Here is a 51,227-nt window from a genome sequence, read left to right as displayed (position 1 = left end):
TTAATCTTTAATTGACCAGTAAATCATTTATTGATATTAGTTAAATAGTTAATTTCGGTTAATCAGTGAATAACCACTAAATTAATCAGTCAATTGACCCTTTTATAAAAAATGATCATTTGCTAATTTAACAAAACTCATGACATTTAATAAAACACTACTTTTAAAGACCATTTTCTCACATATCCTTATTTATATTTCTAGGATTTCTAGTCTTTAATTTTTATATCTTATAGATCGACATCTGCATAATTTTTCCCTCTAAAATTGAAAAAGAAAAGAGATGGTTCTTATTTTATTATCTCAAATATATTTACTATGTTGTTTTAAAAATATATAATAGCTATTCAAAATACTTAAGTAAAATTTGATAGTGTATTATTAAAGAATTGTTAGTTGTAGTTCGTAGTCTATAAGCATATATTTAGCATTGATTAGCAATATATATATATATATATATATATATATATTTAGCATAGTCATCTTCTTTTATTATTATTGTTAGGACTTTTGTCAGTTGGTAATTTTTGGCAAAAGGTTGTAACAGCTATGGATATTTTATCTTTGTATTTTTACACCATATTTGGAATGTTTGACATCTCTTGGGTTGATTCTTTCTATAGAAGAAGGCAAGCTTTTTGAGAATGTAATTTTAGAAGGTTAACTTTGGTTATTTGATTGGCTATGTCTATGAAAAGTATTTTTGGGAAGGTAATTGGTTGTTAAGGCTGTTCTTTTGGAAGAAAAAAATGGGGCAAGTATGGATTGATTGATTTTTTTATTATTCGGGGAGTGTAGGTTGCTGGAGAAGAGGTGATGGTCGTGTGTGGTTGAGGGAGAATATAATCTACAGGAAAAAACATGTGCTTCTTAAAGATTCTTAATTTGTAATTGAAGAATTTGGCTTTCGGGAGAAAGTTTTTCAAAGTCGAGTGGCACTCGTTGGACAAGGTCACTAAGAGGATTCTATACAGTGGCGACGACATCAATGAGAGAGTCTTTGTGTGTGTAAGACCGATTGGTGATTGTAATTCTTTAAACTTAGTGGATTGTTCACTGTCTGGGTGTGGCCCCGCAGATATAGGTGTGCGCACCGAACTGTGATATCATTTTTTGGTGTTCTTTAGTTTTCCCCTGCATTACGTTTTGTTTCTGCACGTTTTCAATTCACTGTTCATTGATCATCTTAGAACTTAATAGTTAAATGCAGGTATTGCTAAAAGTGTTGTAACACTCTTTATAACACTTGCACGAAAATCAGACCTAACAATTGGTATCAGAGCAGTTCACTAACCGTTTGTTTGGTGAGGTTTTGGGATTTGGTCTGTAGTGTCAGGGATGGACTTTTTGAAAGAAGGTGGCTCAGTTTCGCGTCCTCTTCTCCTCCATGGTTCCAATTATGCCTATTGGAAAGCACATATGAAGGCTTTTATCAAAGCTATTGATGAAAAGGCGTGGCGTGTCGTTCTAACTGTTTGGACACACTTTATCACCAAAGATGATGCTGGAAAAGAACCCAAATAAAAGTGGTCTACTGAAGAAGATCGGTTGGCTAATAACAACTCAAGAGCATTAAATGCCATTTTCAATGGAGTTGATGCCAATCAATTCAAACTTATTTCTACATGCGAATCAGCCAAGGATGCTTGGAAGATATTGCAGACAGCTCATGAGGGTACAACAACAGTTAGACTATCAAAGTTGTAAATCCTCACTACAAGGTTTGAGAATCTTCGTATGCTAAAGAATGAAACAGTTTCAGATTTCAATTCCAAATTGTGTTACATTGCTACTGAATCATTTGCTCTTGGTGAGAAAATTCATTAGGAAAAACTGGTGAGGAAGGTACTGAGATCACTCCCTCGAAGGTTTGCTTACAAAGTGACAGCTATTGAAGAGGCAAAAGACGTGCAGTCAATAAAGCTTGATGAATTAATGGGCTCTTTACGTACTTTCAAGATGAACCTGAATGAAAACAAGAAGGAGAAGGAGAAAAATATTACTTTTCAAGCAGAAGTTGAAGAAGTTGAGTCCGATGATGAAAAATACTTAACTGAGTCCATAGCAAGATTATCAAAGAATTTTAACAAGGTGATGCAGAAGTTTAATAAGAAGAACATAAATACAAGCTATGGCAACTTCATCAATTTTCAAAAGAATAAAGTTGCAACAAGTGGTACTGATTTCAAGACAAAGAATAGAGGTATTCAATGTCGGGAGTGTGATGGATACAGGCACATTCAATCTGAGTGCGCCAACACTCTAAAGAAGAAGAAGTCTCTGAATGCAACGCGGAATAATGAAGACTCTGAAGGCAGTCAGGAGGATGAAGACTGTGCGAGTAACTACATTATTTTTAATGTTTATACTGATCATGATGATGTTTTTGCCAGCAGTGTTGCAACACTGCCTGTATCAGAGTCCGTGAACAACGAAAATGAATGAGATTTTTCAGATTCTGAAAGTAATAGTGATAGTGAGGAGTTGATTGTTGATCCCATACAAGAATCCTATAAGATCATGTTCAGCAAATGGGTTAAAGTGTGTGAAATAAAAAAGTCTCTACGGGAGCGGGTCGATGAGCTTGTCAAAGAGAATGATGTGTTGAAGAGAGCTACTGATAATTATGAATTCCTTGCCACAGAGAGAGAAAAGAAGCTGAAGGAAACAAAGGTTGAATTGGAGAGCATTCAGAAAATTTTGAAAATGATGAATTCTTGTACAAATAAACTGGAACATATTCTTTCATTGGGAAAATCAAGTGGTGATCGTCATGGCCTTGGATATACTGGTGAAAGCTCAACATCCAAAATATTGTTTGTGAAGGAGACGCTTGTCCCTAAGCGTCCGACTATCCCCAATAAAAAGGTTATCATCTCACCCTTTCGACGTAAAAGATTTGTTCCCATATGCTATTACTGTGGTGTACCTAGCCACATAAGACCAATATGCTACAAGTATTTAAATGCTTTAAAAAGAGGTATGATCATTAATCCACTAAATTTAACATTCTCAAGAAAGACACCTAAAGCTAAGATTGATGTGCAAAATAAATTTCCTAGACATGTGTGGGTAAAAAAATTTGATTTAAGGTGTCATGGGGCTTATAACTCTTTTAAAGCATGTACTACTAACTATGGGTATTATGGTAATGGTCACTCCAAGCTTTTGATAGGTGATAAAAACAATATGCATGGGAGAATATTATACTCAGGGGGAGTAAGACTCGTAGTGTTCCATCAGGTGTTGTAACACTTTATGCGACAACAGCTTCTAGAAGGTTTTTCTATTAGTATTATTTTTGCTTTGGTTATTTCTTGTCAAAAAGGGGGAGATCTTGTGACATATGTAATCAGTCAAAGAATAGTTTTTTTCTTCTTTTTTTTTTGAATTTCTTGTCATGTGTTCTTATGTTAGTTTTGCCAAAAATACCAAAGGGGGAGATTGCTATGACTTTTGTTAGTTGGCAATTTTTGGCAAAAGGTTGTAACAGCTATAGAGATTCTATCTCTGTATTTTTGCACCATATTTGGAATGTTTGACATCTCTTAGGTTGATTTTTTCTATAGAAGAAGGCAAGCTCTTTGGAAATGTAATTTCAAAAGGTTGACTTTGGTTATTTGATTGGCTCTGTCTATGGAAAGTATTTTTGGGAAGGTAATTGGTTGTTAAGACTGTTCTTTTAGAAGAACAAAATGGGGCAAGTATGGATTGATTGATTTTTTTTATCATTCGGGGAGTGTGGGTTGCTGGAGAGGAGGTGATGGTCGTGTGTGGTTGAGAGAGAATATAATCCGCAAGAAAAACATGTGCTTCTTAAAGATTCTTAATTTGTAATTGAAGAATTTGGCTTTCGGGAGAAAGTTTTTTGAAGTCGAGTGGCGCTCGCTGGACAAGGTCACTAAGAGAATTCTACACAGCGACAACGATATTAAGGAATGAAGTCGAGTGGCGCTCGCTGGACAAGGTCACTAAGAGAATTCTACACAACGACAATGATATTAAGGAGGGAGTCTTTGTGTGTGTAAGACTGATTGGTGATTGTAATTATTTGAACTTAGTGGTGTATATTCGTGAAAAAGCTTGGTGTATATTCGTTTATGAAAAGTGAAAAAGCTTACTCAGGACGCAATGACAAGCCAGAAATTGACACCACAGCCGTGACAAGGCAAGACATTACTGCAAAGCAAAGTCTTTCATTGATTGGTTAGAGGCATTTGACAAAACTGCACGTCATGTGGGCAAAGGCGGACCCCGCACTACTAAAAATAGCGTTAAATTGAAAACGTGACTGAATTACCGATCACCGGAAAACCTTTTCTCAAATCATATTTCTTGTAATTAGAGAATTAACAAAAAAAAAAAAGATTTTTAAAATCACAGCCATTTAATTTTTTTTTTCTAAACACGACAGCCACTTGTTTTTGGTAGTCAGCTGAATGATGTCGTTATCTGCGCACGTGAATGTTGTGTTATGGTGGCAATGTTGTTGCATCATCCTTTCAATTTCATGTCTGCCCACCGTCATAGTGGCATGACACGCACTCTTATTTTAGCTATCCTAATCCACACATTTTTTTTTTGACCCTTTTCTAAGAAATATTGTTCCATATCCATTGTTGTAAATTTCACTCGAAATTTTGATTTTTTGAATGTCCTGAAATTTTTTCCGCCACAAAATTAGTTTCGGCAAAATATTCAAAGATAATATCGGAAATATAAGTAAATATTGATCATGATAACGATATCAATACGCATATAGTACTATAATTTGGGTAAATTTTGGAGAAAATTTTGAAAAGTTTTAAAAATAAAAATATCAGTCGTTTAAAGTTTTTTTTTGTTTGTTTGTAAATTTCTTATTCGTGGCATGTTCATAATTATTTTCATTACTATTCAAATAGTATATCATGGCATTAATATTGTTTAAATTAAAATGAAATTACAAACTATGTTTGAGCCTCATAAAACTTCTTTTTAGTATTAAAAAATCTAATATATATATATATTATCTTTTTTTATGCAAAATTTATTTATTTATGAATCTTTTTAATAGTTATTCTACTATAAAATATTAGGAATATTATGTTCTCATGTAAATTTTTATGATTTTTCTCTGATATTTCCACTAATATTAATTTTTTTTTTTAAATTTCTGTAAAACTAGAGTACTAATGTTTTTATCGATACTGATATTTTTATCCTTATGTATATCTAAGAGAGCAGAAGCTATTATTCCTTGCAAATTATAACATTAATGGAATTTTTATCGTAGAGCACCTAAAAGAAGTAAAAGATCAGTAACCATGACCATCATGTGAGGTTGAATACTATGAGAGAATTTCTTTGAACAATAATGTTACACCAGCTTCATGACCATCGATCAATTTAAATCGTACATTTATAGTTGATAATATTATTGCACCCACTGTATAATTCTTTTAGGATATCTATTTTTTCTATTTTTTTCCTGCCAGAAAAACGAGCTATTCGTGAGCGTATAAGATAGTTTCACTTATATATATTTTTTATTTTTTTATTTTTTGTAAAAAGATCCTATCCTCTAAGTAAGGATGACAATTTGTGTCACGTGTCGTGTTTTGATTGTTTCTTTTTAAATTTACAGTCAACCCAAACACAACCCATGACACAAAATTTTTTAAAAACCGCAACACGAACACGACACGATCACTTTACGGGTTGACACGACACGACACGAAAATAACACGTAACATGAAATTGACCCGTAAACCCGAATTTGACACGAAAATTGTATACTTTTATTTAGTCTTTTACATATTAGAAATAACTTAAAATTCATAACATACTAAAATACAATAATATCCATTAAAATTAAGCAAATAATAATATAAGATTTTAAGTATAACTATTATGCTATCACAAGTTCATAATAAAATCAAAAATATGTAATGAAAAATATATGTATTTTTTAATTTTTTTACGAGTTTCGTGTCGTATTCGGGTTAGGCGGGTCCAACCTGAAATTGAAATGTGTTTTTCGTGTTAATTTCAAGTCGACCCAATTATGATCTGAATTCCTTTTTTTTCAACCCTAACCCGCGAAATTTGTATCGTTTTCGAATCATATTATCGTGTCGTGACCCATATTACCGGTCCTACCCTTAGGAGTCTCTATTTTTTTCCCCTTCACTATTGCCCGTATCAAAGCAAATATGTCATCTTTCAAGGATGAAATATTCTTTTTATAAAAAAAGAAATGCCGTATCTAATCTAGAGCAGGAAAGGAGAATTCTTGTAGTATTCCCAGTGGGCATCGTAACTAGTTTTTAATTATCATATACTCTTATGCTATAGCTTTACGTGAAAATTTTTACTAGTAGAGGAATTAGTTGTGAAAACAACAAATAAAAATAGAAATGTTCAAGATTTTATTTATCAATATAGACAATTAAAATATAAAAGTGGTCTGATATGACAGGCTAATAATTAATAGTAATGGGACTATCATAATAAAATTGCTTTTACAGAAAAGCATGTGCATGTAAAGAAATGGATCTCACTATGTACACTGCAATTTGGCAAATTGCCATGCAAATTGTGATGTCCTTAATAAAGAATTAAAAAAATTAATTGGATTATACTTCTTTTTAAAAAAAAAAAAAAAAAAAAAAAAAGAGAGACAGAGAGATTATATTACAAGATACCCTTTTATTTTTTTTAAAAAAAAGTTAGCATAGGGCAGTAAATGCAGGTAATGATGTAAGAAGGCATTGGTTCCTATCTCAATCATGGCTTTAATAAATTTATTTCCATCAAGTGGACAACTTTGTCGATACAAAATGGTCCACACAATTATTGGATAACCTAAAGAACGTGATACCTCTTTGAGTATTAGACGCACACATAAAACAACATTGGTCAGTTCTATTTTTATAACTAATTCTTTATAATTAAGCTTATAATAAAGCTTATTAATTTTCACAAAATATAAAAATAAAAAACTATATATAGGGTATAAATTTAACAATAAATATTGCGTAAATTTAAGGTTCATAATATACAAGTAGTAGAGGGGGTTTTTTTTTTTTTTTTTTTCTAAATTCGTATATTAGATTATCTTAATTTGGTTGTCCTCTTCAACTGAAGACAAGCTTGTTTGCCAATAATATAGAAAACAGAAGAAAATTCAATTCACACGTTTAGTTTCGTAAGTGATGTGCAAAACCAAGTACTTAAAAAAGATAATTATTATCGACTGAAATCAAATGGAATTTCGGGTAACAGTCCAGACAGGCTAGTAACTAGTTGGCTAACCCATTAAGGAAAAAAAAAAAGTTGGCTAACCAACTGTGTAAATTGATCTATTTATGAGGGTGAAATTCTAATAAACAGAGCTGCTACAAGCTTTTGTGGTCCAAACAAAGTCACTACAACAACTTAAAAAAAATAATAATAATGATAATAAAAATCCCAGCTATTAGCTAATATCGTTGTTTTAACACTTGAAATCGAATATTTTCATCATCAAGTGGCAGAGACCTAAATTGTAATTTTTGTTTTTTGTTTTACGACGTGGGATATTTCCAATAAACATATATAGTATTAGAGACCAATATGTTAGAAAAGGGAGAGTTCTTCTGTAGAAGGGTCAAAATGTCAAATCTTGATTTGATGTTGTTAATTTCCTAGCAAACTTTTGTTAAATTTGGTTAATTCCTTGCAAACTTTTGTTTGTTAAATTTGGTTAATTTTGCTTGAAAGATTTGCATCCTGTACACCGGATCTATGTAAGTTCTGTCAGTTTTTTATACTTTTTCATTTTTGATATAATATCAATTAACATTCAAAAACACAGCTGAAGAAGAAAGGAAGATTAATTACTGAATTTAAATTTTAAATTTTACTATAATAAAAGGCTTTTAAAAATAATCACATTTTATTACAGTAAAAATTTTCACATAAAATCACATCTTAATTTAAATTAAAAATTTAAATCAATGAACTAAACGAGTTCTAAATTCACCACGCAAAAGCTTTTCAGACCAGATAGCTGAGGAAGAAAATACCAGTGGGGGACATCTAAATATAATAACTTAAAGTTGGTATTTATTTCCACAATACAAAAAAGAAATTATATTTAGTTACACAAAATGGTGCCCAATGTTCTACAGCCGGGAGGCAAAAATCCTGACTAAAATTTCCAAAATTAAAAATAGTGTTGGAAAGACTCCAACCCCATCATCTACATATTATAATGACTGTCAAGACTTAAAAATCTAAAAACAGTCGAACGATAAAAACAGTTCACTTTTGAAGAATAGTAACAAGAACCATTTGTTACATATTTCACTTGCTACATAAAATTTTGCAATAATCGTTTTCCAATAATTTGAATCACAGATCTCAGCTACTTTCCTTGCTAACGAAAAGAGTCTGCAGCCGGACTTGCAGCGAAATTTGCACCATTGGATTCAGCGGCGGTGCATTCCGAAGAGCTGTTGCAGAGGTTGTAAGGAGCTGCATTCATCATCCTGCAATGAAAAAGCACACAAGACCTCAAGTTAAAATTAACTTTCTCGGCTCGTTTGCATTAACATTTTAGCATAGGGACCGAGCAACTGTTCAAGAGAAGATCCTAAAACAAACGGTAAACGATATGCAGTCCGAATTTTGAAGAAAGAACATCAAAACAATCAATCTATAATTATGTGTAGTAGCTTAGAGAGCAAGATGAAACAATCTTTAGGTCGGAAGGGTCCTTCTCGGTATTTACCAATAAAAAATGGAGACCTAAACTGTTGCTAAGACTTTCAAAGACCAGTAGAAATAACGGTTATGAAGCATATATTAAGTAGAACCAGCAGAAAATATCTACATGACTACTGACCTTTCCTTGCGCTTCTCTAAAAACCGAGCCAAGGATGCTTTGCGAGCTTGTGGAACGGCTGCATGAAAAGAAGATATAAGCTCGTATTAGATGAAACAATCATGAATTGTTTTGCTGCAACTACTGATAAAGAATGGTAGAATACCTGAAGGCATCATAGCAGTTGCGGGAACAGATCCAACTGCATTCATTATCTTGGGAGGCTCCATTTTGCTAACAGTAGTAGGAATTCCTGTGGTTTTAGCTGCCATCAGCTCATCAGTGCAAGTGGATCCACTCCCTGACTGGGGACTGGTATGTGAAGACACGGACAAAGGGCTTGAAAGAGGAGAATTGGATGTATTCATTGGCTGATTCACGGGAACACCGTCGGCAGCTCCCAACTTTGAGCTTGGTGCCAGGACTTGAGCTTTCAGGTTTGCTGCATTAGAGGGCATGGATGACGCACTCCCAGCCAAGAACATAATAGCCTGTGCCTGTAAAAGACGACCCAGATAAGTTTTCCATCACATGACCCATTTGAGGTTTGATAACCAGAATGGCACAAGTGTGCATATGTGTGTGCGTGTGTGTGTGTGTGAGAGAGAGAGAGAGAACCTTCTCAGGGGAGATACAATCATAGACATTGACGGTGCCCGCATAAAAGATCGTTAACTGAGCAGGAGATCCAGATGCCTTGGAACTATTCCTGCAGAAATATTCCACATTAGAAGTGGTGCTCCTTCGTTTTAAAATTACATTTCCTAGAAAATTCTATATTTGTAGTAGAAGCCTAAAGCCAAAATTACCATGGTTCAGTGATACCAGCAATCGAACAAGCGCTTGGAAGAACCATGTGCGGGGATGTCACGGGAATTCCTCCGAGCAATTGTTGCTTCATGGTAGTGGCAGCAGCCAAATTCTGTCCAGCAGAGGGAAACTGATCCTTCAAGAAAGGGTTGCCCATAGAAACAGAAATTGCTTGATTGGGAACTGAAAACATCTTCACATCATGAGGACGGTGCACAGAATACATATCATGTTGCACAGGATAAGCTGTCAGGGAAAAATGAGGACCACCTTGCCTATCGTGATTGAAGGATTTCTAGACGGTAAAAGACCAAAAACCAATAAGAAAAAAGCAAAACAAGAGGATCCTTTGATACTAGCAGAAACCATTATCTTTCCCCAGTTACATTAAGAAGTTACTAAATGAACATAAACCAAACACGCCCAAAAGCAAGATCTGTGCAAAATTCAAACAAGAAAAAATTCCACAAAAATTTTCATCCTATTTATGCTACAAAAAATTAACTAGATCTAAATACGGCATATAGACAATTTGCTTTAACATCTAGTTTTATTTTAGGACCCAACTCCAAATTGCAAATGATGATACAGACCTGGAATTCAAACATAGCGCGTTTTTGGCTTTGGTCGAATGCATCTGCAGTCGAGACAGGCCCGAATCCGGAAGATATGTGTGTCTCTGAGGTAGTCTTCCTAATCTTATCTTCTTGACCAACCTTGAAAGACATGAAATGGGGTAAAGCCGAGACCTTGTTTGAGAAAGGCCATTGCACAACAGACCCCTTGGTATAACCTTCAAATCGTGAAAAAATGATGATAAACAAATGTTAGTTGGACACAATAAACAAATAATTTGTTAGCAAAACGCCATACTCTCATGAAAAAACATAAATCCTCTCTCCTTTATAGTCAAATATTGTTAAATAACTTAAAAAGTTCAAAACGGCCATAAGATGCTAAACCTTTGAATAAATCTTGATATTACTGTGGTTGCTTATTATTCTTTAGCTGATTGCTTGAAAACAGTTAAAACTTCTGCTAACACAGTTTTAGGCATAAACATGTCACTAGAAAATTAAATTAAACTGTTATGAGAATTTGGTAACATACAGGAATACCATATCTAATCCAATTGAATTAAGAAATTTCATAACAGATAACTGAAATTTCATTGGCAGTTATAAGTGGGTTTAAAAGAAAAAGGGCTTTAAATGAAATTAGAAAACCATTTTAGTTTCACCTTCCCCATATTCAATTCACAAATTCTTAATCCACCAGAGACCATGTAACAACAACAACAACAACAACTTAAAAATTCAGAGAAAACCCACAATTCAGAGCCCCAAAGAAGATTACAATTTCACCACACAACAACTAAAAATTTGAGTTCTAGTCCCAAATCTTGCAAAACAGCCAAAAGTGAACACAATATATATGTGTGTGTGTGTGTATGTTTATAATATATATACATATATATATATTCATATATGCATATTATATATATATATATATGTAAACACACCTGAGTCTTTGAAGCCATCATTATTAATTTCCTCCTTCACCACAGCCAAAGGCTCTTTTGAGCTCAACCCCATGAAATCTCTCTCCATCTCAACCCTCAAAGTCACTCACAAAACAAAACAAAAAAAGATGAGCAAAGTCCCACCCCAAAAACCCAACAAAAACAAGCGAAAATTCACACTTGTTCACTGCCCACCAAAACCCAATTCGCCTCTCAAACAAGTTTCTGATTAAAAAGAAAAGCTTTCAACTACAGCAAAAGGCAGACAACACAGATTTTTATTCACACGGAGTATTATATAAGATATTGACCGTTAATTCCTTTTCTTTTTTTTTTTCTCTCTCTCTCTCCTTGAATAAAAAATGTGCATGCGTTAGTTACCGATATATCCGGTGGAGATGACCGGCTGGTCCGGTAACTTAGCACGTGCTCTCGCGAATTAACTCACGCATTACCAGTTTTTGGTGCCCACCTGTCGGTGGAATAGTTTCTTTTTATCTCCTGAAAACCATACACGTGTATCACACACGTGAAGGAGATTGTCTCGTGAATCAATACGCACGACGATTTATGATTATGATTATTTTTATTTTTGTTTCTATACATTATTTTAAATTTTTGAACTTTTATTTTAATTTTTTGGGTATTTCAAAGAAATGCTCTTTTCTTTTCTTTTCTTTTTTTCCTTTAAGAAGATATCTATCCAATTCCGAACTCCGACAACTCCCAATGAGTTGTTGTGGAAAACGACTTTGTGCGAGAAGACATTTTTTCTACTAAAATTATTTTGGTGCACAATTTAGTTTAATTTATGGTAATCTTTAATTGAGAAGAGTGTATTATAATATGTACTTAGAAGTGTTATTTTGGAGGGTTTGAGCAAATGGTTAAACTTAGTTTTAGTGTGTATGAATTTAAATATTTATTTTTAATTCTTGATCAATATCTTTTTTATTAATATAGGTTTTGTTCATTTTACCGATTTGAGTTTTTAATTTTAAATTTTTACAGTTAAAACTTCTCAAAACATGTCGTATTTAACATTTTCTGCTATAGTTAAAAGCTCTTAAAAATGTCACATCTCAGCTCGAATTGAAAACTTGAATCTGTGAAACTAACAAGGCCATAGTTATTTGACTAAAAAAAATATTAAAAGTAAGAGATAAAAATCTAAATTCATACATTTTAAGAGATATTTATCTCCTTTTTCCTTTTGGATTACTGTAATTTTCTTAATACAATATTGGATAATTACTCTATAAGTGAGAAAATTGATAAGACACTCCGTACTCCTAATATCTCGTTGGAAAACTTCATGCAAAAGAGTAAGTTATTTACTTTCCCAATAGAAACAGTTGTTTTTAATTGTTGAATTAGTTTTTTAACAGTTAGATATGTGCATATCCATATTAAAAATTTACAATGCACCACATAAAACTGTTTCTACTGCAGTTTTGACCATTGAAAAATTATTAAAACGGTAAAAACACAATTCCCACCGGTGAAGCAAAATAGGTTACTCTACTGTAAAGACTCTTATTATAAGGGAATCTTTACAGTGAAGCATGCTATTTTACTCCACTTGTTAGAACAATTAAGATCCGCTTAGAAAGTAGACTCAAATTATAATTCTTAATTTTAATGTTTAAATTTTAAATTTTTTATAAACAAAAAATATTATAACAAAATCAAAAATTTAAATTTAAATATATGAAAAAAAAAGATACTTAATTTTAATGAATAATGAGGAATCTCTTAGGAGACGTTTGGTTCATGGATTAGAATCATGAGATTAGAATCATTTTCGATTTATGTGTATTTTTTATAAAAAAAATACTGTAGCGAACTATGAATCATGATTCGAATCAGGGTACGAATCTATTTACCAAATATCCCCTTACATTGGGTTTCTCGTCAAAACCAGCATAGTTCGAAAATGGAATTCAACCTCCGTAACAAATAAAAATGGGCCCTACCCAAGAGTTTTCAGGGTATATAGCCGGCCCTTAGTGCATGGCTTAGCTTTCTTGAACCATTAAAGAAAAGTATTTCGTGATTATAAAATTTAAGACCCGTTTAGTTTGTTAATTTAAGTTTTTAATTTAAATTGAGATGTGATTTTAAATGAGAGTTTTTTATTGTAATAAAAAAAATTAAATGTAATTATTTTTGAGAATTTTTATTTATAATAAAACTTAAATTTTAAATTCAAATCGGTGAAATGAACGAAACTTTAATAAATTAAATAATTTATTTCAAGGATATGTTTTTCTTTTTTTTTTTCAAGGTTATTGTCGGCTTTTGTATTTCTCTTTAGTCAGAAAATAATGTAGCTTATGCATAATTAATTTCTATAGCTTAAATACTATTACGAAAAGTATATTATAGTATTATATAATGGAGCACAAAATCCAATAACGTATAAAAAAAAAATTTTTGCTTTAATTTTGTACTAAAAGGATTAACATCGTTTTTTTTTTTTTTTTTTTAGAGAAGTTGATATTGTCTTTTGTATTGAAATGATATAGTACGGAACATATACGTAAGCGGTTGAAGGCTTTGGCTTAATAGTAAATCCACACTGACCTCTAATAATGAGTTTAGCATTCAAATACATAATACGTAATACCGCTTCCTGCTTTCAATTATTTAATTAAATATATATTTTTTGTTAGAGTGAAAATTTTTAAAAAAATATCATATCTCAATTTAAATTAAAAATTTAAATTTATAAAAGGAGCGAAAAGCTTCCTCCGTTTATCTTTGAATGAATAAGCAAGGAGACAAACCGCTACAAATAGTTTATTCCTAAAAAAACACTACCAGTAATTAATTTTCATTAAACAAATGCAATCAATACTAATGGATCACGTGCCATCTAACAAATAGTGTAACTGAACCTTTTCTTCGATGATCATTTGACAGTTTCCCTACTCCGTAGCAAGAAAAGATGTTAAAGTAGTGAAGTCTAAAGAAGAAGAAAAAAAAAACAATTATACCCTAATAATTTATTGTATTCAAGAATCGACGTTGATTTTTTAGTTGGAACTGTCTTTGATAGACCGTTTTATCAGTAAAATTATTTTGTTAATTTTTAGATCTTGTTAAAATTAAATGAGATTAAAATATATGTAGAATAGATAGTTTCTAATATAGATATAACAGTTGAAAAAATAAAACTACTAGTAGTTTCATTTTTTTGTCATCTAAAAGAAAATCCCTTTTTTATATATATTAAAATGGGCGCCAATTTTAGTTGAGAGGTTAGAAAAAAAATAGAGAGTTGTGAGGTGTGCGGTTTTTTCTTATAAACTTACTTTTTATCATAGAGAAAACTATAATGGTTGAAAAAAGACGTAATTTTATGTCAAGGTGAATCTTTATCTTTTTGCTTGATTTATTTTCTGCGCTTTTATTGAACTCAATAATATAAAACTATGGCATATAATTCTTAATAGCAGACAAAATTCTAGTAATCTATTACTGCATATATTTCAATACGTTTTTACTATAAAATTCATATTGGAGATTATGAAAGAAACTTATTAATTAAACAAAGCAGCAGTATTTTTTCTCTCTCTCTCTCTTTTCTTTTTCGTTTTTTTTTTTTTTTTTTTTGGGAATCAACCTCAAAGCAACAGAATTAACCCACATGATGGGAAAAGGCAAATGAATATATAGAGGCCTTATTATTTTTACAACTCAAATTGCAATTTAAATTTTTTTATTACAGTGTTTTATCTTATATAAATTTAATTTAATATTTTTTTATAGTATTTTTTCTCTGATAAAAAAATTTGAGTTTTTATTTGAATTGTAAAAAGAACACCCAGAGTTTGTTGAAACATCATGCATTAGGGCCTATAAGACTACTTTAGGGCCTTATAAGACTACTTTTTTTTAAATCAAATTTTAGTAACTAATTGATAAGGCAGTTAATTTGTTATTTTGATCAGAAAATATATTAAATCAAAACAACCTTTACTAAGTGCAATGCAATAAGCCCGTAGCAATTTGATAATTAATTTGTGTATATGCAAATGTTTGAAAAATGAACATTTTTCTTTTGTTGATCATGTTTGAAAAATGAACGTAAACGGGATACGCATTGATTGGTGAAACTTGCAATGCCACCAAACATAAAATGGAAAAAAAAAAAAAAAAAAAGGACAACGAAAAAAAGCACGTTGTGATAATACATCACAAGCTGTCTAAAATAAGGGGCTCCTCTAATAACTCTTAAAAAGATAAATTGTCGGTAATTTTTTTATTTTTAATTATTAAATTTAATAAAAATTACATTAAATTAAAAAAATATATAGAATTAATAATTTTTAAATATTTTTTTTATGGCGAGACCTCTTAAAGTGGAGCACTATTTTTTTACTATTAGATTTGTAAAACCCAAAATTTATTTGGGGTCAATTTGAAATTTTTAAATACTTAAGTGTGAAAATTTTAGAAATCTGGGTCAGAATTCGAATTTAAGAGAAATATAGGGGTCAAAAATAAAAATTTTGACAGTCAGCATGCCCAACCTGTCATTTAGTGCCACTTGGGCGTGTTCCTCATCCTCACAAATCAGAAAACTCTCACTTTCCCTCTCTCTCTTCATTCTCTCTCTCTCTCTCTCTCTCTCTCTTTCTCCACGTACGGCCGACCAACCTCCGGCGAGATTCTGGCGTTCGTTTTTGACACCTCCCGGCTCGTTGGAAAGATCTCGTCGAGCTGAGTCCGGATTGGTGTCTTCCAGCCGCCAACTCCGCCGGACGACGCCACACTCGCCGGCTAAAGTTTTGAAAAACACCAAAACTTCTGATCGTGATATCTTCGCCGTCCGGTGTCCGATTGAGGTGATTTCGGTCCCAATAGACTCAGAGCGAATAGACAAAAAAAACCGTACCAGCAGCACGGCTCGATTCTGACCGGAGCGCCGCCGCCCGTGGTGGTCGGATTTCTCGCCGCTGCGGCCCTCGTACCTCCCTCCTCCGGCTGCCGTGAACGACACCGCCCAGCTCATTAGCTTCAGAAGGAGCCGACGAGTCGTTCTGAGCCACCAGCCGTGGTCACCGCCATTGGCTTTCCGGAAAACGAACCGCCGCCGCCGTGAGAAAAATGGGAGGATGGTTCCGGTGATCTAGCCGTTGGATCATCGTGATCTTGGTGTCAAAATACTCAGAATCTCACGGGTAATGAAAGCCCTCAATCAATTTTGAAGATCCGTGGCTAAAAAACAAAGATTCAAGACTCAAAATTCAGCCAGAATTGAGGATCTTGATCCGAGTTGTTAGAGGCCGAATTTGGTAAAATTTACATCGCCATTGGATTCAGAACTATTGATTTAGGGGGGTAGGACCCAAGTCTGCCACGGGATTCTTCACCGGGAAGCTCCGCCGCCGTACCGCCACCGCCGGTGGCCAGATTTTGGCGAAGCTTCGTTTCTCAGCTTCTCGACTTCCGATTGACGATCCGTTTTGAGGTAGGGGTCCTATTACTTAACTTTTGTGGAATTTAATTTAATTTAATTTATTTTGTTAAATTTGAGAAGATTGAAATTGTATACCAAACTTATTTATTATTGTTATACGATATGACTTGAAACAGAACCATTAGGGGGCCCGTCCTGTAATGTACAGCGTGGCCAAGAGATTTTGACATAATTTTAGAATCTGACACAAAAGCATGGTTAGGAGAATGTAAACCGGACACGATAGTGAGATAGTGTGCTAACAGTAGGTGTGGCCGTTCACCATCCCTGGGTGTGAACCAAAAAAGGTAAAAGAGGGGAGAGGTGATGACGCTCTCCGGGGTTGAGAATCCCCAAGGTTACTGTACAGTGGTTGCGTCTTGGGGAGGGCTCGGAACGACAGTTCACCCTGACCCGTGGTTCGAGAACTGATCTGGTAGGGACGCCGAGATAGAGCTCCTTGCTATCAGTGCCTCTGAATCACCGCGCCCTTTGGGGGCTTTTTCGTCACGAGCGTACGGATTAGGTTATCTCACTGATACTGATCATCTGACTCATTATACATAAAACATAAAAACTACTAACCATGCAGGTTTAATTGAAAAACTAAATAAAACTAAAAGTGAGTAATAGTCCTCCTACTGAGCATTTCATGCTCACCCCTTTTCTCTTCCCATCCCCAGGTGGTGTGCAGTGTAATCTTTCAGACGAGGAGTTGACGTTTCACAGTGTGCACGTGTTGGAGACCTATCCCTTCTTTTGGTCTTCTTCTTTTATGTAAGATTCTGACTGGGTTATTTTCAACATGGATGTGACTGATGATGGTTGTATTATTTTAGTATTTTACTTGGTGCTACATTGTACTGTGGATTTCTGGTTTAATTTTCTTTGTCGAGTTGTGATTTTAATCATGAGTTTGTCGTTAAAAGTCTCATGGGCACTTATTGTTTATATTTCAGGAGTTATATTTTATTTTTATTTTCGTTTATCCCTCGTATTTTATTCTTATTGCGTAACCCCCACCTAGGGGTGTTACAAGATTATTTTTTTAACGGTCAACTCCGTAATAAGATGTTTTGTGCAATGCGTTATAAATTTTTAATACATATGTGTACAAAATTAATCTAACGATTAAAAATAGAGGTCTCACTGCCCTTTTTTTTTTTTTTTTTTTTGAGATCTCTAGATAAAAAATGCCTAATTTTCAATACGTGTTTAACACTTAAAAATAGAGAACTTATATTTTTTAAAAAATTATTAGAGAAACTCTCTCAAAACAAAGGCGCAAAAATGGGCAAAATTTCTCTCTCCCTCTAAAATATGTAAATGTAAATAGTCACGTGTTTGTCGTTTTGGCGCCTAGTGACGCGGCTTATCTGCTCTGCACATGCTCTCACGAGTTTCTTTCCCATCTGTCAACCAAACAGCAATTTTCTAATTACCAAAATACCCCAATCTATATCCATATATTCTTGCTACGCAACAAACACATATTTTTAACAAAAATGATTTTTTTTGGCTGGATAATAAAAAAACTAATACAGTAACAGGTTCTATAAAAAAAAAAAACACATTTATTGCCAAAGGAAAATCATGGATGGATAATGTGGATGGCTGTTTGACACGTGCCGGTCAGTAGTTTGGTAGTGGGGTTGTGTATGAGTGACCTTTGTATATACAAATATATATATATATATATATATAAATTAAGCTTAAAATCTTAGCTAGGTTCCAAGTGGCACGAGTATTTCATTGTTGATTTGTGGTCTAACTGTTTTGTCATGACTCATGAGTTCTGAACTTCTATAAGATTTATTAAACAATTTATGAAAAAAAAAGAAAATTTACTTATAAAAGTGTATAAGTATGGACATTTACCTATTATTTTTAATAAATATTATTTTGTTAGTATAATTATTTAACTAAAAAAGTTATGAATCAAAAATAAAAAATAAAAATTTTGATATATACACTTTTAAGAGGTATTTGTTAAGATTACCCTTTATTTACTCTTAATAAATACTATTTTATTAATGTAATTATTTGACTAAAAATATTATGAATCAAGAATAAAAGATAAAAATATTGACCAAATACTTTTAAAAAATACTTGTCAATATTATCCTTTATTTATACTGCTTAATTTGGGCCTTATGTATAACTATAAAAAAAAAATTTTGGGCCCTATGTATTTTTTTTTCTAATTTAAAAATAAAATAGAAAATTGTTGAACTTATTTTTAGAGTACATGGATCTGAATTTTACTCATAATTCTTAATTAATACCTTTTAAATAATATAGTTATTTGATTAAAAAGAATATTAATCTAAAGTAAGACCTAAAAATTTAGACTCATACACTTTAAGAGATATTTATCCTTCAATAAAATGATTAGGGAGCATTATTGATGGTGAAAAATTGCCAAACAAGATGAACTTGCACATAGTCTCATCCAAGTTGATCTCTTATGAAGGAACAATAAAAGTAAATTGTAAAAAGTAAGACCAAAATAAATTTATAGGTGTTTCACTCTGGATATAAGAGTTACGTTTATTGAGAGTTTCACAATACGGAGAAAATTATGCAATACGGGGCGTTTGATATACAGTAATATTAAGAATGAGAATGAGAATTTACAAGATTACCATATTTGGTACAAGAATTGTAATTTTTAGATTTTTAGGAAGGATTGACTTTCTCTCATTTTGAGTAATTTGAATACCACCAAGATGGTGTTATTCAAATTCCTAAGAATCTCAAAATCATTAGAATCTTACCCACACACCCATCACAACCTATCACCACTAAGCTTCTCCTCCCTCCTTATCGTAGCTGTCAAGCATCTCTATCTCAGTCACTGTTGCTCGCCATCGGAGCTCCTCGCCGGAGTTCCCTCATCGCCACCGGAGCTCATCGCTGAACTTCCAACATAGCCACTATTCAACCCCTATCAAACTCATCACTAGAGCTCGCCTATCCCTTCCATGGCTGCTGAACACCCTCTCCTCACCAATCAATCAATGGACATCCCCTCCTAACCTCACCGGAAGTCCGAGCAACACAGACCATCCCCACCCCTTGTAGCACCATCATTCTTCGCCTTTGAGGCCACTGCCTAGCCCATGAGCATTGTGCCATCTTCGTCCTGCGAATCTGGTTTGAGATGAAAGTTTGAAACGAGAAAGAGAGAGAATGTCCACATCTAGTTTGAGATTAAAGAGAGAGAAAGGAGGGAGAGGGAGAGGAAAGGATTAGGGCCTGAGCTTTTTAAAATTTTTTTTACTCTATCTGTTTTATTCTTATTTAAATTTTAGTTTTTTAAAAAAAATTTAGAAAAAGCTTTTTTTAGCAGCTTATAAATTTGTTTTTTAAATTAATAAGATTTTAGTATTAAGTTATTTTAAATTAGTTATTTTTTAAGAAAGAAATACATTACATTACTTTGTACCAATTAAATGCAATAAAATAATATTTCTAATAATATGAGAAAGATTCTTATGCGTAACTAAACATGTTAATCTATATTTCCTGAGAATCATATTACCTTCTATCCCTTTCTAAGTAATATGATTCTTACTCATTACTACATACCAAACCTCTCTTGAATGCCAAATTATGGACTTAGACTTTTACTTGTCGGAATAGCCTTCTATTTACAGCCCTCATTTAGATAAGTACAGATAACTAAGAGTCCGTTTGGTTCATGGATTAGAACCATGAGATTAGAATCATTTTCGATTTACGTGTGTTTTTTATGAGAAAAAATACTGTAGCGAACCATGAACCATGATTCGAATCAGAGAACAAATCCTCCAACCAAACGGGCTCTAAATGAATAATCTCTATGGAGTTCATCCTTGATTCAGCCAAACTCGAAGGTAATCTTTATCTTCAATTTAACTGTTGTTTAAGACATTGAAAAGACATGAATAGCACAGTAGAATGGATTCTTAAAATTTTTTCTAAAACTTTCAGAAATTGGCTCATAATGTTATATATAATAATCATTTAGGAGACGTTTTGTAACACCCTAAAGAATTAATTAAGATCAATTAAGGTAATTGAGATTATTAGTGTGCCTAATCTGGATTATTAATTGAGTATAAATTAATAAATGTTTCTGACACGTGTGAGTTTAAATAGTTCCAAGGTATTTAAATCATTCTCAGTAATTTATTTTAACCCAGAAGTGTGTATGGGCGCATTTCTGGACTGCTCTTTTAAAATATTGTACACATGTCATTTTCTTTTCTTTTTCCTTTTCTTTTCTTTTTCTATTCTTTTCTTTTCCTTTTCTTTTCCTTTTCTTTCCTTTTCCTTCCCGTGCATCTCTCTCTCTCACTCTCCCGTGCATCTCTCTCTTTCTCTCTCTCATTTTTGTCCCAAATCAAACGGATCTTGAACCAAGAAAAGATTTAAAGAAGTTTTCAACGTCAAGAGAAGGATTCGAGGTAAGATTACTGAAAGAACCTCTCTTGAATCTCAAGTTTTTGAATTTCAAAACTTATTTTTGGTTCAAACCAGATTTTGATGGTTTTTTAGTAAAACTAGAGTAAAAATTAGAGATCTTGGGTTCTTTGGACTTGTTTTAGGACCTAGAACTCAGATATAGTGGTTTCCCTTTGAAATATTTCGATTTGGGACAGGATTTGTAGGTTTTTAGACTGATTTCCGCGAGCTTCTCTCGCGCAGCTGATTCCACCGGTCGACCAGTGCGGTCGACCGGATCACATGGAAACCGGTCGACCTATGAGGTCGACCGGATTACAAGCTGACCGGTCGACCGGTGTGCACACTACCGGTCGACCGATAGTGTTGCACTACTCTGTCACCGGTCGATCGGTGCACACGGGTTTGACCCTATTTGGCCTGAGATTGTTGTTTTGACCCCTGTTTACGGGGAGAACCCAAATTAGTTTCATTTGGGGACTTGAGACAAAATGGATTAGCATCTTTAATCCTTATTTTAAGATTGAAAACCCTTGGAATGATAATTTGAAACATGAAAATGGATTAGGGCACACTAATAGGAAATCTTGGTTGGAAATTGAGATTTGGATTTCTTTAGGAATGAGAATTAATCCTAAAGTGTTGTCTTGCATCAGTGATCGTTGAGGATTCAGACTGAAGGGGCTTGAGGAAGCGGAAGCCGAAAAAAGGCAACGCTAGTCCCAGGTTTGATCGTGTGAGGTAGGATTTTTATCCCTTTCCCTTGTGAGCCTGTTTTCAAAAGGATTTTGGCCTTGAAAATGTTTTAAAGAAAGGGATTGGCTTGTGAAAGAAAAATGCTTTGAAAACCATGGCTTGTTTAGTCATGGAACCTCATGGCTTGCCCAGTCATGGGGCCTGCAGCCTAAGTAGTTCGTGGGGTCATAAAAACGATTTCAGAAAAGTTAATGAATGATTTCTTAAGCAAAGAGATCTTGTGAATTGGTAATAGAGTATATTGCTGTAAGCCTAGATAGGATGCGGAGAGTGCATCCTCGGGGGCAGAACCCGAAACTCGGTCCGGGTAGGCGAGGCACTTGGTTAGGTAAGTAATTTGTATTAATTACTTGCTGAAGCTTGTAATACGGTTATTTTCAGTTATATTTCCTTTGAGAAAAAGGATGTGAGGTTCCGGCTGTTCTATCAGGACTAAATGCCTTATTTTATTTACTTATTCCTTTATTTATTTCCTTGCTCACTTATTATTCATTTATTTTAAAGTAATTTCAAATTATATCCTACTGGGCCTTTCGCTCACGTTTTATATTTCAAATATATTAAACCCCTCCCAGGAGACTCTAGGAGCGGTGCACAGTAGTTGGATATTTGCTACGGAGCAGCTGAGTTGTGCTGCTGTTGGAATCAAGTGAGGATTGTGGTCATACTCTGGAATAAAATGTAAGGAATTGAGAAATTTTGTAAACTTATGTAATATTTATATTAACTAGACTGTGGTTGATGTCTGTTGTAATGATTATTTACATGAGCATGTATGTACGATACTGTATGTCCTGTGGGGTGGAGCCCTGTGTGTTAGAGGTTCCGAAATTCTGTCGTAGTTTAATTTATATTCTAATGCATTTGAGTGGGGCTCGTTTGGGAATCTGCTTTATTAATCCCTAATCGAGCTCCACGTCACCCACCCCGTTTGGGGGGCGTGACAAGAGTGGTATCAGAGCCCTAGGTTAAAAAACCCCAGGATTGTACATACATGTGTGACATCTGTTATCCACTGAACAATCTATTTTTATTTCAGTTAAAGGAAATGACGCCTCGCCGTAGGCCAGTAAATCAACCGGCACAATAGAATCAGGGATTTCTGGATGCCATGTATGCTGCCTTTCAAGGCATGGCCACAAGAGCTCAAAATGAGAGGCCGGTTGAGGATCGAAAGTAAGGGTACTTCTGAGAATTTAGGCGTGCGCCTATCCCCTCGTTTAATAGTGAGGGAGGACCCCAGGAGGCAGAGTTCTGGTTAGACTCCATAGTCAAGCATTTGAGTACTATGGGAGTTCCAGATGAATACTGGGTGGAATTTACGGTATACAAGATGGAAGGCTTAGTGAATACTTGGTAGAAACAGGTCAAGAGAAGAATGGATGTTACAGGACTGACTTGGGAGCAATTTAAGACACTGTTCAATGAGCAGTACTTCCATCAGAGTTATAGGGAGGAAAAAGTGCTAGAATTCATGTCTCTACTGCAAGGTGACATGTCTGTAAGGGAGTATGAGGCTAAGTTTACTGACCTATCCCGGTTTGCGCCATCTTTGGTGGAATCTGAACACCTTAGATGTCTTAAGTTCGAGAAGGGTCTCAAGAATTTAGTGAGGAGGTCATTGGTGGCTTTAAGAATTCAAAATTTTTGGGATTTGGTGGCTGCTGCTACTAGAGTGGAGCAGGATAACATAGCTTATCACCATAGTAAAGAACAAGCTAGAAGAGTTTCAGTTTCTAGGGGACCATCTGTTTCCGGCGGGCCACAGCGGAGTGGTAGAAGGAACCGCAACCAGGGACAACCTAGTGGGGGAGTGGTTAGCGGTGGCAGTAGTTCGTCAGGAAGTGACAGAAGTGCTCCATACGGGCCCAGGTGTCACCATTGTGGGCATGTAGGTCATATTAGGAGGAATTATCTTAATCAGCCGCCGGCTCAACAAGCCCAAAGTGACGCTTCCTATAGTCAATAAGGGCCACCACAGTACATGCCATCATATTAGCCACAACAGATGCCATACCCTCCTGTGCCGACTTATTAACCACCTCTGTTTACACAATTCTGGCCTCAAGCGCCGAGACCGGTACAACCACCTCCGCCGCAACAGTATAGGTCTCCGACCCAGCGGCCTAATGTTGGTGACAGAAGGAAAGGGAAAGTACAGGGACAAGCTTATGCCCTGGCAGGAGGCAGTTCTGGAGGTCAGACCAGCAACGCGGTGGTTGAGGGTATGATTCTAATTTCTCATTCTTTTACTCACGTGTTGTTTGACACTGGTGCCACACACTCGTTTATATCAAGTTCTTTTGTACGGACTTTGAAACTGAAATCTGAGAATTTAGAAGTCCCGATGATTTTGAACTCCCCACTGGGAAGTGTGGAGGTGTTGAGTGTGTGTAAATCGTGTGAAATCACGATTGGCGGTGAGCGAGTAAGAGCAGATTTGATTATCATTCTAATGAGCATGTTTGATGTGGTCCTCAGAATGGATTGGTTGTCAGAATACAGAGCAATTGTTGATTGTTACCGTAGGAGAGTGACTTTGATGACTAAGTCTGGAACAGTAATTTCTTATAGGGCAAATATGAATCCAGTCCTAGGAGAACGACTGTTGAAGTACAGTGTTGGGGGACGGAGGAATCTAGCTTGTTTTTCTTCTCTTCTTGCTCTAGAAGGTGAACCCGAGATAACTGGAGATAGTGCAGGAATCCCTGTAGTGGATGAGTTTACAGATGTATTTCCTGATGAGCTACTTGGTTTACCGCCAGATCAGGAAATTGAATTCTGTATTGATTTGATTCTGGGAACGGCACCTATTTCCATTCCTCCCTACCGGATGGCTCCGGCGGAAATGAAAGAGTTGAGAACGCAGCTTGAGGAGCTGGCAGAAAAGGAATATATCAGGAATAGTACTTCTCCTTGGGGTGCACCGGTGCTATTTGTGAAGAAGCACGACGGATCTCTTCGGTTGTGCATTGACTACCGTCAATTGAACAGGGTGACTGTGAAGAACAAATACCCACTGCCAAGGATTGATGAATTATTCGATCAGTTGGGTGGATCACGGTTCTACTCTAAGATTGACTTGAGATATGGGTACCATCAGCTAAAAATTAAGGGGGAAGACATTCCGAAGACTGCTTTCAGAACTCGATATAGACACTTCGAGTTCCTGGTAATGCCGTTTGGATTGACTAATGCCCCGGCTGCATTCATGGATCTAATGAACCGTGTTTTCCGGCCGTACTTGGATCGGTTCGTGATCGTCTTTATTGACGACATACTGGTTTACTCGAAGACTTGGGAAGAACATGAACAACACTTAAGAATTGTTCTTCAAACTCTTCGTGAACACCAGTTGTATGCGAAGAAGGAGAAATGTGACTTCTGGCTGACAGAAGTAAAGTTCCTTGGGCATGTGATTTCAGGACAAGGGATTTCTATAGATCCTTCTAAGATTGAGACTGTGCCACAGTGGGAAAGACCGAAGAATGTAACGGAGATTCGCAACTTCCTCAGACTTGCAGGGTACTATCGGCGTTTCGTGAAAGTCTTCTCGAGTATTGCTGCACCGCTGACTCGGTTGACCAAGAAAGAAGTCAGATTCCAGTGGGGCGCCGAATGTGAAAATGCTTTTCAGGAATTGAAGGTCAGACTGACAAGTGCACCAATCTTGACTATTCCTGATAGTGAGGAACCATATGAGGTGTATTCTGACGCCTCGGGGAGTGGGCTTGGCTGTGTCTTAATGTAAGGGGGACGCGTGGTAGCGTACGCATCTCGCTAATTAAGACCACATGAACGAAATTACCCCACTCATGATTTGGAGCTAGCAGCGGTAATATTTACTTTGAAGGTTATCTCTATGGAGCAAAGTTTCAGGTCTTTTTCGACCATAAAAGTCTGAAGTACTTGTTTACTCAGAAAGACTTGAATCTTAGGCAAAGGAGATGGGTGAAGTATATGGAAGATTACGATTTCACTCTGCAATATCATCCTGGAAAAGCTAATGTAGTGGCTGATGCCCTTAGCAGGAAGACGACGGGGACTCTGGCGTCATTAGCTTTGGAAGATTGGAAAAGGACTGAAGTGGTGAGTGAGTACGATCTTCAGTTCTACGAAGATCATAACCAGGCTATGGTGTATAGTCTGGTCTCTACACCGAATATTGTGCAACGGGTTAAGCAGAATCAATTGCAGGATCCACACCTCCAAGGAATCTGGATTCGAATCCAGAATGGAGAACAATTCGAGGATTAGAGAATCCGAGAGGATGGAGTCTTGTATTTCTGCAACCGCCTTACTGTTCCTAAGGTGGGTGAGGTAAAGAAGACGATTTTGCAAGAGGCACATAAGTCGAGGTATGCTATACATCCGGGAAGTACAAAGATGTACCAGGACCTGAAAAGACAGTACTGGTAGAGAGGCATGAAAAGGGACGTTCGTGAGTATGTCTCAGAATATGTTACTTGCCTCCGGATTAAAGCTGAGCATCAGAAGCCGGCGGGAGAGTTACAACCTCTTCCTGTCCCTGGATGGAAATGGGAGCACATCACTATGGACTTTCTGATGGGGCTACCGAGAACCGAGCTGAAGCACGATGCCATCTGGGTGGTGGTGGACACGTTGACGAAGTCCGCACACTTCATACCGTTCCGTGCGACGTATTCTCAGAAGATTCTGTCATAATTGTACCTGGAGCACATCGTGAGGCTACATGGAGTGCCATTGTCTATCACGTCAGATCATGACACGCGTTTTAATGCAAGGTATTAGAGGAGTTTCCAGGAAGCTATGGGAACAGACTTAAATTTCAGCATAGCATTCCATCCTCATACTGATGGGCAATCTGAAAGGGTAATTCAGATTCTGGAGGATATGCTTCGTGCTTGTATTCTGGAATTTGGTGGAAACTAGAAGAATTACCTGCATCTGGCTCAGTTTACTTATAACAACAACTATCAGGCCAGTATTGGAATGGCACTGTTTGAAGCTCTGTATGGTCGTCCTTGTAGGTCGTCTGTTTGTTGGTTGGAACCAGAGGATCGACTGAATACTGGACCGGATGTCATTCAAGAGAATAATGAGAAGATAGCTGTGATTCGAGAACGACTGTTGACAGCTCAAAGTCGTCAGAAAAGTTATGCTAACAGAAGGCGTAGGCATTTGGAATTCCAAGAAGGCGACTTTGTCTTGCTGAAGGTTTCCCCACGCAAGAGAGTCGTTCGGTTTGGTGTGAAAGGGAAACTCTCACCAAGGTATGTGGGACCATTTCTGATCGTGCAACGAGTCGGAGTAGTGGCTTATCGGTTGGCTTTACTGCCTGAACTTTCTCACGTGTATGACGTGTTTCATGTCTCCATGCTTTAGAAATGTCAACCTGAGCCGGAAGCTGTAGTGCAATAGTTTGACGTTCTGATACTGTATGACGCGTCGTACGAGGATGCACCAGTTCAGATTCTTGACCGGAAGGTAAAGAGTCTGCGTCATCGTGAGATTCCTCTAGTAAAAGTATTATGGCAGCACCATAGAATTGAAAAAGTGACATGGGAGCTTGAAACGACGATGCAGGAGCAGTATCTGCATCTATTCACACTTTGAGGTAGGCTTTAATTTCGGGGACGAAATTGCCTAAGGGGGTGGAGCTGTAACACCCTGAAGAATTAATTGAGATCAATTAAGGTAATTGAGATTATTAGTATGCCTAATCTGGATTATTAATTGAGTATAAATTAATAAATGTTCTGACCCGTGTGAGTTTAAATAGTTCTAAGGTATTTAAATTATTCTCAGTAATTTATTTTAACCCAGAAATGTGTATGGGCGCATTTCTGGACTGCTTTTTTAAAATATTGTACACATGTCATTTTCTTTTCTTTTTCCTTTTCTTTTCTTTTTCTTTTCTTTTCTTTTCCTTTTCTTTCCTTTTCCTTCCCGTGCATCTCTCTCTCTCACTTTCCCGTGCATCTCTCTCTCTCTCTCATTTTTGTCCCAAATCTAACGGATCTTGAACCAAGGAAAGATTTAAAGAAGTTTTCAACGTCAAGAGAAGGATTTGAGGTAAGATTACTGAAAGAACCTTTCTTGCATCTCAAGTTTTTGAATTTCAAAACTTATTTTTGGTTCAAACTGGATTTTGATGGTTTTTGAGTAAAACAAGAGTAGAAATTGGAGATCTTGGGTTCTTTGGACTTGTTTTAGGACCTAGAACTCAGATCTAGTGGTTTCCCTTTGAAATATTTCGATTTAGGATTAGATTTGCAGGTTTTTGGACTGATTTCCATGAGCTTCTCTCGCGCAGCTGATTCCACCGGTCGACCAGTGCGGTCGACCGGATCACATGGAAACCGGTCGACCTATGCGGTTGACCGGATTACAGGCTGACCGATCGACCGATCCGGTCGACTGGTGTGCACACTACCGGTCGACCGGTAGTGTTGCACTGCTCTGTCACCGGTCGACCGGTGCACACGGGTTTGACCCTGTTTGGCCTGAGATTGCTGTTTTGACCCCTATTTTCAGGGAGAACCCAAATTAGTTTCATTTGGGGACTTGAGACAAAATGGATTAGCATCTTTAATCCTTATTTTGAGATTGAAAACCCTTAGAATGATAATTTGAAACGTGAAAATGGATTAGGGCACACTAATAGGAAATCTTGGTTGGAAATTTAGATTTGGATTGCTTTAGGAATGAGAATTAATCCTAAAGTGTTGTCTTGCATCAGTGATCGCTGAAGATTCAGACTGAAGGGGCTTGAGGAAGCCGAAGCTGAAAAAAGGCAACGCTAGTCCCAGGTTTGATCGTGTGAGGTGGGATTTCTATCCATTTTTCTTGTGAGCCTGTTTTCAAAAGGATTTTGGCCTTGAAAATGTTTTAAAGAAAGGGATTGGCTTGTGAAAGAAAAATGCTTTGAAAACCATGGCTTGTTTAGTCATGGAACCTCATGGCTTGCCCAGTCATGGGGCCCGCGGCTTGAGTAGTTCAAGTTAATGAATGATTTCTTAAACAAAGAGATCTTGTGAATTGGTAATAGAGTCTATTGCTGTAAGCCTAGATAGGATGCGGAGAGTGCATCCTCGGGGGCAGAACCCGAAACTCGATCCGGGTAAGCGAGGCACTTGGTTAGGTAAGTAATTTGTATTAATTACTTGCTGAAGCCTGTAATACGGTTATTTTCAGTTATATTTCCTTTGAGAAAAAGGATGTGAGGTTCTGGCTGTTCTGTCGGGGCTGTATGCCTTATTTTATTTACCTATTCCTTTATTTATTTCCTCGCTCACTTATTATTCATTTATTTTAAAGTAATTTCAAATTATATCCTACTGGGCCTTTCGCCCACGTTTTATATTTCAAATGTATTAAACCCTTCCCAGGAGACTCTAGGAATGGTGCACAGTAGCTGGATATTTGCTACGGAGCAGCTGAGTTGTGCTGTTGTTGGAATCAAGTGAGGATTGTGGTCATCTTCTGGAAGAAAATGTAAGGAATTGAGAAATTCTGTAAACTTATGTAATATTTGGATTAACTAGACTGTGGTTGATGTCTGTTGTAATGATTATTTACATTAGCATGTATGTACGATACTGTATGTCTTGTGGGGTGGAGCCCTGTGTGTCAGAGGCTCCGGAATTCTGTGGTAGTTTAATTTATATTCTAATGCAGTTGAGTAAGGCTCGTCTAGGAATCTGCTTTATTAATCGATAATCGAGCTCCAAGTCACCCACCCCGTTTGGGGGGCGTGACACGTTTGATTCATGGATTAAAACCATGTGATTAGAATTATTTTCGATTTACGTGTATTTTTTATGAGAGAAAATACTGTAGCGAACCACAAACCATGATTCGAATCAGGGAACGAATCTAGGTACGAAACATCCCCTTAATATATAAATTTGTTCATATTGATTTGGCAAAACAAATCTACTTCAAGGCTTCTTGACCTCTTGATCTTCTTTGTAATTCTCCTTTCCTGTACAAACTGTTGTGCGGTAACAAGTTATCTTTTCAAGCCCGTTTGGTTGGAGGATTCGTTCTCTGATTCGAATCATGGTTCATGATTCGCTACAGTATTTTCTCTCATAAAAAATACACGTAAATCGAAAATAGTTTTAATATCATGGTTCTAATCCATGAACCAAACGGGACATTCTCCTTCCAACCTTTGTTGATTGTGCCTTCTTTTCTCTAAAGACGAGATAATAGAAAACCTTGATGAAGGAGTGTGCCTTGTGTCAATTTTTTTTCAGCCCAATGTATTTTCTCAATCTCTGTCCAATATTTAGACAACCAAATATTAATTTTGAATATTACATAAATATTTTTTTAATAAATATTTATGTTTACTTTAATATTAAAATATATTTTTTGATAAATATTTTTTGTAGACAACTAAAATAAATATTTTTTTCATTCTTGTTATAATTATTTATTTTCACAATTACGATAAATAATTAGTGCACAATATTCATGTTAATAGTTTAAATAAATATCTTACGTGCAGTTAATTAAGGATGAAAATATCGGTACTCTAGTTTTATGAAATTTTCTATCGTAGAAAATTATAAGAATTACGAAAATTTATTTTAAAACATAAAATAAGTAAATAAACATGTTTTACATGAGTAACTTCACATGTTTGATGTGAGTAACATAAAATGAGTAACTTCGATATATTGGATATGAAATTCGTTTTCTTACTATAACTTGACTGCTATATAGAGCAACATTAAGAAAATAAAAAGAAATCTCATGTGCGAAGGAAGAATCGAAGAATTCAGAGACAAAGCAAAAGTAAAAACAAGAGAAAGGATGACCTGACAAATCGTTTTATAGTTGTTCGGCTGTTGAAATATGTCCGATAAAGCTTATTAGTTATTATTGTTTTTTAAAGGGGAAATTTTCATTTTAAATTTAACAAATTACATACTCCAAAATAATCACAAATGACCATCGATTATAAAGAAATTTGACCCTTAACATTTGTTGGATCTACTAATAAAAATAATAAAGTACACGGACAAACATAAGTATCAAGAATAAAAAAAAAAAAAAAAAAAACCCCATTTAGTCATATAAATTGAGCGCAATCAAAACCCATTAAAAGTAACCAATATCTTTAATAAATAAATCCAGTTGACCGATTAAGCCTATTATCTTCCACAACATCACTTATATACAAAATATGTTTTTTTTTTTTTTTTTTTTTTTTAAAGGCAATTGGTTTTCAAAAAAAAAGGTTTTTTTTTTTTTTTTTTTTTTTTCGGTCGGACCTTACCTAAGACTATAGTCAAGTGGTTTTGCTCAATTGACTTAACCACGGACAAGAATAAGCTAACAACTTATTTAAATTATTTGTCATTCAACTTCTTCGTGTTATTCATAGCTATATTAAATTTCTCGACCAATATCAAATAATGGACCATATAAGTGGAAGGTTGGTTAATGGCCAAATTATTGCTATCTAGACCCTTTATATAATTCTATTCCAGTCGTCGGGTTGAGAAATTTATAATTCCAGTCTCTATCCAAAGTTGTCACATTTTGTACCAGGAAAAAATTTCAATTAAGCGGCTCAAATTAGGAAATTATGGGGTTTTCCATAAATGGAATTTTTGATGTTTCAGATTGCTTTAGACTAATAATGGTAGTGCACGTTTTCATAATATTGTAGAATGCTCTTTTTTTTTTCCTTTAAAATCAATATTGTAGTAAAACCTTAAAAACTAACTTCGGGACATTTTAAAAGTCTGGCATCAAAATAGAATTAGTACTAGAAAAAAAATTGGATGTATGATGTTTGAGAGTAAAATCGTTATTTTATGTAGAATTTAGGAATCAAACTGTTTTTTACTGGTTCATGAGCATTATCAGCATTTTGAAAAATTTTAACAGTTGAGATAGGGTCATTCTAATTATGTTCGGTCAAGAGGTTATAATTTAATAAGTATAAGTTAAAGGGTTTTAGTCAGTATTAGTTTTCCTATATCCTATAATGTGTTGCGATATTCTCTATCTCGGACCAGTTTCAAGTACTACTAATTACATAAAAAAGGCTGTCAATAAAATTACACGACATGGCATTTTTGTAAAAGGAGAGTTGAAATACATCAATTTTTTTAAAAAATACTTTAGAAAAAATGAAATTACACAATAATTTTTATAATGACTCGCATGTTATAAAATTGAATAGGAATTTCTATAATCATGTTAATTTATCTATTTGTAAAATATTTTAAGTTCGTAATTATATTTCGACATGTAAAATTATGTTCTTTCTTTTTGTTTAAAATGCTCCCGAAACATCTGTTTTTTTTTTTTTTTTTTTTTTTTAAGTACACATCTAATTTTTGTTTCATGTCAATTTTTCGCCTCTTCAATAAGAAAGCAACTCACCACTGGTCCCCTCCCAGCAGGCCATGTTCGTATGGAAGAGATTATTTCGAAATTTTTATGTCCTTTTTAAGAGGGGCAAAAAAAAACTGAGAAAATTTGTAACAAATACCTACTTGACAGAGATGTAATGATAAAAGTCATTAGACCCACAAAAATCACATGCGCTTTTATTGAATTATTTAGCATCACATGGGGACCAATTCTCATTTGGGAATCAAAGATCCCAATAAAGATTTTTCCATGTGGTATGTTACCATCCCTTGTTCATGAGCCAAGAGGCATAAGTTGGTTAGCAAGAAAATCACACGCACATAAGAACAAAGGTCAAATTAATCCTTTTTAGAAAAAAAAAAAAAAAAAAAAAAAAAAAAAAAAAAAGAGAGTCAAATTAACCCTTTTAGAGCATGTCTGTTCATCATGGGGACTCCTTTTACCTTTTTTTTTTTTTTTTTGCCTAAAATGTCCTAGAAATTTCCACTAAGACCCCACCTTAGAAATTTTGATTAGCTAACAAAATCGGAGATTTTGTCACATTGTCAATGTGTGGTTGTGGCTCAAGATGTTATGTTTGTGTGCTTCTCCTTCCACAGCCTTATTTTGCATCAACAGTAGGATCCTGATAAATAACAATTGCACAAGTATTATCAATGACAATAGTACTAGAACTCATAGCAAATTGAGAGCTTTTTACTGTAGTAGGCTCCGTTCACTTCGCTGATTTGAGTTTAGAATTCGAGTTTAGATGTGATTTTATGTGAGAGCTTTTTACTGTAGTAAAAAAGTTAGATGTGATTGTTTATGAGAACTTTTTACTGTAGAAAAACTCGAATCAGCGAAGTGAACGGAGCCTGAGTCTTCTTCGTCACTTTACTCATATCCATATGCATATTAAATTAAAAGAAAAAGAAAAAAGGAAAAGGGGCTGAAATTTACTTGGTCTCCTTTGGTTCTTTTTCAATTTTGTTCCATTATCCCTTTGCCGTTGGCTTCTGCTACAATTAACTTTGAACGTCATCCTTTTTTGCTTATCAAAATCTTTAGAATTTAGACACAGTTCAAAAGGGTACATGAGCTTGCTGCTTACCCTTGTTTGTTTCACGGGTTAAACTAAAAAAAAAAATTGTTGTATTTTCTCTAATTAAAATTTAAACAAATTTTAATTTATGTTCAAAAAATTTACAAACCAAACAGACCAAAATAACCGGTCTGGATACTTCGATTTGATGGCGAAGTGGTTTGAGGGATGGTTGTATCCTTCACACCAATAGATCGGACTTTTGTTATTCTTAAAATGTTATTCCAATAAATTCCATGTTTTTCTACGTATACATATGATAGGATGCTATCCTTCAGTGCTACATCCGGGGTTATCTTTGGTATTCAATTTCCAAATGTGTTATTGTCACGTTCTTTGTAAGAACATTTTTCTTCATGGAAAAAATCAATTCAAACGTGTGAGTTGAATAATTGTATAAACCCCACAAGTGATTTTCACGCGCCCTAACTTCTATTTTCAATTCATGTGAGTATCGTCTGTTTATATTTACTTGTTTGGGCTATTGTCCATTAGAACAAGAGAAGAAAAAAAAAATGCAGTTTATTGGTAGCATGCAAGAGGTGCATTATTCAATGCTCTTGTTTGTATGAAAGCAAAAACATACACAGACCAAATGTATGAATAGATGTTTTCTCTTTAACGTGTACATGGGTTTATTTAGAACCAATCGTGTGTAAACGCTGTCCATGATACTGTTTGATCAAAAGATTGTACAAGGAAGAAAGTAGATATTATGTGTTATTACACAATATTTTGGACAAACGAAGCAAAAAACAAAAACCACGCTCCAATAGATTTATCAAAAGGCACCATTGTCTTACCATTGGACCAACCATTGTCTTGGTCCATTAGCAACATATCACATGATTGTAAATGAAGAAAGACAATATCAAACTCCAGCATACTTTTTCTTTATCAGATCAACTTATTTTAGTTTACAACCTAGACATTTTAGGCTCTGATAAAGGGCGTATATAAAAGTGTGAAAATTCATTCAAATTGTAATCAGCTAGAAGTTACAGCACAAACAAGAGAACACAGGTTGATTCTGAAGGCTTTAGTTTCCAAACTGAAGACGGTCAAGGAAAGCTAGTACCTGGATTCAGGCTCATGCAAGAGCAACAGCTGTATCAACTACAAGCGGTTCCATAATTTCTAGGAGTTCATTGCGCAGCCCTGTGAAAACAAGGGAATCTGTTTCGATTGGTCTAAACTTGACGAGAGCCGCGGGGACCAAATCCTCATCCTCTAGTATTGTTGGTTTTTGTCCTGCTGCAGGAAAACAAGGGATCACCCGCCGTTTGATAACCAACGGATGTAACAGCTCGAACTCCAAACTTGGCTCTTTCAATGCTGAGCTAACAAACTGAAGATTATAAAAAAATTAGATATGATATCTCAAGCACAAGCCTGGACACTAAAGAATCAAGTCAAAATCAACCACATCTGCACCAAGAATACTCAGCGATATATTTACGTTTGTTTATTGTGCAATTATTATTATTTCTATTTTGGACCGAGTAAATTGTTTATCAAGCAAACTTCCTAAAAGAGGCAGAGTTTACCTATACTGAGCAGCAATATATATGGAAATTATAAGGTGCAAAAATGTAAAATTTCTATAATCTTTAACAAGCAACATTTTTTTGTGTGGATATTTTATGTATCCTAAAAACTGGAAACTCAGGCATGCAGATATCAACGTTTAGGAATGATTAATTGTTGTTCAAACTTGTAGCTGATAAAGGATATAAATAACGTTTACCATAAGCATAAATTTGACATATAAATGACATTTACGGAGGCTCGGGATAGATAAAAGCCATTACAAAAAAGGCCAAGAATAACTAACCTGATAGAGAGAACTTGTTGGCTCCCATGGATTGAAAATACCTTGGAGCACCACACCATCAGGAAACTGGATCCTGATAATAGTTCTTTTATACCTCCTTTTAGCAGCTTTTGCCTGCTTTTCTTTGTAGGACTTGGGGATCAAAAGCTGTGAATCTGCCAACTTTTTCTTTCTCATCTCAGCTTCTCTTTTCACCTCTTCAAGTGAGAGGTTGTAGAACGAATCTGGTAACTCTATTTTTGCTGCTACATTTTCGGGGACAGAAAAGAAGACCTTGGTCTAAACTAACCAAAAATGCAAGAAAATAGGAATCAGTCAACGGTCATAAAAGGCTCTTATGAACACTAACAAACATGATAAAGCACCAAAAGAAGAAAAAACTTTCAACAGACCTCATTAAACTTTAAACATGAATCATATGCAAGAGCAAAAACGACAACATACAAAATGCAAAAAGAAAGTCCTCTAGACTAAGTTCCACCATTGTATGGCATTTAATTGTACATAGTTGTATAGCCAAGAAAGCCGTAGGTGCTATTTGTCTCTATGAAACCAGAGCGAAGTTCCACCCTTGTATGGTGCCCCTTCCTTGAACACACTTGAAAGGACTTCCACTACTGTGCTGCAAAAAGACTACGTTTTCCTTGGAGAATTAGCAATAAAACTTTTCTCCTACCATTACAGTACCACGTCTATAATTCTATTGTTGCCATTACACTTTACTGTCTTCCATCATCTTAGCATTGCCATTACCACCATAAGCATTAATGGAAGCTTATCACTACTGCGTATCATCATTCCTAAACTAATAGCCATCCCCATTCGGCCACCCATATCAATTGTTGTTAAAACTTAACACTTTGCCACCACCATCATCGTGCATTCATGCTGGTTTCCTCTGCTACGTTGCAAATATGTCAAAATTACCACATCTATCACCCCAAATTTATTTCAAAATATGGAAAGTCAAATAATGAAGAAACCATATGAGATCAGTTCTTTCCCCTAATATGGGAAAAGCAGATTAGTTTATGGAATAATTTGCTCTTGCCAATACTTGCATCTGAGGACTCATATAAAAAATGGCCACTTTAATAATAATTGTCATTGAGATTTCATCGTATAATTTCCCTCCTTAAGAATATTTGAAATATCATTCCACATTTACTTTTATGTGGCTTCTATTTTAAATTAGTTTGTTTTTGACTAACCAAACCAAACGTCTTCCTCACGATGACTAGATCATAAATACTTCATATTAGAGTTTTAAGCAATAACTATCTTGAGAAAAAAAATGATAAGGCCACCACAAACTGCTCACGAATGCCATTGTTCAAATGATGGACCTTACTAATTGTCCTCTTGCTAGTCTCTTGCAATCAAACTAGAAGTGTACGACTATTTGGCCTGCGAGCTTGACTCGTCAAGGGAAAGAAAACACATCTCATGCAAATTTTGGTTTCCAACTCAGAATAAACTATCTCAAGTTCCTCAAATCTTACTTTGGTTTCTAAACCACTTCGAGCAGAAATCAAAGAAAGCTTATGAGAATTTGAACTCCTAAGAGCTCTTTTCTTGTAATCACAAAATGACAGCTTGTTGTACTGATGCAGGGAATTTTTTTCCACAAGTTCATCATCATGTCTAGTGACTGAAATAGGGCTCTCTCTTTCTCTCGAATAAAAAATCAGCTTGTTAACTTCAGAAATTTCTCTTAATCTGAGAATCTTTACCATATATACAAAGATAAAGAATTTTGAGAATCTTTACCATATATACAAAGATAAAGAATTCACCACATAAAGGTTCTGTATCTACTAAAGAATTCACCATTCAAAGGTTCTGTATCAATTAATGCATATAACTTCAGAGTCGCTAATATTTCCCTACTTTTTTAGCAACAAATAATCCAAGAATCACAAACTGAACAACCAGTAACCAATGAAACGCTAACGTTGCAAAAGTAAACACAGAATAACAATTCAACAACAGAAACCGACATACCTGTCTGTCAATCTTCTTTGGCTCAACCTTCTCCTCCACCTCCACTGAAGCTACCGGCTTGGAGTCACTTGTCCTCCCCGGTTCTTGCACTTTCTGCGGTTCAAGCAATCGTATTGCATGCTTTATCAAACGAATTCGCTCCTCAGAGGGAACCTCCATTGCTGCCCACATTTCCCCATCCTCCTCTTTCAATTCAAACCCCACAAACTCCAACAACTCGACCCCTCCCGCGACATCAACAACCGCCTCTTTTATCTTCGCATTACCCATCCGAATCCTCCTGAACTTGGCATTCTCAGGTTCCCTAACTACGTTGTTCAACAGCTTAAACACAATCTCAACAGACCCGGACGCCAATTCTCCCGAAAGAAACGCGCCAATGCAAGCCTCCAACTCACTCTCCGACGAATCATTCTCGTTATTCGAACCCCCATTTTCAACTGTATTATCACTGTTGTTATTGACACAGCTTTCAACATGTTCAGAAACCTCCTCCTCTGTCCTAAACGACTGCCCACAAATCGGACACTCGAAAACCTGCACCGAATACCCATTTTGAGATCTCTTCCCGATGGTGATCAGCGTGTCAAAAGGGTCGAACCCATTAGCCGGTTCTCGATCCGGATTCGAAGAATCAGACCTCCTCTGATCGGAAACACTCGGTGTTTTCGGAGAATTCGCAGGTTTCGAATTCGGAGCCGAAAGGGGCTTTGATTGGGGAATCTGCGACGAACGATGCGGAATCGGATTGGAAGGACCTGAAGAAGCCGATCCCAAGACTCTCCCTTGGCCTTTGAATTTACCGGAAGAGGAAGATGAGGACGACAACGAACTGTTGACTTTTTTCATGAACCCCTTGACCTTGTCTTTCACGTCGTCCATTTCTTGATCGTGAGCTTTTTATTAGAAAAAATGCGAAAGAAATCAAAATCAAAGGTAAAATCAGTAATCTAATCTAACTTTCTAGGAAAGACAAAAAGATTTTATTTTGAGTCGTCTACTTTTAGGAGGGAAACAGGAGCTTTAAAGAGGATTTTCTCGGAAAATAGTGGGAGGATTTTCTTGGAGAAAAAAGTGTTGGCCTTTGGAGGGAACAAAAGGAAAGAAAAATCTAATTGGAAAGCAGAGAAGAAAGAAGCAGTAGTTGAATAATGGTAATTGGCGATTTTGTTCGAGCCAAAAGAGATTTTATTGTTATTGGCGGTTTGGTCGTTCTTCCGTTTGTACGCTTTTCAGTTACGGTGATGCTTGCAGATGATAGTTTTGATGCTCCTCCAATAACAAGCCAAATCAGCAAATTAGCTTCTTCTTCCTCCTTTTTTTTTTCATTTTAGAATTTTTTATAAGCCTTGGGGTGTAATTCGGCCGGGTAGGCTCGAGTTGGGCCAAAAAATTAGGCTGAGCTGCACACTGCGGGTTGAGGAAATTTTGAGCCGCAATACCCTTTTCGGCCCACAAACCCGTAACCTTTTAAGTGACCTCAGGTAGGCTCGGGTTAATTAGTTTAGGCTGGACGTTGGGCCTCTGTCTAGAGATTGCTGACGCAATTTTCTCAGTTTTAGGCAAACACGTTACAATCCTACGGACCAAGATTAGAGTCTTAATCAAAGTGAAAACAAAATTAGACTCGAAAAACAACAAAAACAAAGAAAAGGTTATTCCCATATTCTTACCAATGCCGGTTATTCCACCCGATCTTCATTCTAGTTATGGTGAAGCACGAACAAAAACAGTTCTGCAATGGAGAACAACCCAAGAAGGCGCAGAGAGTTTTTCGAGTCTAATTTTGGGGCTGAGGTAGGTGAGGTGTAGGGTTTTTTTTTAACACTCAGTGTGTTTTTCGGTAAAGTAGGGTTACACGGGGTAAATGGAGCTTGGCCCACGACCCTACCCGCCCATTGCGGGTTGAGCCAATTTTAGACCGAAAAAAAACCCCTATATTTTCGGGTAGGGTAGGGTCAGGTAGGCCGGATTAGTTAAGTTTGGAGTGATTCCTTACACCCCTAGATCAGAGAGTGGAACCACATATTTCTCTTAGTCTTTTTATTGTTTTTTATTTCTCCAAAAGTGGGTTTCGACCATGAGGACTGTAAAAATTTGAATATCAAAGTATATATTTAGCAAATATTTTAAAATATTAAAAGAATAACAAAATTTTATATCATTTATAATACAAAATATGATATCATTATGATAATTATTATGTCATTTTACTATATTTGTAATATTTTGAAAATTTTACAAAATTTCAAAACAATGTATGAAATTATGCCATGTAGTGTGATTATCACATTCAAAATTTCCAAACGAAACCATGTAAAAGCCGTCTTGTCCTCGTCAAAGGGATATTAGAGACGGAAAACATTTGCCAAATTATGGGATATTATGCACTTAAACCTAAAAATATTGAGTAGAAAAATTCATCCCAACTAGGCCTCTCTTGGTCATTCAACACCAACGGTCATATTGAAGCTTCAAAGGTTCAGTGTCAAGGACAACTTTCATTCACTTTGATCATCTACTCTGCACCATTGAACTTGCTTAAGCAAAAATATCTGATGTTAATTTGATGAACAAGCAGAGGGAAGTGAATTTTTGACATTGCTTACTAGAAAGAAGCAGTTTCTGCATTCCTAAGCCCCGAAAGCTGTTTTTACGTGTTCGGATTGTTTTTTAAAAAGTTTTGCCTTCCGGAACAGATTTCGGCCAACACTGCAAAACGCAACTTCTTAAAAAATGCTCTTAAATGACTAATAAGAAACTTGTACCACTTTATAAACTCAACATTTTTATTACTTATTAGAATGCTTAAAGCTCACTTCTATTATGTCAACCATCACGGGCAAGGGCCAAGAGAGTCACATTTATGGAAAAACATTCGGAGGAAAAAATGCAAGGAACCTACTATAAATTTAAGAAAAAACAGGATTTGCGTTGAAAACTAGTCTGCTTTGTGCATGTTCTACATTGTTAATAATCGATTTTCCATGTTGGCTCTTTCAAAAACTCACCTCAGCTTCTTTATATCAGCTCAAGAATCTGACTATTATTTATAAGCAAAGAAAAAAACCAGACAAGGAAAAAACATAAGTTTTGCAAGTAAAATGAACAAGCTATAATTGACACGACTCTACTCATTTACTTGAAAAGAAACCATCGAAAAAGGGTTATCTACGTAAACGTTTATTTGAGCACCCTGAATTTAAAAATGTATACTTATTTATTTATCTACAAAAATATCCACTAAGACGCTTATATCCTTAAATAATGAAAAAGAAAAAAATAAAATAAAACATCAAAATAGGAAAGTCTTCAAAATAAAATCATAATTTGATTTTGAATACGAAAGTCAAATGAAACTTGAATATTACATTTAATGAAAGATGCCTATTTAAATAAAGGTAAACTTTCTTTAAAAAATAATAAAAGCATCACATAATTTTCTTAATATATATATATATATATATATTGGGAAAATGCGTTCCATTTAAACACAAAACAAACTTTTTGATTAAGAAAAATTAAAATCACCAGCTCCATAAACGAAGTCCTTCCACAACCCCCTCCACCATATACAAATGAATATGCATTTTCATTAAGATAATGATAATATCATTATGAAATAGAACTTATCAAACATAAGAAACACAAATGTATCAAGAATAAACATTTTCATTATTTTAGTAGAGACGTCATTAGTCATTATGAAATAGACTGATGATAATAAAAGTTTGTAAGAAATCTGAAACGAGAATACACGAGGCACGAACTCATGATAAAGAAAGATTTTTTATTATTGTAATGATCAAACAATAATGAATATAACAATTCGCAAGGAAATAGTAATCATCTAAAAATATGAAAGATCAGAGATGTAATAAATTAATCTTCATTATCAAAATGAATATAATACCGAAAAAACACCATAATGTATAAATGAGTATGTATTTTCATTAACATAATGATAATATCATTATGAAATATAACTTGTAATACATTAGAAACATGAAAATATACTCAATAAAATGCATTTCATTATTTTAATAGAGATGTCATTGTGAAATATAACTTGTAATACATTAGAAATATGAAAATATACTCAATAAAATGCATTTCATTATTTTAATAGAGATGTCATTATGAAACAGATTGAATATAAAAGTTTATGAAAAAAAATTGAAACAACACGAGTATACACAATAAATAAACACATAAAGAAAGACATTTTATGATTGTAAGGGAAAAAATAAAGCTCAATTTCATTAATTCACACATTCACTATTTGAATGATAATTACATAATAATGAATCAGAATGAATAAAATAATATAAACAAGCTGTTGAGTGATAATAATTATGAAAAAGAATATAAAATTTATATACAAAATAAAACCAATAATGTAAAGATTGATGATTTATGTAATAATCATAATGTCATTACGAAGAAAAATAAATTCATTTTCCTTGTTGTAATGATATCATTACAACAATGAAAATGAACAAGTGTAAACAAAAAAATAAAAGAAAAATGAAAAAACAAGACATCAAAAACATAATAGAAATATTAAAGCAAACAACAAAGAATACACCCACCTCAACACAAACAGAAAAAGAGAATGAGAGAAAAAGAAGACAACAAAGCAGACCTCAACTAAAAACTTGATAACTAAAAATTTAAATCGTCCATGAACTTAAAAAGGACCTCTAAAACAGAACAAAAAGAAAAAGAATTGCAGGAAACGAGAAAAAAGGGACAAGCAAACCTGGTGGAAAGAAAAACCAAGCAAATAGGAAGGCAAAATGAGTGAATATGGAGCAGAACTGAAACGTTGAGCATAATTGAGTTTTAAACTAAAATTCAAACTATAAATATGGAAGGGAAAATGAAATCAGTCAACTCAATAAGTCATTTAATCACAAAAATATCGTATTAATTATCCCCCCAACAAAAAAGGCAATGTCAAATAAAAAAAGAAACCGGAAAATAAAATGCATCAGGATATACACTTAATTATGTAAGGAAAGTGCTCAAAATATAGCAAAGGGGTATAATAGGTATAACAAGTCCAATATTTATACCAAACAGACATTTTTGTAATATTGTGTAACAGTAGACATTTTTAGATTCAAACATTTCATAGTAGACGTTTTATGTAATTACTTCATGGAAAAAAAATTAGCCAAAGACCACATTTTTCAACAGTACCCACTACCCAGAGCGGGCTAACTAGATGAATAGATCAGTATTCAATAACAACATATGAGCAAGCTATAATTACCATCTTTAGTCAATAACTTGAAAGGAAATCAAGCCAAAAATATAGCCAAAGTTCACATCTTCAACGGTAACCAGTCAGGGCTACCTAGATATATACCAAGATGCAATAACAATATATAACCCACAATGGGGCATCTGTAAAGAGGGGGAAGGGGAACTGAATTGGAAAGGACAAAGAAACTCATTGGTACAATGTCCTAGACCTATTCTTGCATCGTGTTGAGGCCAACAACAAATGGATTTCGAATTTGGAAAGTTGCATTACGAATGTGATTCCAATAACCAGACTACCAAGTTAATGCAACATCATTCCGAAAACTTAAAAGCTGAAACCCACAAATCATAATTTGAGAATTAATTAATATGCTTCAAGAACCAACAACTAAAGCAGAGTTCCAAAACAAAATATTCCTAACCTACACATAACGCCAAGCCAGAGCTTGAATTTGACCCCCTAATTCATGTCTACTATAAGTCATAAGCAATCATGAATCACGTATCAAGTTACATTTATCCAGCATCTGCAACGCACAAATCAATTTATGATTCTAACTTCTAACACAAAACAAACTCAATCACGTTCTCAGAAGCAAGAACGATTTGCTTCAACAATGTCACATAGTAATTAGACAGGAAATGAACAGCCAACCCCCACTATAACGCATTGATTCCATCAAAATGGAGGCCCCAAAATACAAATAGGAGCCAAAACCCCCAATTGCAATAAAATTTCGTCACTGAATTAAACATTTTCCCCCAAAATGAATTCAAATGCTCAGAATAACACACCATTTTCATTATCCAGATTCATTTGGTTCCGTCAGAATAGAAGCCCCAAATACAAATTAGGAGCCAAAATGCCCTAAGTACAGGTGCAAGTGCGATACACAACAAAAGTGAACATTCTAAAGATCGAAACAGATCCGAACGCAACCAAATCACAAAACCTAACATCCAAAAAACAACGAAAATTCCACGATATAGATCGAAACGCGTGTTTTATTGATATAACCTTTTCATCTATCAGAAACACATTTTCGAAGAAAATCCTCCATTAACTTCGACTGAAATTAAGCAGATACAATAAAAAATTTTCGAGTACTCCATAGAAAACATCCGATTGGAACGCAACCAAACAACAAAACCTAACACAGTAGTACCACAGAAAGAAAAGGTCAATTCGATTGGAAAATATCAAATCACAAACCCTAACACTCAGTCGCGATTCTTGAGGCGTTCGACGCGCTGGTTGAGCTGCTCGATCCTGATGACGAGGTGCGTGACGGAGTAGAGGAGCCAGTAGAAAATCAAGGCGGCGGCGATGAGGAGGGCGTTGCGCTGGCTCTTCATGATGGACTTCTGGTGGCGGAGGTGCTCCGACGGCGTGCACGACTCGGCCTCGCAGCTCGGCCGGGTCTCGTACTTCCAGTAGATGTCCATCAACAGGAAGATGCAGAACGGGACGATGGAGAGGAACGGCTTCAGGAGGTTCTTGGTGACGGCGACGAGGCCCTTGCGGAGGCTGCTGAGGCCGGGGATCGTCAGGAGAAGGACCATGATCGCCTCTGCGCCCGCGGCGTACCCAAGAACTACCCACTCCAACGCCATTTTTGCTTTTTCTGCGGAGAAACCGAAACCTTAGAAGGAAGATCTCTCTCTCTCTCTTGTGATTTGTGTGCTTTTTCTTTGTTCTCTCCTTTTGACTGTTTTTTTTTTTTTTTTTTTTTATAAAAGAAAAAATTTTGATGCTTTGCTTAGGGAGAGAGGAAAACTGAAAATAGATCAGCCAGCGTGCGCGTGTTGGGGTGAAATGGAGGACCGGGTTGGGGGCGACATGATATGGTGCGGTTAGGATATGGAATGTCTGACACGTGGTGGTGTTTGGAGGTTGGATTAGTGTGAGATGGAACAGGTGGCGAGTTTTAGTGGCATCAAGTGTGTTGAGGTTTTAGCTGTTCACGAATCAGCTGATGGTTTTTGACTGGGCTTTGCCGAACACTTGTTTAGGCCCGCTAACTGCAATTTATGGGCCTGAATCTGGAAAGAGTAGGGAGAATAGGGATTCATATATGTAAGACATGTTGGGCTTGAGCCCCCAAGTGGATCTTGAGAAGAAATGGACTTACAACGTGGTCTCCAAGGTGGTCAGCAGTCTACCCGAGGGAGGACGTGTCAGTTTGGGTCATTTTTGCCCTATTTGTTTGTTTAAGTTTCAAATATTGCTCATAATTCAAATTGATGTTTGATAGAAGATAATTCAAACTATTAATAATGGTTTAAACTCTTAAATTTTAAAATTTACTATTCTCTTAAATTTTAACAATCATAATTATTTTTTACAATGAAAACAATTATGATTCTACTTTTTCTCTTTCTTCGATTTCAAACTTAAAAATATTATGATTTATTCGTTTTAATTTTTATTGAGATGATTTTTTCTAATATTTTCACAATGAAGAGAGGAACAAATCTCCATTCATATTGCGCATTTTTTAATGTCATTTACAATGAGATTTTATAAGATTTGTTACAAAACTCTAGTGACAGTTTTCAACATTTTATTCAAACGCAGTTCGGATTCTATTCTCAATTTAAATTATAATTTATTTGTATATCCAAGCATCGATCCGAATCACAATTCAATGCACTGCAATTCAAATCACCACAATTCAAATTAAATCAACAATTTGAATCTTTGAACCAAATAAGGCCTTTACAAATTCAAAAAATATTGAGGCCGAAACTCATTTTTCAAAAGTTTAGGAGGTGATAAATGTAATCTTACAAAAATACTTAGATCGTGTAAAAATTTCTCGAGTTTCCATTTTTTAAAAGTTTACCCCGTTCATTTCACTGATTCGAGTTTTACTACAGTAAAAAGCTCTCAGAAACAGTCACATCTAATTTTTTGCTATATAAAATCACATCTCAATTCGAATTAAAAACTTAAATTAGCGAATTAAACGGGAGGTGATAAATGTAATCTTACAAAAATACTTAGATCGTGTAAAAATTTCTCGAGTTTCCATTTTTTAAAAGTTTACCCCGTTCATTTCACTGATTCGAGTTTTACTACAGTAAAAAGCTCTCAGAAACAGTCACATCTAATTTTTTGCTATATAAAATCACATCTCAATTCGAATTAAAAACTTAAATTAGCGAATTAAACGGGAGGTGATAAATGTAATCTTACAAAAATACTTAGATTGGGTAAAAATTTCTCGAGTTTCCAAAAAATATTTCTTTTGCTAGAAAAAAAAAATTAATACGCAAGGAATTCTAATTAACAAACAAAAAACATTCAAATTTTAATAATTAAGACAATTAAAACTCGCGTCACAAGAAAATATCATAATTTACCGGTGATAATATAGAAATGTTACGGAAAATTTACCAACCCTAAATCACAGCACAATCAACAATGGTTATTGCGTCCTCTCAAATTGTAACCCTTTAGAATTAAGAACTAACTGGATATGGGCATAAACTTTTGGGCCTTCTGGAGGAATCTTAAAATGTTATAACATGGGCTTCAACTAAAGGTGAAAAAATTTAGGGGAAAGAGGAAAATGATATAATATGGGCTTCAATTAGAGGTGAAAGCTCAGGCTCTTCGGCCTGGGCTCAACGGCTTAAATATAAATTTTGGGTCGGTTATTCTGACCTATTATTTACGTTTAGTTGGGCCAGCCCAACTCTAAAAGTATGAGGGTCGGCTTGGCTTGATTCCACAGCCCGATGGATCCAAACTTTATAAGGTCATTTTAAGAGTAAATTTAAAAGAGATTTGTTCCCAACCGGGCCTGGGACCTTGGCAACAGTATCGGGTTTCGAGTCAGTTTGTTTAGCTAGTCCAAACTTTTAAGAGAAATTTTTCTCCTTTTCCTATTGTAAAAACTATGAGATTTGATCTAGTAGAATTAAAATATAGCAAAGTTTTTGAAATATTTTAAAAATATAACAACGTAGTAACTTTATAATCACATTTTCAGTTGTATAATTATTTAACATGATTAGTAAAAATCTACATTGCCATCGACAAAGAAACATTTAAAGTAAGCACAAACCACTAACCACCACATAACAAATTTTGTTTTTCCTTTCGTACGTATTACATGCTTTCTTTTTTTTCTTTTTTTTTGCTTTTTTTTTTTTTTTTTTGCTTTTGTTTGTTACGTTTTCCCCCATTTTCTTTCGTTCTCCTCAAAAGTCAATATTCATGCTTCCTTGACATAAACCATTAATGTCCAGGTTTTAGCAGCTGTAGCTAAACGTCTTTTTGGTACCTTTTTTTCCCCACATTGCGGAATGCATGGCAGTCTGGGAAGCGGTTCTCCCAGCTCAAGCTCAAGGTTTCTCTAATTGGGTGATAGAATTGGACGCGATAATTGTGATTCGTGCAATTCAAAGTCTATCTTCTCGTTCATCCAATTCAAACATTATCCATGATATTATTTTCAGAATTTTAGTGGATGTTTAGTTTACGGATTCAAAATTATGATTCATAACTATTTTCAGTTTACGTGTGTTTTTTATGAAAAAAATACTGTAACGAGCTACGAACCATTATCATTGTGGTTTTGTTTGCTCTATTTCCCGTTATGAAAATTTTGTAACCCACATGTTAGCAAACTCTATTTTTTCTCGATGTGTTCACAGTTTTTATTAGACTCTTGTTCTAGATTCATCAGTGTATTGTTCAAGCTGATTTAGCCTTTTTTGGAATAAATGCAAGTTTTCACTTTAAAAAAAAAAAAAAAAAAACCATTCATTTGAATAATGTCTTGAAATGACTGAGCACATGTTTCCACCCAACTTTCAAATTTTACTTCATTTTATAAGAAAAATAATAATTAAGATCTCATTAAATTATTAATATGTATCTCTCTAAGAATAATTATTACTGCAGCAGCACTCAATAATTAATATTTTACTATTTCGGCATTTAATAAAAACTTTGTTTAATTTTATTATTATTATTATTATTATTTGCATGGTATCAAACTGAAATTTTTTTGACTCGGTGTGCATTCAAATAGAAAACAAACAAAGGAACACACTTAACTACTGAACAACATTTAAATGGTGGAATTGAAAGAAGGCATAAATTGCATAAGCCCTAGCAAGTAAAGGATTCATTATTTTTGTTTGTTTCTCTCTTTTTTTTTTTTCTTTTTTTTTTTTTTTGGAATATTGGATTTAGTAACGTTGCTGTGCGTTCAAAGAAACTTCCGTAGTTTTAGCGGGAAAAAAAAAAAGAAAAAAAAGGAAACTTCCGTAGTCAATACATAGCCTAGACTTGCCTTTAATCTTTACACGCTTTGTCCCCACCTTTTTTTTTTTCCTCCAATCTTTACACGTTTCCCCTACAAAAATGAATATTTCCATTTATTAGAAGGATAAGCATGAATGATACTTTTGTGCTTGGTTTGTGTGACAAATAAAAAGTACCCAAAAAAAAAAAAAAACCTTCAGTCAATGCTCAAATTTTGATGCGCCAAATATTAGTCATTTCATATGTACTCTACACAAAGTCACACCAATAATTTGCTAATGGAAAGTGGAAGCTTCGTCTCTCTTAACAATTGGTGCCGTTTCTTATGGATAAACAAAGCAGAGAAAAGATGAATTTGTAGTTATCTATATTGGCGCCTTGTGTTTGCTAAATGGCCAATTCCCATTGTCTATTTGCTTAGTACCTTTATCCTACCGTCTTTGTTCATTTTTAAAGTAATAAAAAGGTCTATAATAAAGCCAAAACTATGATTCCCTTCTTAGACAAATACAACAAAATCATGAATGAATATGGTTTCTGGTAGCTTCTTGGTCCTTGTCATTGCTTCAATAATTCAGGCTTAATTAATTTGAACGATTCGAGTTTTCAATTTTAAGTTTCTACAATTAAAAGCTCTCAGAAAATGTCACATCTAATTTTTTTGTTACAGTTAAAAGTTTTAAAAAATGTCACATTCTAGCTCAAATTAAAAACACGAATTTACGAAACGACATCAGTTACTGATTTTATTTTTCTGGCATCTACCTCCTCTCCTAACATAAAAGAGGTCTGAACTTTGAAAATGGTGTGAGTTGAGAGGTTAGGTTTGAGACTTGAAAATAAAAGAAAGGTAAATGTAGGCGGCTATAATTTATGTAGGTAGTAAGGCCAATTTTTTTGGTTCTTTAAATAGCAGCAATCAAAATATGAATTCCCACATCCTGAAAACAGTGGAAATATACATAAGCAACTTCAAATAGTAGATTTAGTATTAGTTTTGAGAAAAATTTTAAACAAAGACCTCATTAATTAGGTCATTCATAGACTCATACAAATTAGAAAATAGAAATCCCTCTTGCACGATCAGTCCATTTCGGAAATGAGCATCAATTTCTTTTCTTTTTTGTTTCGATACACCATCACAAATTCTTTTAATTAGCAACTCCTAATACATAGTTTTCAATGGAACTACTGAATAATCACTAAGAAAAATGTTCCAAAAGTGAAAATCAATACCGGCAAGACCCAATTGTTGCAATTAGAAGGAACATGCAATACTCGAAAGAAGCAATTTTGATCCATTTTTCTAAAAAAAAAAAAAAAATACAAATAACATTCATAATTGCTCATCTAGTGCATCAAATAAAAAAAAAAATGGAAAAAAGCTACCAACATAGGATAATACCCATATGGTCAGATGAAAAAAAAAAAATTGAAAAAAAAACCTAGTTAGTGGTTGCAATTGAAGCTTAATTACCAACTCCCAATAATCTAACGAGTAAATAAATGTAGAAGAACCGTTAAATGGCATCAAATTCTACACAGCTGCTGGAACTTAAAAGGTAAATTATCAAAATTAACAAAAACCGAGAATGCTTACCTGATAGAAAAGAAGAGTCTTTCCACCGCCACTAAGTACAATGGTGTTAGACTTTGTGCGCTTCAATAAGCGAACTGCGATGAGGAGCAGAGAAAAAGGGAAAATAAAATTCATATAAACAAATCAAAATTCAAAATTCTGAATCGAAATTAACACAGGTAATTCGTGTTTACATTTTGGTATATGGGTTATAAATGGACGGGCCGTGCCGTGTCGTATTAGCCCGTTAACGGCCCGTATAACTAAACGGGTTAAGTGTGTTAAACGAGTTGGTACTAATCCAGTTAATTTATTTTCGTGTTATTCGTGCCAGTCCATAACGACCTAGTTAATAATCATGCGATCCAAACTCATTTATCTTGTGTCATTTTCGTATCGTTTCATCATGTCGTGTCTGAAATTGCTGACCCTAAACACACACACACAGATTTACAAGTGCAGAAAAGTGCGAGCGAATAATATCGTACCGATCAAAGAAGAGAAAAGATCGTGAAGAGAAGCGTAGAGCTCATGTCTCATGTGGGGAGAGTCTATGGAATTTAGAGGAGAGCAGCAGTGTTTTTGATTTGGGGTAATAACTGTTCGCACTATTCTAATTCCGTCCTCCATACAATACGCACTTTAAAACGGTGATGGATCTTTCCCTCCTTTTTCTAATAGAGAAAATAAATCAAAGGCTAGTTTCTTAATTTTTTTTCTTAATTTTTAGGAATAACTTAATTTTTCTATTGAAAAAAAAAAGGGAATAACTCTATTAGAAGATCTCAATTAGGAGAATAAAAATTTAAATTTGAACTTGTTTATAAAATTATGAAATATGCTTAGTGTGTGAATATGGAGTTTGGAAAATATATTAGTTTAAATATAAGTCTAATGTTTTAGATGTCACTCAAGGCATTGGGCAACTGCTTTAGACGCCAGCCGTATTTGAAGTGAGATCTAATAAGCTCTTAGATCTAAGTTTAGCTATCTAGCCTTTAGATGTTGCCCAATGTAATAGACAGATGTTTATAACAAAAGCAACTGCTGACTTGTTTCTCAATTTTTATTGTTTGATTATAATTTTTAAAAAGTAAAATGAGGATTTATCAAACACTTTAAATTATTGTAACTTGTTTAAAAAAGTTAAAAGCAGTCTTTAAAAATAATATCAAACGGACTCTTGTTATCATAAACTCAATTTAAATAAAACTTGCCTTATTTACATATGCATAAAAATATTATTGTGCCTTTTTTTTTTTTTTTTGTTTCGAATTACTTTTGTTTCTCATATTGTATGTTTACGTTTTTTGTGCCTAGTTGTTGAGTCTTTGACATCCCGTATTACGATGTCGTATTCTGTACATGGAAGCATTAATTTTACGTGGAAAAAATTTAAAGATGCATCGAGAATTGACTTCAGAGCCTAGCATTCATGCACATAATTACAACTACACCAACTCAACTTCACCACACTACCCACGCCAACTGGTAAACTGCAAGCTCAAAGCTTAAACAACTTCTATAATAATTGCCCACGTTCCATTTTCATCCTTTCCAATATAATATATCCAAAATAGACCGGGGGAGTTTAAGGCTGGTAATACGAAGTTAGTGAGTTTAGATTTATTATAAATGAGTTTTGGTCATAATCAGATTGACACGATTAATACGATTAATAAATGTATTAGGTTAGGGTTGACATTTTAATACGAAGTAACACGATTAACTATATGTGTCATCTGCAATCTAATGATATGTGATATAACATGAAAGTTTATATGACACATTAAATACAAATAATGTGAATTTTATTATTTGTAGGTAAAATTCATTCATTTTTCTTAAAAGGTCTTCACAGTGTTAAATAAGTTATTATTATATTAGTTATTTATTTAATATATTAATCTAAACGGATTATACGCATTGACACGATTAA

At 34.7% G+C, this 51,227-nt stretch overlaps 3 protein-coding genes across 3 annotated transcripts; all 3 read right to left on the bottom strand.

Annotated features, from left to right (window-relative positions):
• Positions 1-8,068: 8,068 nt before the first annotated feature.
• LOC21387505 (protein TIFY 6B) lies at positions 8,069-11,464 on the bottom strand. Its single transcript, XM_024174933.1, has 7 exons — positions 11,181-11,464; positions 10,252-10,451; positions 9,658-9,953; positions 9,467-9,557; positions 9,015-9,345; positions 8,870-8,927; positions 8,069-8,513 (listed from the first exon to the last, which is right to left on the bottom strand). Exons 1-7 carry the CDS (start codon positions 11,266-11,268, stop codon positions 8,402-8,404), a joined length of 1,176 nt encoding a protein of 391 aa, XP_024030701.1. The 5' UTR covers positions 11,269-11,464; the 3' UTR covers positions 8,069-8,401.
• Positions 11,465-34,069: 22,605 nt separating this feature from the next.
• LOC21387503 (plant UBX domain-containing protein 2) lies at positions 34,070-38,453 on the bottom strand. The gene is made up of 3 exons (XM_024174934.1): positions 37,158-38,453; positions 35,154-35,432; positions 34,070-34,667 (listed from the first exon to the last, which is right to left on the bottom strand). Exons 1-3 carry the CDS (start codon positions 38,037-38,039, stop codon positions 34,410-34,412), a joined length of 1,419 nt encoding a protein of 472 aa, XP_024030702.1. The 5' UTR covers positions 38,040-38,453; the 3' UTR covers positions 34,070-34,409.
• Positions 38,454-43,415: 4,962 nt separating this feature from the next.
• On the bottom strand, positions 43,416-44,148 carry LOC21387502. Its single transcript, XM_010112301.2, has one exon. The coding sequence runs from the start codon at positions 44,040-44,042 to the stop codon at positions 43,650-43,652; it is 393 nt and encodes a 130-aa protein (XP_010110603.1). The 5' UTR covers positions 44,043-44,148; the 3' UTR covers positions 43,416-43,649.
• Between the last annotated feature and the right edge of the window lie 7,079 nt (positions 44,149-51,227).

The sequence above is a fragment of the Morus notabilis genome, unplaced genomic scaffold, assembly GCF_000414095.1.
Source record: "Morus notabilis unplaced genomic scaffold, ASM41409v2 Scaffold816, whole genome shotgun sequence".
NCBI classification, from domain to species: Eukaryota; Viridiplantae; Streptophyta; class Magnoliopsida; order Rosales; family Moraceae; genus Morus; species Morus notabilis.
Note: the sequence above shows the minus strand (reverse complement) of the source record. Positions and strands in the feature narration are given on the sequence as shown.

Bases quoted from the DNA above. Each gene is read 5' to 3' on its own strand.
- LOC21387502 (XM_010112301.2), bottom strand. From the start codon at position 44,042: ATGGCGTTGGAGTGGGTAGTTCTTGGGTACGCCGCGGGCGCAGAGGCG.
- LOC21387505 (XM_024174933.1), bottom strand. From the start codon at position 11,268: ATGGAGAGAGATTTCATGGGGTTGAGCTCAAAAGAGCCTTTGGCTGTG. The intron at 8,928-9,014 runs GTATTCTACCAT...CTTTTCATGCAG, and splicing joins AACTGCTATGATGCCTTCAG to CCGTTCCACAAGCTCGCAAA. The intron at 8,514-8,869 runs GTCAGTAGTCAT...TTTTCATTGCAG, and splicing joins TTAGAGAAGCGCAAGGAAAG to GATGATGAATGCAGCTCCTT.
- LOC21387503 (XM_024174934.1), bottom strand. From the start codon at position 38,039: ATGGACGACGTGAAAGACAAGGTCAAGGGGTTCATGAAAAAAGTCAAC. The intron at 35,433-37,157 runs GTATGTCGGTTT...TGGTTAGTTTAG, and splicing joins CAAAGAAGATTGACAGACAG to ACCAAGGTCTTCTTTTCTGT. The intron at 34,668-35,153 runs GTTAGTTATTCT...TATAATCTTCAG, and splicing joins CAACAAGTTCTCTCTATCAG to TTTGTTAGCTCAGCATTGAA.